The following is a 72,089-nucleotide window of genomic DNA, read 5'->3' on the forward strand; positions in this document are numbered from 1 at the left end:
CAACCTTTGCTTTAATTAACAGTAACAGTATGAACAAGTCATTTAGATGCATTCAGTTTAATTCTTTTATTTTAGTGATTTTAACAATTAAACTTACTGCGTCTACTACAACCAGTAATCTAAAAATTGATTTAAGACTAAATAATTTGAAAACGTGAAAAAAAGTCATTAACAGAGATAACTGTAGGGTAAAACTAATTCTGCTGTATGAATACTGTTATACACTTTCATTAAAGGTTAGAGGGATTAAGGAAATATTAGTTGCAAACATCACTTAAAAATTGTGCAGTGCTTTACATTTTCTTCTAGCAGGAATCGCAGAAGTTCAATGACTTGTTATTCAGTCAAAATCTGCATCCAGTTTTCTTTTTGTCTTCTGTTATTCAAGGTAAAAATCAAACACAATAAACACTCTGGTTTATGCTAAACATGATAAAATTAAACTTCCTGAAATATGGTTGTTATAATCATGTGACCAGTGATTAAAAAATAATAATAGAGACCAAGACACAGGTACAGTAATGTTCTTTTCTTTTCTTTTCTTTTATTTTATTTTCTTTTCTTTTCTTTTCTTTTCTTTTCTTTTCTTTTCTTTTCTTTTCTTTTCTTTTCTTTTCTTTTCTTTTCTTTTCTTTTCTTTTCTTTTCTTTTCTTTTCTTCAGAGCATGGCTTGTCATTCCAGCTCTTTGTAAACCCAACAGGCTGTATTTAAATATAGAATTAAGTTTAATCCTCTTTTTTAAATTTACAGAAGTTGTAAAGCTGTTATACAGAATCATTCAAGCTTTTTTTCAGTTTAAGAGACTGACTCCCAGGTGCTTAGCTAAATATTTTCATCTCACAAATCCCAGCTACAGCATAGTTACAGGGATAATCAGCCCAGGTCGAGATATTATAGTTGGCTTGTTTGTAGCTTGTTATAGACATCTTGTTTGTTGCTTGTTTTATCTAAAATCATTTGGTTCTCCATTCCACCAGAACCTGAAAACACAGAGAGAGTCAGAATGTCTGTTATTTCACATCTGAAGATTCAGACTGATAGAATAACTGCTTCATTGGTAAATTGCAGTTCACTGATATATATATATATATATATATATATATATATATATATATATATATATACATATATATGAAAAAAGTACAGTAGTATTAATTGAAAAGAGTTTCACATAAATGCTCATGCTCTTAAAGTTTACGTAAATACATGTTAATTAGTAAAAACCTACCAAGTTTCAGAAGCACGTTCTGCAGTCCTGATGTCTCATTCTGTAACTGGTCCCTTTGCAAGTGTAACTGGTCTCTGTGCCACAGTAGTTTGTCTTTTTGAAACTTTAACTGTTTTTTTTTTTTGTTTGTTTATTCTTCAATTTGTTCAACCTAGTCTGTAACTAGTCTCTATATTCAGGTTGTTGTTACTAGTCTGTAACTGGTCTTTTTCTCTATTCAGGTTGTTGTATTTGATCTACAGCACTGTGACAGCAGTCAACAAGAGAACATACAGCAACAGCAGCACTGCAGTCAATCTGTAAAATCTGCCCCCTGCAGGGCCTCCTGGGAGAGATGAATGATCACAGATTCACATTTATCTTTAGTCTTATATTCTGTAAGCAATCAAAACAGGGGTGTGTCTTAAGTTGATTTAACATTTAGTAGATACCTTAATCTAGAGTGACTTACAGATCAGACTTACAGGCTACAGTCTTTAATAATCTGAGTAAAAGAAACCTGAAGCTGGATTAAAACTCTTTAAACCCTAAAGACATCAACAGCACAGATAATCTCACCATATCAACAGTGAGTTTAATTAATTACTCGATTCATTATTAGATTATGTGGGCCATCCACCACACACCAAGTCCCTGTCTGTGAGCTGGTCTTAGCCTCCCTGACCAATCTCATGTAAGCTTACTGTAAATTAGCCAGCTAATAACCTGTTGAACAAATCCTGCTCCTGTTCCAATATACATTATTTCTTCAATCAGTGTTTTGAAAACCTAGTGTTTATGTTGCTTTTGTCCAGAGTGACTTAAAGCTCAGATTTAGAGTCTACCCTTTATACACTATATTGCCAAAAGTATTCGCTCACCTGCCTTGACTCGCATATGAACATAAGTGACATCCCATTCCTAATCCATAGGGTTCAATATGATGTCGGTCCACCCTTTGCAGCTATAACAGCTTCAACTCTTCTGGGAAGGCTGTCCACAAGGTTTAGGAGTGTGTTTATGGGAATTTTTGACCATTCTTCCAGAAGCACATTTGTGAGGTCACACACTGATGTTGGACACAAAGACCTGGCTCTCAGTCTCCGCTCTAATTCATCCCAAAGGAGTTCTATCGGGTTGAGGTCAGGACTCTGTGCAGGCCAGTCAAGTTCATCCACACCAGACTCTGTCATCCATGTCTTTATGGACCTTGCTTTGTGCACTGGTGCACAGTCATGTTGGAAGAGGAAGGGGCCAGCTCCAAACTGTTCCCACAAAGTTGTGAGCATGGAATTGTCCAAAATGTCTTGGTATGCTGAAGCATTCAGAGTTCCTTTCACTGGAACTAAGGGGCCAAGCCCAGCTCCTGAAAAACAACCCCGCACCATAATCCCCCCTCCACCAAACTTTACACTTGGCACAATGCAGTCAGACAAGTACCGTTCTCCTGGCAACCGCAAAACCCAGACTCGTCCATCAGATTGCCAGATGGAGAAGAGCGATTCGTCACTCCAGAGAACGCGTCTCCACTGCTCTAGAGTCCAGTGGCGGCTTGCTTTACACCACTGCATCCGACGCTTTGCATTGCACTTGGTGATGTATGGCTTGGATGCAGCTGCTCGGCCATGGAAACCCATTCCATGAAGCTCTCTGCGCACTGTTCTTGAGCTAATCTGAAGGCCACATGAAGTTTGGAGGTCTGTAGCGATTGACTCTGCAGAAAGTTGGCGACCTCTTCGCACTATGTGCCTCAGCATCCGCTGACCCCGCTCCGTCAGTTTACGTGGCCTACCACTTCGTGGCTGAGTTGCTGTCGTTCCCAAACACTTCCACATTCTTATAATACAGCTGACAGTTGACTGTGGAATATTTAGGAGCGAGGAAATTTCACGACTGGATTTGTTGCACAGGTGGCATCCTATCACAGTTCCACACTGGAATTCACTGAGCTCCTGAGAGCGACCCATTCTTTCACAAATGTTTGTAAAAACAGTCTGCATGCCTAGGTGCTTGATTTTATACACCTGTGGCCATGGAAGTGATTGGAACACCTGATTCTGATTATTTGGATGGGTGAGCGAATACTTTTGGCAATATAGTGTATCTGAAAGTTATATATATTTTGTAAAACTCCACTCCATGCCTCACATCAGGGCTCACTGAAATCTTTTTATTAGTAGAAATCAACAGATTTTATATAAACTGACTATAGTGTGTCTTTCACTAAAGTGAAAAAAAGCAATTCACAAAACAGTAAAAGCATTTCTCATAGTACATTTCTAATTTCTGATCACACAGAAAGTAGACATTTGAAAGTAAAAATTAAAAATTGTAACTTTTAATTTTAACTTTTAACTAGAATTACATGAGAATATGAGAACAATGCCTAATACAGTTACAACTGCTCAGTACATACAGCTTGAACTGGAAACATTTGATCATTTTCCTGTGCTTTAATCTAATTACTGAAAAGCACTTTCTCACAGATCCATGTTTCCTCAGTCTCGCAGTTCCTGTCATTCCAGCAGTTCCTATTGGGAAACCCAGTCTCAGCACAGTCCTCCTCCCCCGCATTATTCGGTTCCCCTCCACACCAGAACCTGAAAACCAGATCAGTAGCATTAACCAGATCAGTAGCATGTAACATTGTCTTAAAACATCCATTTGCTAAAACCATCACTTTTACACCTACGCAAGTTAAATAATGACTTTTTTTATTTAGTTAGGCTTCTTGTAAAATGGGATATTTGGGTATGAATACAGAATTAATTTCTGTTTCCTACTTAGTGGTCAGTGGTGTACCGTCCACCCATTTCCACACTCCCTCTCTGTCTCTGTCACTCACACCAATCCAAGCTCGACTGTTGCTCAGCTGATTAACGATGAAATCCTACAATTAAAAAGTACAATCTTAATATGAAGCACTTTGATGTGTCTCACATTCTCTTTCTCTATCATGCTCACCTGTTTCTCTCTGCTGTTTATGACGGCCAGGTCTGCTCCTCTATTTCTGCAGTCTTGTCTGCTCTCACTCCAGGTTTTCTTGCCAGCAGAGACATAGTAAATCTTGGAGTTGAGATATCGCCATCCCAGTTTGAAATGTGAAACTGATCAGACAGAAGGACACATCATGTTTAGTGCATTTCCATAAAACACAATTCCAAACAATCACAGGAGCTCCCCACGTTTTCAGCAATTTTCCAATACATAGTATTATTCTTAAGAAAAATAATAACATGCACTTTTATCCGTTTACGGTTACATTTAATGGAATGGAAAATTTGTGGAAAATGTACTGACAAAAAGTTGACACTGGAGACCTCTTCAATAAATGTTAAATAAAACAAGATAAAATAAGATGTGATAAGAAGGCTTTTCTCTCTTAACAACATTTTTCTTACTTAAATAACCTACTTTTATCTGTTTATTATTATTCCGGTGAAACAATAATGCAATAGAATTTTAGGACATTTTCTAACCAAGTGAGAATTTAGCAGGTTTGCTTACCTATAGCAGCCAAATTCATTTGAATGGTGTCCTTTTCCTTCTGTAACTGATCACTCTTGTTTGTCATGTTATTATATCTGGCTTGTAAAGTGATCATTTCCTTTGTCAGTTCCTTCAGTTTGGCTTCTTGTTGATCTTTCTCTCTACTCAGGTCATAATTAGTGGACTGTAACTGGTCTCTCTCTATAGTCAGGTTGTTGTAACTAGTCTGCAGTTGGTCTTTCTGCATAGTCAGGTTGTTGTAACTAGTCTGCAGTTGGTCTTTCTGCATAGTCAGGTTGTTGTAACTAGTCTGCAGTTGGTCTTTCTGCATAGTCAGGTTGTTGTAACTAGTCTGCAGCTGGTCTTTCTGCATAGTCAGGTTGTTGTAACTAGTCTGCAGTTGTTCTTTCTGCATAGTCAGGTTGTTGTAACTGGTCTGTAGCTGGTTGTTTTCTGTATTCAGGTCATTGTATTTGACCCACAGCACTGTGACAACAGTCAGCAGGATCACACACAGCAGCACCACACAGACTGCAGTCAGGTTGTAATATCTTCTCCATGCAATGTTAAGTCCTAGGACACAGACAATTATATCTACATTGTAGCTGCTCATTCATGACTGGTCTTTTGAGATGTGTCTTTAAAATGGAATAAAAAATACAGAGAAAAAATAAGGGTCTTGCCATTTATAGTATACTTAATTATGTTACATAACACATTTTTAAATATTCTGAGTCATGTTCATTTGCCCTGTAATTAATTTCCATAATGACAAAGTCATTACATATGAATGTCGTAATAAATGAATAAAATGTGTGTGTGTGTGTTACCCAGGTTTCTTCTGGTGCTATGAGTAGCCTGGTCATCTTCATCCACGCTCATACCTTCGTACAAATTACTGCTAAGAAATAAAGTGTTCTTACTGTTCTGTTTATCTAATTTATTTTCAGTCGTACAATTAGAATTGATGTATTTGTCCTGTGCAGTCTCCATTCTGCTGTGTGTTATTGTATCAGGGTTTATCCTATCTGTGATAGGATGTGTGAGGTAGCGTGTGTATATGCTCGCCTAAGATTCGTTTCTCTGAATGAGGAAGTTTTTGCTTCTACTGACACTGCAATTTTCTTCATTTCCAAATGAACAAAAAACTCCATGAAATGAAGAGTCAGTAGAAACAAAGTGACCTGAGGACATGAACTCTGTGTGAACATTCATGGAGTCTCCTTAACAGTTCATTGTTGCAGTGTTTAGAACAAATGACCTATTTTAACTTCACAACCATGTTGGTATTGCTGAGCCTTTCCCTTTCCAGAGGATATTAATTAGAGAGTCAAGGTATGGGGCAATTTCAGTATAATAATATATAGTATGTATCTAAAATGCAGTACATTAGAACAGTAATATTAAGTGTTAATACTGATATGTTGTAAAACTTTACATTAAGATTTGCATAACTAACAATATTATTACATCACCAACCTTTGCTTTAATTAACAGTAACAGTATGAACAAGTCATTCAGATGCATTCAGTTTAATTCTTTTATTTTAGTGATTTTAACAATTAAACTTACTGCGTCTACTACAACCAGTAATCTAAAAATTGATTTAAGACTAAATAATTTGAAAACGTGAAAAAAAGTCATTAACAGAGATAACTGTAGGGTAAAACTAATTCTGCTGTATGAATACTGTTATACACTTTCATTAAAGGTTAGAGGGATTAAGGAAATATTAGTTGCAAACATCACTTAAAAATTGTGCAGTGCTTTACATTTTCTTCTAGCAGGAATCGCAGAAGTTCAATGACTTGTTATTCAGTCAAAATCTGCATCCAGTTTTCTTTTTGTCTTCTGTTATTCAAGGTAAAAATCAAACACAATAAACACTCTGGTTTATGCTAAACATGATAAAATTAAACTTCCTGAAATATGGTTGTTATAATCATGTGACCAGTGATTAAAAAATAATAATAGAGACCAAGACACAGGTACAGTAATGTTCTTTTCTTTTCTTTTCTTTTCTTTTCTTTTCTTTTCTTTTCTTTTCTTTTCTTTTCTTTTCTTTTCTTTTCTTTTCTTTTCTTCAGAGCATGGCTTGTCATTCCAGCTCTTTGTAAACCCAACAACAGGCTGTATTTAAATATAGAATTAAGTTTAATCCTCTTTTTTAAATTTACAGAAGTTGTAAAGCTGTTATACAGAATCATTCAAGCTTTTTTTCAGTTTAAGAGACTGACTCCCAGGTGCTTAGCTAAATATTTTCATCTCACAAATCCCAGCTACAGCATAGTTACAGGGATAATCAGCCCAGGTCGAGATATTATAGTTGGCTTGTTTGTAGCTTGTTATAGACATCTTGTTTGTTGCTTGTTTTATCTAAAATCATTTGGTTCTCCATTCCACCAGAACCTGAAAACACAGAGAGAGTCAGAATGTCTGTTATTTCACATCTGAAGATTCAGACTGATAGAATAACTGCTTCATTGGAAAACTGCAGTTCACTGATGTCTTACGTTGATGCCCGATGACGCCTGAGATAGGCACAGGCTCCCCGTGACCTGATGATAGATCAGATAAGCGGTACAGACAATGAAATGAAATTCTTACGCAGTGGTCAGTGGTGAACCATCCACCCATTTAAATTCCCCCTCTGTGACTGTCCGTCAGACTAATCCAAGCTTCAGTACAGCCAAAACATTTATTGATGAACTCCTGTAATTGTCACAGCACATTATGAATATCAGTTTTTTTTTCCAATTTAGCTATGATTAGTTTATATATATATATATATATATATATATATATATATATATATATATATATATATATATATATAAATATATAGAGAGAGTCAGATATATATATATATATATATATATATATATATATATATATATAAATTGAAAAGAGTTTCACATAAATGCTCATGCTCTTAAAGTTTACGTAAATACACGTTAATTAGTAAAAACTAACCAAGTTTCAGAAGCATGTTCTGCAGTCCTGATGTCTCATTCTGTAACTGGTCCCTTTGCAAGTGTAACTGGTCTCTGCAGTAGTTGGTCTTTTTGAACCTTTAACTGTTTTTGTTGTTTGTTCTTCAATTTGTTCAACCTAGTCTGTAACTAGTCTCTTTCTATATTCAGGTTGTTGTTACTAGTCTGTAACTGGTCTTTTTCTCTATTCAGGTTGTTGTATTTGATCTACAGCACTGTGACAACATTCACCAAGAGAACATACAGCAACAGCAGCAGCACTGCAGTCAATCTGTAAGATCTGCCCCCTGCAGGGCCTCCTGGGAGAGATGAATGATCACAGATTCACATTCATGTTAGTCTTATATTCTGTAAGCAATCAAAACAGGGGTGTTTCTTAAGTTGATTTAACATTTAGTAGATACCTTAATCAGTCTTTAATAATCTGAGTAAAAGAAACCTGAAGCTGGATTTGGACACCAAGATTTCTGCAGACTTGTCACACTGCAGAAGTTGAATCCAAAAATCCTGGCTGTTTATGATGTTGCTGACTCGAAATATGTCACATCTTAATACTTGAAACTAGATTGTATGATAATGATCAGCTATAATGATCAACAATCAAGTGAGATTACAATATTGTCTTTTTCTTCCCCATTCCAATCCCCTTCTTCTTTTAAATGGCAGATTAAATCCTTCATTCAATGTGATACTTCCTCATAGGACTTCCTCTTTTCTTATTTCTTAAAACTTTGGTTAGTGGCCCCCTGGTGCTTTTTGTGATCTATTTTTAGGTCACCTACAGACCATCATAAAGATACATACTGCACTGTTTAATTGAAATGCTCTATCAATGCATTTTTTTAAAAAAATTCTATTGCATTTGCATTACTTATGCATTTCTATGCTTTATTTGAAAAGTAAGTTATAAAGTTATAAAAGTAATGCATTGGCATTGGAAAGTTTCTGTTACTGATTACGTTAAAACAGCTAAACATCATATTCTCTCGAAGTTGATAGGAAAGACATCAACAACACAGATAATCTCACCATATCAACAGTTAGTTCAATTAATTAATCGATTCATTATTAGATTATGTGGGCCATCCACCACACACCAAGTCCCTGTCTGTGAGCTGGTGTTAGACCCCCTGACCAATCTCATGTAAGTCATCTTCCTTGACTCATGTAAGCTTACTGTAAATTAGCCAGCTAATAACCCTCACACTCACACTGTTACAGTCAGTCTGTAACATTTATTTTAGTTATATATTCTCTAAACTATCCAAACAGAGGTGCAGTTGGTTTAAATTTACATTAAAATCATTTAGCAAATGCTTTATATCTGGAAGTTATATATATTTTGTAAAACTGCTTTGTCACAATACCTATTGTTTAAAACACTATAAAAAGTGGAATTTAATTGAATTAATGTTCAATCTATCCAGTGTATTTCCCCTCCACCAGAGGGTGCCATATGCTGACTTTTTAACCAATTCTTTGCTTCCACTACTCATTACCAGTTTGTTACCATAAAAATCATGAATTTACAGATATCACTGTAAGAAGCTTTATGATTTGCTTGTTAATTTTGTGGGTTCTTTCTTTTAGTGTTCAGTGTTTGTTCTTGGGGTAAATTGTTTCTACAACAGATCGATGATCATATCTTGCCCTAATGTGTCACAATTAGTCTCACAGCTTTTGAGTTTTCCCTTTTATTAGTTTTTCTATTTAAGCCCTGCACCATGACAAAGCAGATGTGGAGGCCTCCAAAGTCTGAGTCAGAGGCAGCGAACCGCACATATTCATTGTTTCTATATTTGCTGCATCTCATTTCGGATGCTGCGTCCTCCAGAGATTGCAGTTTGCTGCATACGTCATCAAGAATGTCCTTTTTGAGAAAAGTAGCCATAATAAAATTGACTATTCCTTGTGAGGTGTGAAACACTGTAGCCAAATTTCTTTTTTTACTTTGTTTTACCTTTGTGTGATTAGTATCTACTGCCGTGGCGTCCTGGGGCGATTCTAGATTTTTCATATAAAAAATAAATAAATAAATAAAATAAAATAAAGGTTTGACTAACAGGGTAGGGTGCTTAACTTATTGCAGCATTCTACTGTATTGCATAGATGTGTATAACGTTTGAGTACTGAACAAGCCAAATACAAGTCTTCCTGATCACACACACACACCGCCGCCGTTTTATATGAAATTTAAAGGGGACTGAGGCGATCATGAATTTGTGTACAGCTTATGGAGAATTGCAGAATTGGAGGGCTAAGTAGAAAATGCCCTAGCGACGCCCAGGAGGTTTTCTCTGGCTTCTTTGTTTTTTTTCCATGTGTGAATGACTATGTGCATGAGTGTATAAAGTGAAGTGAAAGTATGTGTATGAATGTTTCTGTGGTGTGAGACTGACTGAAGTCTCATGCACAGTGAATTCTCCATCCTTGTGTCATAAGAATAGGTTCTGGACCCATGCAGCTTGTTATGTTACAGAGAAACCAGAAATCATAAAGTCCTCTGTCCTAAAGATTTTCTTTCACAAAGACAGTACAATGCACTAAATCTAGAGTCTCCTTCCATAAATTACATCAACAGTCATTTTCTTTTAGATAAAACAACAAAATCTCAGCAATCATTCACTGAGCTTTGACCCAGTAATCAGTGCTGCACACTTCACACATTTCCAGCTCTCCTGTATACCAAATCATTCAGTAAAGACCTAAAGCAATACACACTTTCATTTGTATGAAACATTAAATAATCAGAAATGTGTTTGTTATGCTTAAAAATAATAGGCCAAGACACAATTACAGTAATGTAGAATTGGCAGTATTTTATTTATAAGTTCTATTTTTTTTTATAAGTTTATAACATAAAAGGACTTTTCTCACAGACTCGCTCTGCTTTATCGGATCGTGCCCTATTGTTCAAGCTCTTCATAAATACAAAAACAGGATGTATTTAAATACAGAATTAAGTTTAATCCTCTTTTTAAATGTACAGAAGTTGCAAGACTGTTACATAGAATCTTTCAAGCTACCTGATAGTTGCTATTGTGAGAATAAATAGAAAAGAAGCACAGACATTTCATTTAGTTTTTTTCAGTTTAACTGACTGACTCCCATGTGGTCAGTTAGATAATTTAATCTCACAAATCCCAACTACAGCAAAGTCACAGGGAAAATCTGCCCAGGTCGAGATGTTAGAGTTAGCCTTTGCAAAGCCTGTTATAGCACAGTCCTCTTTATTTTCATAATTATTTGGTTCTCCATTCCACCAGAACCTGAAAACACAGAGAGACAGAATGTCTGTTATTTCACATCTGAAGCTTCAGACAGAGAAAACCTGCATCATGGGTGAATTTCAGTTCACTGATGTCTTACTTAGTGGTCAGTGATGACCCATCTACCCATTTAAATTCCCCCTCTGTAACTTTGTCATTCAGACCAATCCAAGCTTGAGTACCGCCAAAACTTTTATCGATGAACTCCTGTAATTGTAACAGCACAACATGAATATAGATACTCATTTATTCTCTCTCTCTCTCTCTCTCTCTCTCTCACCTGTTCCTCTCTGCTGTTTATGATCACCAGTTCTGCTCCTTTCTTCATGCAGTCCTGTCTGCTATCATCCCAGCTCTTCCTTTCAGTAGAAATGCTGTAAACACTCATGCTGAAAAATCTCCATCCTAGCATAGAGTATTTACACAAATATTGATGTACGCATTCAATAACATAATGATTTTTCATAATGCTTCAGGGATTGTTAGATTTCTTTATTAATACTTGGTTTCCTTTTGATTTTTATAAACTTTCCACATGTTTAAAAACTCATTCTATTGTAAATGCAGGCTAGACAAGACAACATAGAAATAAATGTCAATAAGATTTTTTATGAATTGCATTAATACATTTTTTTTTTTTAAATGTGACTAACAGAAGTGTCAAATTCAATTAAATGTACACAAAAGAGCTCATATCATTAACCAGGGTTGTCAGGTTTAAATAAAATTGCAAACTATAACTTAAAAACCACACAAAAGTATTAAATTACATTATTATGATTCTTGTCCACTATAATTACTTGCTGTAGTTCTTATCTTGCAATAAATAAAACTACACCAGGTTACGTATGTAATCTGGTTCCCTGAACCAGACGCTTCGTCATGACTGACGCTATGGGAATGCTTTGTAGTAGTGCACACGCCAAATTATTGGCTTGGATAGGACACATGACAGAGTACATCGTGTCAGCATGTCCATATAAGAGCATCTACGTCACATCCCTCCAGCTTCCATTTGTCTGAAGGAAGCACGAACGGATGCCTGGGGTGTGGCCAACAATGCATCGTCTTGTTCCCTTTTCAGGGAACCGGGTTACATACGTTACCTTGTGTAGTTCCCTTTCAAGAGAACTCAACGCTGAGTTAAAACTGATGCTATGGGAACGTCAATACCCACGTTACCACACACTGGTCAATGTCTGTCCCCCAGGGCCACGAGAGAACACAAGTAGAGGACACCAATCAGCTCTGAATGACCTGGGACCCTGGAGAGGGGTCCAGGTCCAGGTTATAGACCCTGATGAAGGTGTGCAGAGCAGACCAGCCTGCTGCAGCACAAATTTCCTGGAGGGGAACACCCCTAGCCAAGGCACTAGATGAGGCGATACCCCTAGTGGAGTGAGCCCTGACCCCTAGAGGCGAAGCAATGTCATGTGCCTCGTAGGCCTGGGTAATGGCCTCTACCACCCAGTGTGCCAAGCGCTGCTTTTAGACCAGATTACCCTTCTTCTGGCTCCCAAAGCAGACAAACAAGGAGGAGGACACGAGCTTGAGTGGTGGACATAAGTTCTCAAGCTAGCAAGTGCAGCCTCTCCTGTTCTGCCAATTCATGGGGTGGAGGACAGAAGGCCTGCAGGATGTCCGGGTGACTGGCCATCCTGTGCACCTTTGGGACATATCCCACCCTGGGGAGCAAGATAGCCTTGGAGATGTCAGGGGCAAATCGGGGTGACCGATAGAGCCTGCAGATCTCCTACCCTTCTAACGGAGACTTAGAGCAGCTAAGAGCAGAGCGGTTTTAAGGGTCAGAAACTTTTTAAGGGTCAGAAACGTCTCCGAGGCTGACTCCATGGGCTCAAAGGGGGCTTCCAGCAGCCCCTCCAGGACCACCTGAAAGATCCCAGGTGGGGAGGTTTGGTCTGCAGGAAGGCCTCAGCTGCCTGGTACCATGCAGAAAACGAGAGACCAGATGGTGCCTACCCAAGGAGGCCCCGAGGACAAGGTTGTGGTTTGCAATACCTATATGATACCTTACTGTGTTCTGTCCAAATATCTATATGAAATTAGGCATCCTTGAGGTCTATCGTCACAAACCATTCCTTGTACCTAATCTGCAATGCGATAAGTTTGAGAGTAAGCATCGTGAACTTGAATGTCTTTAATGCACAGTTAGGAGATTACAGGTCCAAAATTGGACGCAGCCCCCGGTCTTTCTTGGGAATGACAAAATACTGGCTGTAAAAGCTCTCAGTCTGGAAGGGGAACCTGTTCTATGGCCCCTTTTGTCAGAAAAGAGAGAAGTTCCTCCTGGAAGAATGTAGTTTGGTGTGTGCCGACGACTGTGGGCAACACTACCTGAAATGCAGGATGACAGGTGGAGAACTGGATCCTGTACCCTTTCCCTATGGTATCTAGGACCCTGGAGACCTGAAAGAGGTGTCAACCTTGTGCTGACCTCCCCAGCACCCTGAAACAGTGAGGGGGGCAGGTGTGGCTGCTTGCTGCAGTGAGGGTAGGGATAAATTCCTTAAACGCTGCCGACTGGTGCTTCACCTCTTGGTGCTGATCGCTGAACAGGCCCTGAGGCAAAATTTGGGTGTCTAGGAGAAAGGACTTGTCTTTGTCCTTGATCCCTGATAAATTAAGCCACAAGTTCCTCTTTGTGGCAACTAGCGCAGCCATAGAATGGCCTATGGTGCAGGTTGCCTGCTTCGTGGCATGGAGCGCAAGATCTGTGGCTCGACGCCGCTCAGAGACTGCCTCAGGGCTAACTCCCTTGCCACAGTCAAGGAATTCCCCTCATCGCCCACGTCGAGCTCCTCAGAGCCTGATGCAGACAATAAAATATCCACTTCCGTGTCGGGAGAAATCGCAGCACGTGATCCCGAAGCCGAAATGTGGATATCAGAGTCAGGGGAGAGGAGAAGAGAAAGGGAAGGACCCGTCTCTTGTTCCACTTCTGCTAACTCCACCTGTGAACCTCATGATCTAAGCCGCCGCGCCGCCGGACCTGAGCCAGGAGGCGCAGGAGCTAAAAATAAAAAATAAAGCCAAAAAAATAAAGCCAAGCAGGATCGGAGCTTGTGAGGAGGGAATCTCACAATGCACGCAACAGGCTCCCTCGAGAGCTGACCGGGCATGCTCTTCTCCCAAACAAACCATGCAATGTGATACAACTGGGGCATGGATGCACACACCTCTTAAAATTCTTCGATGCCATACCTGTTCTGTGGTGTGTAACATAGATGCCCTTATATGGACATGCTTGCGCATATTCCTCTGTCAGATGTCCTATCCGACCCAATAAATTGAGCTTCAGACACAACTTCCTCAACAAAGCGTTCCCATAGCATCAGTCATGAGTAGCCTTGAGTTCCCTCGAAAGGGAACTATGGAAGTACATTTGGTAGTGAGGGAGCTTCTCCATAATTGCACATCAGAAGGAACTAGAACGGCAACTGAATCAAATATTAAATGTATTGAGCTGTGAATGTGAACTTTATGAAGATAGATATCATTTATTGAATGGCTGATATATGGTGAGTTATGGTGTTCTGCCTAATCTGGCCCTATGATGTCATCCACATTAACTTTTAAGCTGAAAATTGACATAAAATATCTATTCTTTCTAACATTTTAGGGCATTTTCTTGATCAACAATAATTTTCCAGGAACATATTTTACAAAAATGATTTCTCACAAGAGCAACCTTAAAAAATATAAATAAAAACAACAACAAAAAAATCACAAAAAACAACAAAACAAAGTAAAAAAAATATTGCAAAAACAACCAACTGGTAAGGATTAACTGTGAAATCTTTAATTTATTCGTAATTAGTTAATTGATTATTTGGTACTATTTGGTATTATTCCATAGTCACGTGTAGTGTCGAGTTAAAAATGAATGAAATATAATTCATATATGAAAAATAGTTTTCAACATTTCACGTAAACACAGTATTCACCTACCCAGGTTTAAAAGAACACTGTGCAGTATAGAGAGTTCTTGGTGGTACTGATCTCTCTCTAACTGTAACTGGTCTCTCTCTTCAGTTAGGTTGTTGTAACTTGTCTGTAACTGGTCTTTTTCTCTATTCAGGTTGCTGTATTTGATCCACAGCACTGTGACGGCAGTCAGCAGGAGAACACACAGCAACACAACACACACTGCAGTCAATCTGTAAGATCTGCCCACTGCAGGGCCTCCTTCTAAAGATGAATGAACACAGATTAACAATTATGTTACCTATATTCTTTAAACAATCAAAACAGTGGTATTCCTTTTGTCAGTTTACTTACAATTTATTTACATTTGATACCTTTATCCAGAGTGACTTACAGCTCAGACTTACAGGCTACATATTAATAATCTGATTGATTTGGACATCAAGATTTCTGCAAACTTGTCACACTGTACAAATTGAATCCAAAACACCTGGCTGTGTTTGAGATTGTATGATCACTATCAACTACGAGATTAAAATATTGTCTTTTTCTTCCCCATTCCAATCTCCCGCTTCTGTTTAAATGGCAGATTAAATCCTTCATGCAATTTAATACTTCTTTATAGTATTTCTTCTTTTTCTTATTTATTAAAACTTTTGTTAGTGACCTCCTGGTGTGTTTTGAGTAACATCTTTTTTGTGATCTGTTTTATGTTACCTAAGAACCATCATAAAGATAAACTAGAATGTTGCATTTCCAGAAGAAAATGTGAGTGTGATTGCGAATATGTTGCTTAAACTATTGCAAGACATGCTAAAATAATATTTAAAAGCAAAAGTCACAGTTTAAAAAGTTTAAGGTAGTTTATGTGGCTGTAGAGTAAGAATTCAAGCTGTAGGAACAGTTTAAAGATGATGTGTCCTTAAAAAAATCTCTTCCCTCACTCTAGCTGACATCACACACACAGTAGCGGTCTGAAGTCCTTGAAAAATACATTTAAAAATCCATATAAACTAAACTATAATACTTATCAGCATGAAAAGTAATAGCACACTTAAGCATAACATGGGCAACATTTTAACATTGGAACCATGTTTCTAGGACTAGTAATATTTTACATGCTTGTTTACGGCATCTCCCGAAAACATCCGTTAAAAACCGAGAAAAACTGGCATGCCAGTCCCAGGCATGGTATCCCATACTACTCCAAGTCCTGTCTCACAGCCTGCCACATTTGTCCATCCCTGAAAATCCAGCCCCTAACTCTCTGCCTGCTTCCAGACCAGAAACCTTTAATGAGAGACTCTATGTCATACAACCATTTGGTTGTGGAGGACACTTTCCAATTTCAGTTCACTGATGTCTTACTTAGTAGTCAATGATGAACCATCCACCCATTTAAATTCCTTCTCTGTGTTACTGTCAATCACTCCAATCCAAGCTTCATTACTGCCAAAATTTTTAGTTATGAATGAAATGAATATGTAACAGCACATGAATATAGATACAGTCATACCCCACCCTATGTCATTAATTGGTTCCAAGTCGATTTTCACTGTAAGTCAGAAATGCCCCTATAAACTGCTGTATATGTTGTGTACCCTATAATGACACTATGACTGAATATATGTATTTTCTTATTTTATAAAAAGAATTTGGTTCAGTTTGGTTTTATTAGCCATTTTTCATTGTTACTATGTGATGGAGGGACCGACGTAAGGTTGTGTAAAGCGCCGTAAATTGGATTTAATTTTTCAATTTAATATTTAAGGATGAGCGATGTATAGTCAGAATCGACATAAGTCAAAACGACGTAAAACTGGTAACTACTGTACTCATTTATTCTCTCTTCCTGAAATGTGGTTGTTATGGTCATGTGGCCACTGGTTAAAAATAATAATAGAGACCAAGACACAGGTAGAGTAATGTAGAAGTAGGCAGTGTTTCATTTGTAAGACGTTTATTCAAGTTTCTAAAATGAAAGTACTTTTCTTTTCACAGACTTGCTCTTCTTCTTCAAAGCATGGCTTGTCAATCCAGCTCTTCGTAAATCCGAAACCAGGATGTATTTAAATATAGAATTAAGTTTAAGCCACTTTTTTTAAATTTACAGAAGTTGTAAAAGCTGTTATACAGAATCATTCAAGCTACATTCAAGACTGAATCCCAGGTGCTCAGTTAAATATTTTCATCTCACAAATCCCAGCTACTACATAGCTACAGGGATAATCAGCCCAGGTTGAGATATTATAGTTGGCATGTTTGTAGTTTGTTATAGCACAGTCTTCATTATTAAAATCATTTGGATCTCCATTTCACCAGAACCTGAAAACACAGAGAGAGTCAGAATGTCAGAATGTTAATTCACATCTGAAGATTCAGACTGATAGAATAACTGCTTCATGGGTAAATTTCAGTTCACTGATGTCTTACGCAGTGGTCAGTGGTGAATCATCCACTCATTTAAATTCCTCCTCTGTGACTGTCAGTCAGACCAATCCAAGCTTCAGTATCGCCAAAACCTTTATTGACAAACTCCTGTAATTGTCACAGTGTAAGGACTCGCTGGACACAGGAGAGGTAGATTCCATATGCGGATCTTTATTGAAATCAGCAGGCTGAATCAGTAACGGTGAGGCAGGCAAAGGATCAAAACCGGAAAAGCAATAACTAAGCGACCAAAACAAAAACGGAAAACAGGAACCGCAGAATCAGGAAAACAGGCAAGGATCATACACATGCATCAATCAGAAAGGCTAGTAACAGCAAGGCTTGGCACGTGACACAGGGAAACAATGCTTCACGTTGGATCAGAGGGAGCATGCTGCTTAAAAGTCCTAGAAACAGGAAACAGGAAACGACATGTGCACAGTCAGTATTCAGGCGAGGGCTCCCTCTGGTGGTCTGGACCTGTGAGTACTGTGACAGAACCCCCGAGCCGCCCAGTGTATTTGGCCCAGGGTAGGAACTCACTCCACCTTTGCTGTTCACGGCTGAAGTAGGTCCAAAGAAACCTCCCCAGTTCTTGGTTGAGATGTTCCACTTGACCATTAGACTGTGGATGGTAACCAGAACTCAGGCTGACGCTGATGCCTAGCTGGCAGTAGAACTCGAGCCAAACACGAGGCGTGAACTGGGTTCCCCGGTCAGACACGATGTCCTCTGGCAGACTGTAAGTGCGGAACACATATTGACACACAGCCTGTGTGGTTTCCATGGAAGTGGGGAGCCTTTTCATTGGGACTAATCTGCAGCATTTAGAGAAGCGATCAATGATAACCATGATGGTGGTGAACCTGTGAGATACTGAGAGGTCTGTGAGGAAGTCAATGGATATGTGGGACCAGGGACGCTGAGGAATCGGTAACGGTGAGGCAGGCAAAGGATCAAAAACCGGAAAGGCAATAACTAAGTGACCAAAACAAAAACGGAAACCGGGAACCATAGAATCAGGAAAACAGGCAAAGATCATACATATATATCAATCAGAAAGACTAGTAACAGCAAGGCTTGGCATGTGACACAGGGAAACAATGCTTCACATTGGATCAGAGGGAGCATGCTGCTTAAAAGTCCTAGAAACAGGAAACAGGAAACCATATGTGCACAGTCAGTATTAAGGCAAGGGCTCCCTCTGGTGGTCTGGACCTGTGAGTACCGTGACACACAGCATAACATGAATATAGTTACTTATTCTCTCTCTCTCTCTCTCTCTCTCTCTCTCTCTCTCTCTCACCTGTTCCTATCTGCTGTTTATGACCACAAGATCTGCTCCCTTCTTTATGCAGTCCTGTCTGCTCTCATCCCAGCTCTTTCTTTTAGTAGAAATGTTGTAAATGCTCTTGCTGAAAAATCTCCATCCTTGAATAGAGTATTTACACAAATATTGATGTACTCATTCAATAACATAATGAAATGCTTCAGAGACTGTTTGACACTTTGTTTCATGACAGCACTTGTGTTGCTTTCATTCACTTTCCACATGTTTAAAAACTCTTTCTATTGCAAATCGAGGCTACACAACACAACACAGAAATTAATTATTTGGTTTTTTTTTTAATGCCAATAATATGTTAAGATTTTTTTTAACTGCATTAATCATTTTTCTTAAAAGTTGCTAATAAAAGTATTAAATTGATTAATCACACTTAATTTTTAATGTGAAAAAACAACAACAACAAAACTGTTGTCAACGAGCGGTAAATATAAATTTTATGTCGATTACTGTTTATTGAATGACTGATATATAGTGGTGTTCTGCGTAAACTGGCCCTGTGATGTCAGCCATGTTGGCTTTTAAGCTGAAAATTGATATAAAATATTTTTTCGATATTTTTCTATTATTTTTTCTAAAATTGTAGGGCATTTTCTTGATTAAACAATACTTTTCCATAAAAATATTTTGTAAAAAGTATTTCTCACAAAAGCAACTTTAAAATGTAAACAAATAAGTAATAAAAAAAATAATAAAAAAGGCACAAAAAACAACTAAAGAAAACAAAACAAAAATATTGCTTAAACATAAACTGTATGAGCAAGCAACTGGTAAGGATTAACTTTGGAATCTTTAATTTATTTGTAAATAGCTAATAAATTATTTGGTACTATTTGCTACTATTCCCTATTCATGTGTAGTGTCTTGAGTTAAAAATGAATGAAATATAATTTGTAGATAAAAAATAGTTTTCAGCATTTCACTTAAACGCAGTATTCACCTACCCAGGTTTAAAAGAACACTGTGCAGAGTTCTTGGCGATATTGATCTCTCTCTAACTGTAACTGGTCTCTCTCTTTAATCAGGTTGTTGTAACTTGTCTGTAATTGGTCTTTTTCTCTATTCATGTTGTTGTATTTAATCTATAGCACTGTGACGGCAGTCAGCAGGAGAACACACAGCAACACAACACACAGTGCAGTCAGTCTGTAATTTCTGCTCCATGCAGTTTCTCTTAGCGATGAATGAAAACAGATGCACACTTATTTTATTTTATTTGAGTAATGAAAATAGAGTCATGGGTCAGTTTTGATTTTTCCATGTCCAGCATTTGGTAGATGCACTTCCAGAGCTATGTTCTAGCCTTCAACAGAAACATTATGATTAAAAATCTCATTGACGCTGCCTTTAAAATCAACCATATCTAATCATATTTTATGCAGAAAATGAACCCAATTAAATTCCTCTAACAGACATGTGATAACTACATAAATCCTGTAACAATACACCTACATTAAAAGAAAATGAATGTTAACAGCACAACATGGACTCATAATAGATCCCCAGTGAGATATTCTTTCTGCAGCTACTGTTTTTTTAATCTGTTTTTCTCCTTATCCGTATTCGTGACCCAAAACTGCCCTGTGTGAACAGTTCGGGCTGCTGCTGGTGGTGTAATAGTGTGGATAAAGTTTTCTTAGCACTCACTGGGGCACAGTTGAGCAATATCTGAATGAAACAAACTTATCATTATTAGAATATGTCTACATTTTGCTAATCTTATAATGAGACGCATGATAAAGTACCATGTTACAAAGCACACATCGTCTCAAACCAGGTTCATCGAACATCAGTGCACTTCTCTGGTTTCCTCAGCCACCAGAACCCAAGAAAGCACCTTTGGCATGTTAAAGTCAGAACATCAAGACTAAAAAAAAGTTTTATCCCATCAGGCTAGTGAACGACATCCATCATCTGCAGACACAGATTACCCTCTGATACTGAGATTTAACTACCCCTATCCTTCATACCGTACACATACACACACAATGCAAAAAAACACCAGAGACTTTATAACATGCACATTATTTTGTTTCTTACATTTTTCACTGTTTGTGATTTTGTGATTTTGTAAATTACATCTTGTGTCTTTTATATTTCCTCACATTCTTATAATTTATGTCAGAGGCTCATTAGTCATTAGGCAATATTAGTCATTCTCATCTCTGGTGAGGGCATGATCTTGAGCAAAGAAGGAGATTAAAGTAACACGCGTTTATTTATCTTCCTCATTTTAATGCCAGATATCTGTCTTAAGCAATTCAGGACTTTATCGTACTTCTGCTTTTTCTTGTGAGGTGGTTATTTTGTAACATCACACAGTAGACACTGTGATGAAGGTGAATTGTTTTATATTTTCATATTTACCTAGCTTACTTACTCGTATTGTAACTTTTATTTGCTTGTATCAACACTTAAGGTGAAAAACAGTGACCCTGAGATTGTCGCAACTTAAAGTTGCAGTTTTATGTATGATTGTGACACTGGAGAATCCTTCCAAAAAGATGATCTAGAAATGACTCCTCATGGAAAACCTCACCATATCGCCAAACAATTAGACATTTTGTTAACATTTGCTTAATACCGACATGTTTTTAATCACTGTGTTCACTCTAAGATTATATGGACCATCTACCTTACAAATCCTTGTGACTGAATCATCATTCCACCTTCGAACCAATTACAAGCACCCTGCTATAATATTCATTCACAGACTCAGGCTGAACAGAAAACGTTTCCAACCCTAGTGTTTCATTTCTTACTTATTCTCTCTCTTACTTATTGTCTTACTTATTCTCTTATTGCTATGAGATACATGATTTGAAACCTACCTGTGGGTTCATTCTTTATGCTCTTTACATCCACTGCTTCTGTCTCTGCATTAGGTTTATGATCTTTAACAGCGTCCACGCTGTCGTAGATGTCCACCACCATTTCTACGCACTCTCCTCCTTTCTCACTGTAGTTCATGTAATCAGAAATCTCAGACATCTCTGATCTCAAGTACATTGCCACTGTTTGCATCCATCAAACTCTGCTTTATGTGTGTAGGCTGTAAAGACACGGGTGACTTATTGTGGTCGATGAATTAGGAAATGATGCTTGTGTAATGCTGTTAAATGAGGAAATCTTCAAGCAGAATTGCACACATTAGTTTTGGTTAAACCCTCATGTGGCATAATGACAAAGATTTTCTTTAAATGTTTGGTATTTTGGTGTTATAATAAAATATACACATTTTATATATTTTATGTAGTCCTTTCCTTTAACATTTTTTTTTTTTTTTTAAATACTTAACACTTAAAAAACAAAACAAAACAAAAAAACAACAACACTTTACTGACTTTCTCTGATGCTTAAGTTCATTCTGGAGATGACTCCTGAACTGCTGCCATGCAATAGTCACTTCCCTTATTTATTTTTATCTATAGCCCCAATAACTAACAAAATCATAATTACATAATAAAAATGCTGGGTTACACATGTCTTTGATGATATGATGATATGAACTGATGATATAATCATGTTTAAGAAAGCACGTAGAGAAGTTGGTTCTCAAGTCTTCGAGAGTGTAAATGTCAAACCGGAGACAGAAGACAGAAACATGACCTACAAACTCATTTTTTTTTACATCTGAAAATGTAAGAAAGTAAGATAAAGTGTGTGATGAGGTAAAATATATAATGTATATAACATATAGTATCTATCATAAATCATAGATTAATCAGAAGTTATTTGATGTAACTGTGAAATAATACAGTATTTTATTTATAGCTTTTTATCTATGTAGATTCAATTATCTTCATAACGCAGATTACAGATTTTTACATAACTAATTATTCTGCCTCTTTAACTATTTGTACTATAAATGTCTTTTTGAATGCTTATTTATTTATTTATTTTTAATTTTTAAATCGTTTCAGAGACATAGTTTGAGGTTTGGTAATGAATCAGCTAATGAGTTTAGTTTAGCAGCCGCCAAGCAGACTGACTCCTTTGCTATATTTTTCTTATGACAATCCTTTCTTTCTTTCTTTCTTTCTTTCTTTCTTTCTTTCTTTCTTTCTTTCTTTCTTTCTTTCTTTCTTTCTTTCTTTCTTCTAGATTAAATGTGTTAAAATATGTGCTAATCCTGAAGTAAAAACCTTAATTTTGAGTGAACTGTTATTATTTGAGTTGAAATGTTATGATTGTTTTTATTGATTGGATCTAGAGTAAAAAATATGATTGGTACATATTACTAGAACAACTTGTGACTGTAAGTCAGTTTTACCAAGTAATAATCACAGAGCAATGGTTTTCTTTAATCACTTATCCAACTGATAACAAGAGCAAGATCATTGATCTTCCAAAACACTAAATGTTACTCTATGATTAAACTATAATTTTCTAAAACAAAATCTGACCTCTGCAGTGCTCAGTCCTAGAAGAGGATTAAACACACTTTTAGTTAATTTATATATTTAAAACCTAGAATCACTCTTTAAAACCTAGAATCAACCATACAACAACAGACAACACCGGAACACTGTGTTCAACCTCAGGAGCGGTCCAGCAAATCGGCCCCCACTTCCCATGAGAAGGTGCTGCCTGAGGTGTAGAAGTTGTCCATCACTGGGGTTAAAATAATTCAATAGTTCAATTTACTACTTCGATACTACTACTATTTTCTTGCTGGGGAAGAGTTCTTATGGTTACTGATACAATATATAAAACCTGGCATTAACAAATATTAACTAATATATAGATAGTATTTTTTACTCCCATTATTAAAACCATTTTGTCAATAAGATTAAAACTGAAACAAAGGCCCTGTGGTTTAAGATTTCTGTCAAGCATCTGTCACAGAAAATAAACATTGGAAAGAGGACCTGGGCAGTTCAATAGAAAGGCAGGTTTTCAGTAGTTCAGAATTCAACAGCTTTTTATTCTCAACAGTGTTTCATTCTCAGTGCCTGACTTATACTAATAATATGGTCAGTTTACTGACTCATCACTTATCTGCTATATAATCCAAGCACTTCAGGGCACACACACATGGTAGGATATGTTTATTGTAGCTTTCACTCAAAATGATTTATCAGTAAAGTTATGAAGCTCCCTTTTGAGGGAACATAATACTGCATCATGACTGATGCTATGGCAACGCTTCATTGAGAAAGTTGTGTCTGAAGCTCTGTGTGCATACACCAAATTAAAGGCTCGGATAGGACTCGTGACAAAGGGATTGCGCACCAATAAGTCCATATAAGGGCATCTATGTCACATTACTCCAGCTTCTTTGTCTTCAGGAAGTGCTCTGTGTATGTTGTGTCTATTGTTTGTCCTGTCTGTCTAGACTAAGGGGAAAAAAGAAATATTATGATGAGAAAGTATTTTAAGAGATGTGCGCCCCCGTTTTATCACAGAGCATGACACACATGCTCTTTGTATTGTTTGTTTGGGAGAAGAGCATGCCCGGTCGGCTCTCAAGGGAGCCCGCTTGGCTGCTTGATCATGGGGTTTGCAGGTTGAGTTGGCGGAAGCGAAACAAGTGACAGGTCCTTCCCTTTCTCTTGTCCTCTCCCCGACTCCAATATCCCCACTTCGGTTTCGGGAGCTGCCATTTTCCCAACCCCCATGTTGAGGTATCAAAGCCCTGGGGGAATCTTTGGCATGCCTTTTTTCCACAGCTTCCTCTAATTATTCGGCCATTGTTGGGCTTGAAAATCATGGGTATGCAGCCATGCTCAGGGCTGAGGAGATGCTTGCGAGCTATCGCACCTCTACATGGCTGGCATGGAGGAAGCCTGTGCTCCCTTCTAAGCCATGTAGAGTCACTTTAGCCCTTGTGGGGAAGGCCTACATGGCAGCAGGCCAAGCTGTTGCGGCCCTGCACACCATGACGGTGTGCGTGTGTGTACTGGAGGTCTTATTTCTCTCATGGCTTCTGGTCACTTGAGCCCCGGAACGTCATTTGCATAGATGCCTTCACTGAGCCAGCTGATCTGTTGTCTGCTGAAATTCCTGAGTTTGCATAAACACTTCTAGTCATCTCTGTTGCTGTCTTCCCTGAAGGGCCTTCAGTCTGTGGAGGTTCTGCCCAGGTGCACTGCAGCTCTCATTGACTGTCCTGTATGTGGTGTTGCTGAATATATATGTCTTTGCTCTATTCTCAACACAGGTCAAAAACCCCAAAAATTATTTGATCACTTTCAGCACATCTCTGTACCGTCTCTGTCTTTTCACTGCAGTGTTGAATGAGATTTCATTAGTCTTTACAGGTTCTGGTTCTGTATGTGAGGTTGTGGATGATCTGTTAATGTGGAATGTTAATTTGTCTGTATGTTATCAGACGGTGTCACCTTGGTATCTCCTCTCTTTATGCTAGACTTCTTTAAATCATGTTCATTCTGCGGTTTATTTGCTATATTTAATTTTTTTTTTCTGATGCTGATTGTTCAACTTTGGGCTTATTTGTAGTTAACAACCAATGAAACAGACCCTTAAACTCAGTGTCACATGACGGTGGCCTCCACAAGGCAAGATCAGACCCAAAGAGTTTCCTTTTTGAGAGGCCACTCACCGAACACCTAGGTACACACGCATGCATACACCCCTGCATGCACACACACTCCAGTGATACCTTGTAAACTATGACCAGCAGAGGGCTCAGAGCAAATAGCTTACATTATTATAGAAATAAAATATGATGATGTGTCCTGTTATAGGAAAATAATCAAAGAAAACATCCTGAAAACCAACACTCTGTCCTCTCATGTCCATTGTATGACAGACTCTTTCAGTCAACACAGCAAAAACTGTTCTAAAGCATGTCACTCCTACTGTGTATCACTTCCTGCCTTTGTTTCCTACTTTTGGATGACATGAAATCCATCTGTGGTATGGATTCGAGTATTTGAGGTAATTGTAAAAAAAAACAAAAAACAAAATACAGTAATTCATTTATCGTTTTAAATATATGTATAAATAGATTTAGTTGTCCTCATAACATACATTACAGATTTTTAACAGCTAATTTTTCTGCATCTTTAACTATTTGTACTGTAAACGTATTTACATACGTAAATAAATGATTTTCCTGATGATCACTGTTGTGTAGATAAAATTTAGGGATAAAGGGACAAATCAATGAATTTTAGGATCTACATAATATGTGCAGGTCTTTAATAAAATAAAAATAGCCCAGATAGCCCATTTATACCACTTAAGTGTTAAAAAATATGTGCTAATACCGAAGTAAATGATTAAATTTGAGTGAATTGTTGGAAATGAGATTATGTATTACTGTATTACAAGAACAACTTGTGACTGTAAGTGACTTTTACCAGATAATAATCAGAGAATAAATGGTTTTCTGTTATCACTTATCCATCTGATAACAGGAGCATGTTTTTTTTAAAAAATTGTTACTTGAATAAAATATATATATAAAGAAAATTGTTCTTTAAATACTCCAAATAATTCTTTATTCACAGATTTCATTTGAAAAAGAATTTATTGCCAGTGAAGGTTTGAACAATCAGGAATGACAATCAAACAAAATAGTAATGCAATAAACATGAATGTAAACAAACAAACAAACAAACATCACACTTCAAGCATGTATGCTTAGCTGGAGGAGTTTATATAATGTGAAACTGCGAGCAGGACAATGTAGAGGGTCATAACTCATCTCAGGTAGTGAGTTCTTTTAAATATGTTAAAAAATGTTGCTCTGGATTACTCTGGCAAGGGGGAAGTGAGGGTTACACCATCACAGCTTACTAATCGAATGGTACAGCTGATTATATACGCTATATTGCAAAAAGCTTTGGAACATCTGCATCTACATACACATGAACTTTAATGACATCCCATTTTTAATCTGAATGGTTTAATATGGATTTGGCCCGCCCTTTGCAGCTACATCAGCTTCAACTCTTCTGGGAAGGCTTTCTACAAGGTTTAGGAGTGTGTTTATAGGACTTTTTGACCACGTCTCTAGAAAGTCATTTTTGAGGTGGGGCAATGATGTTGGATGAGAAGGTCTGGCTAGCACTCTACGCTAATTTATCCCAAAGGTATAGGTGCAGGTATCGGTTAAGTACAGTTCACCTGGCAATCGCCAAAACCAGACTCCTCCGTCAGATTGCCAGACAGAGAAGCGTGATTCCTCACTCCAGAGAGAACGTCTTCACTACTCTAGCGTCCAGTGGCGGCATGCATTACACTACTGCATCTGGCACTTTGCACTGCACTTGGTAATGGAAGGCTTGGATGCAGCTGCTCGGCCATGAAAACCCATTCCATGAAGCTTTCTATACATTATTTGTTATTTATAAAGTACATTTTTCGTATTTAAAAATACGTCACAAAAAAATGGGTGTGGTTTTTGGGGGGCTGAAACGGATTAATAGCATTTCAATTCATTTTAATGGAGAAATTTAATTTGATATACGAGCAAACTGAGTTACAAGCTCAGTCACAGAACGAATTAAACTCATAAGTCAAGGTATTACTGTACTAAATAAAAATAATGCCAGTCTGTAAATAGTGAAATGTATCAAAATTGAGTTGAACATTCCTGAGTAACGTTTGCTCTAATATGAACATTTTATATGCAGCTTTCAATATTTGCTCACCAAAAGCATCTGGCATTTTCAGAGTTTTGTTTCTCTCCTGCCTTATCTGCTTGTTTAGGTTCTGAAGTTCATCTCTCTCCTGCTCTAACTGCTTACTTAGGTTGCGCTCTGTAACCAGTTTGACCCACAGCACTGTGATGGCAGACAGCAGGAGAACAAACAGCACCGCACAAACTGCAGTCAATCTGTAACATCTGACCTCTCTAGTGCTGAGTCCTAGAAGAGGAATAAACACACTTTTAGTTCATTTAAATATTTAAAACCTAGAATTACTCTTTCAATCTGTAACACATGTCCACATATTTTTTTGCAACCATTGATGATGTGAAATACATTTCATGGAACCCCTCATGGAAGTTTTATTATTCTGACTGTAACTCAGATTTTTAGGTTCTATTTTTTTTTATATCTTGAGACCCCACAATGTGCAGCTTTTCTAGTAGGATCTCCAGCTTTCCTAGTAGGATCTACATTAGTTTGCAGAAAACCATCTAATCTAACAGTAATGCTTTAATAGATACCACACACACACACACACACACACACACACACACACAGAGTGCGGGAGTGAGACTCGAACCAAGGACACTGGAGGTGAACGTGCTAACCACTAAGCCACCGTAGTTGTTTGCTTTTCCTCCCACGAAGTTTGCCACTGCTATTTTCCAAACAACAATTTCAGAATGTTCCGCGTTTAAATATTTTCCTCCACTAAAGTAGCCTCCACTGCTGGTTATTCAATCCCCATGTTCTCTTCCAAAATATCAAAACTTTTAGAATGTCACTTCTGTAAGTAATGTCCCGTTACCTCTTTCCTGCATACCATGTAGTTATTCCCATCGCCCGTGCTTTCCATTGAAAACTCCTCCCCCCGAGCGCTGCCATTATTGTTCAAAGCTGAGTTTAGGACAGCAGCAGAGCTCCTGATAATCCGGTTTTTGACCTCTATCAGGTGATAGGTGGGTTTGCTGTGATAGGAATGATGTCACCTGACAGAAAGTATATTAAATAATGTTCCGATTTTTAGATTGCGTTTATTTTGATGCATCCATGTCCTCCGCAAACTGTGTTTCATACATATTTAAATGATTTTGGTTAATGCAGGTAGAAAGCAGTGCATAGATTTCGAGATTCATAAGCAGATTAGACATTATACACTAATAAAACTACATTTATTCAACATTTTGTTGTGAAAACATCTACATATAATAATACAAGATGCCTGTCAAATACGAAACAAATCTATGTAAAATTATAGAACCATTATTTTTTATTGTTAATTGTCACTAATTGTATCTTATTAAAAAAAAAAAATGTATTCCAGGTATACAACTAGAATTTAACATTTTTTCTGTTAAATAAAAAATAAATATTTGCGAAATTGATACATTCAAAATGTATTTTAACAGTCCTTTTGTGTCAAAAGAACAAAAATGTCTTTAAAAAATGGAAATTTCATTGTTATTCACAGTTACAAACTTTGTAGCTGATATTTTACCTTAGACATGTAAATTCACAATATATTTTTGTAAAATTAATAACATTCTGTGTATTTCAAAAATACAGGAAAAATCTGTAAAAATTAACAGTAAAAATTCTGTAAAAGTGCATTTCTTTTTACAGTTCAGCCCCAGTTATAAGTACACATGTATTTCTTTTTTTTACAAAAATAAATAAATAAATAAATAAATAAATAAATAAATAAATAAATAAATAAAATAGGCAGGAAGACTACTGTTTTCTAAAACTATAAATAATACACATACTAAAGTCACATTAAGTCAATTCAGACATTTATTTTGATTAAATACAAAACTGCATCTTAATTCTAACCCTTATGGCTTTCCATAGCTCCCACCTCCCAGCTCCACTGTCTCAGTACATGCCACGAGGAGGACTTGAAAGTGAGTGAACAATAGGCAGGCAGTGGTATCCCTGACTGCATCCCTGGGAGGCTTCTAGAAACCTAGTCATGATGACCACTGTATTCAAACTGTCCCTGATACAGTCTGAGTTAAACAATTACCATCCAGTGGCCCTGACCTCTGCGGTGACTCAACCAAGGCCTCATCTGCTCCTGTCTAGACGCTCTCCTATTCATTTACTGATCAAACTGATCCATAGATGATGCCAGCTTGCAGGACATGCAAGAATCTGACACAACTCTGCAACAGCCCTGTTGTTTAACAGTCCTGTCAAGGATCTGTCCCAGACAACACTGGAAAGGGGAAGTGGGCATTTCAATAGATAGACAGGTTTTCAGTAGTTCAGAAGTCAACAGCTTTTCATTCTCAAAAGTAGTTCATTCTCAGTGCCTTTTTTATGAAAATAATATGGTCAATTTATTGACTCACCAATATTCTGCTATATATAATCCATGTGTCAGTGTAAACATTCAAAAACCATCATCCGTGATTAAATTTGTATTTAAAAAAAGTAAAGTACTAAAATGTGTTCATTGTGCCCTGTGACACCCATTCATGGTGTATTCCCACCTAGTGGCAACGGCGTGTGACTTTTCATATCAGTGTGTGCACTTACTTTAATACATTACTCTGTTTTTATTTTATAAAGACCAATTCCATTGAAGGTGAATGAATTGTCATTGTAGTGATAAAAAAAAAAAAAAAAAAGATTACTTCCACCCTTGATTATAAGTGACAGTCTTGTCACATAATTATAAAGAGTGACATGAATGTGACCATGGTGGAGTATTTACAGTATCATCCTTTTTCTTAAAATGCCTTTCTAGGAGAATCAGCTAAGAAAACAACGTCTAATCAGCTAAATCATAGTTTTAGTGTTTATTGAATTGATCAAATCAGTTATAACTTTCCTTTGTATCGTGTTAGGTATTAAGAGAAAACCATGACATGAAGCCAGTATTAAATTACAGACTAAAAACTCTAAAAGCATTATTTTACTGACTCAGTAGTTAAGTGGTGAAGTGTGAACATAGTTTTTATGCTCACATTTTCGAAAGGAATGATATGCCATGCATCCAAAAAAAAAAAAAAAAAGCCTGGTCTGAGATGGCTGAGTTACACCCAAAAGAAAAATTCTGCATATTAAATATATATAAATGTTGCTTGTGAGCCTCCTGGTGGCCCAGCAACCGAATCTGGTGATCTCATTGCTGTGGCCCAGGTTTGATTCCCGGGCAGGGAGCTAACTCAGCCACTGAAGAGTTAACTCTCAGTGCTGGTCCCAAGCCCAGATTAATTGGGGGAGGTGAGTCAGGAAGGGCGTTCAGTGTCAAAAACCTGTGCCAAACTGATACATGCAGACCACTGATACATGATCCACTGTGGTGACCCTGAACAGGGAGCAGCCAAAAGAAGAACAACAACAATATAAATGTTGCTTGTCTGGGTGTGACTTTCAAGTAACATTATTTGTGTAGTAATTAATGAAATTATTAAATTAAACAAAACAAAAAGAAAGAATTTTTTTCACAACCCCATTTGTAAGTCAATTCAGACATTTGTGTTAATTAAATACAAAACTGCATTTACTTCTAACCCTTTTGGCTTTCCATATGTTCTTTCCAAGAACCATATACACCAATAAGGCGTAACATTATGACCACTGACAAGTGACGTGAATAACACTGATTATCTCCTCATCATGGCACCTGTTAGTGGGTGGGATATATTAGTCAGCAAGTGAACATTATGTCTTCAAAGTTGATGTGTAAGAAGCAGGAAAAATGGGCAAGCGTAAGGATTTGAATGAGTTTAACAAAAACTGCAGCTCTTGTCGGGTGTTCCCTGTCTGCTGTCGTCAGTACCTATTAAAAGTGTCCTTTAAGTCCTGGAAGTATCCTTTAAGTGCTGTAAGTTAAAGGATTTCCATCTTGGTGCCAGATACCACAGCACACCTTCTTGGATCTAGTGGCGTCTATGCATCGATAGATAAAGGCAGTTTTGGCAGCAAAGGGGGACCAATAGCCTGACAATATTAGGCAGGAGGTCATAATGTTATCCCTGATCGGGGTATATTGTGTTGGAAAGAATCTATGGAAAGCCAAAAGGGTTAGAAGAAAATGCAGTTTTGTATTTAAGTAAGACAAATCTCTGATTTAATTCACAACACCGGCAAACTATTCCGTTATCATGCATTTATTACTCATCTACAAAGATTTCTTTAGTTCACCCTTGACGTCACCCTTGTCCTCCAGTGCTGGTCATGTTGAGCCAGCTGATCTGTTGTCTGCTGAAATTCCTGAGTTTGCATAAACATTTCCAGTCATCTCTTTTGCTGTGTTACCTGATGGGCCTTCAGTCTGTGGAAGTTCTGCCCAGGTGCACTGCTGCTCTCATTGACTATCGTGTATGTGGTGTTGCTGAATATATATGTCTGTGCTCTGTTCTCGAGACAGGAAGTCGAGAACCATAAAAACCATTCATCACTTTCAAAAGTCTATCTCTGTACCGTCTTTGTTCGCTGCAGTGTTGAATGAGATTTCATTAGTCGTAATAGGTTCTGATGCTGTATGTGAGGTTGTGGATGTTCTGTTAATGTTGTATTTTAGAGTATCTGTATGTTATCCAGCCTTTATTGGTGTCACCTTGTTATTTCCTCTCCTTCTTCTAGACTTTTTTTTAAATCATGTTTATGCTACAGTTTATTTGCTATATTTTATTTTTTTTCTGAAGCTAATTGTTCACCTTTGGCATTATTGGGCTAAAAACTAATGTCCTAAGTGTCCTAATCAAAGAGGTGTCGGTGAAGGTCACAGTTCAGAGACATCACCAAAATGAGAAACAATAAAAATCTTGAAGAACCTTATGCTTGTTTTCTTTGTTTACAAATGTGCATTCTGATTGGACATCAATAATTCAGTGTATGTACACTGTCTAAATCTACAGGGGCTTAAAAGTGAGTGGGCTCAGTGACAAGCTTCTGAAAACTGTGTGGTTTGTTTGACTCTCATCACCACTTCCTGTACTGAGAAGTGATCATATATTCAACACTGACAGATGAAAACTGCAGTTTAGTAAAGAGACCTGGACTTAAAACGGACTGTTTACAGCCCCATTGTTTGATTGTTTGTAAAGAAGAAAAGAGAAATGGAGATGAGTAAAGAAGAATGTGCAAAGTCAGGAACTTCAGAAGACAACAAATCAGCTGACTTAAAGGACAGTGAGGATTCATATGAAGATATGACCGGATATCAAAAGAGAACTTCAGGTACACACACACACACAGACACACACATAGCAGGGTACGTTTATTGTAGCTTTCACTAAAAATGAATCATCAGTGAAGCAATATAAATTATCTTATGTCTGTGTTACTCGCTACCTTCTGAAACAGACACTACAAGGACCAAATGTCACAGACTGACTGCAGTGTGTTTGCTGCTACTGTGTGTTCTCCTGCTATCTGTCATCACAGTCCTGTGGATCAAATACAACATCCTGAATACAGAAAGCAACCAGCTACAGACCAGTTACAACAAGCTGACTAAAGAGAGAGACCAGTTACAGACCAGTTACAACAAGCTGACTAAAGAGAGAGACCAGTTACAGACCAGTTACAATGCCCTGACTAATGAAAGAGACAAGTTACAGCAGGAGAGATCTGCACTGCACAGTGTGCTGTTAAAATTTGGTAAGAGAATATTGTACATATGCAGATTGTTAAAGACTCGCATTTACACTTATCTGAAGCATTATGTATAAATTATTATGGTATCAGAATCAGTTCATTCGGGTGAATTGTTTATTAATTAAATGATCTATACAAGGATGGAGAGTTTTCAGATTGAAAAATTATTGCTCTTTTGGGATGAGAGCAGACAGGACTGTAGAATGAGGAGGAGATTTGGTGGCCATAAAAGGCAGAGAGGAACAGGTTTGTGTGTGTGTGTGTGTGTGAGAGAGAGAGAGAGAGAGAGGATAGAGAGAATATATATATATATTTATAATATGGAAAGCAAACAAACTCTGAAGCATTATTAAAAATCATTGCTATTGAATGAGTACATCAATATCTGTGTAAATACTCTATACAAGGATGGAGATTTTTCAACACAAGCATTTACAACATTTCTGCTGAAAAGAAGAGCTGGACTGAGAGCAGACAGGACTGCAGGAACAAAGGAGCAGATCTGGTGATCATAAACAGCAGAGAGGAACAGGTGAGAGACAGAGAAAATAATTGAGTATCTATATTCCAGTGGCGGACCGTGCGTTTCACACCTAGGCCTTCACTGGTGTCCTTCCTGAATTAATCTACCTCTATACCATCATGACGCCAGTCATGCCACGGAAATAGAGACTAATCAACCGTTAAATAGCAAAGTAAAAAAAGAAATTAGGCTACAGTATTTCACACAACACAAGGAACAGTCCATTTTATTACGGTTACTTTTCTCAAAAAAGACATTCTTGATGACGCATGCAGCAAACTGGAGGCAGCATCTGAAATGAGATGCAGAGAATATAGAAACACTGTATATGGGCGGGTCGCTGCCTCTGTCTACTCCGATTATCCAATCAAAGGACGGGAAATTGCTGACATAATCGTATGCCTGCTAGATGGCCCAAGTGACGCCAACTAGAAATCTGATTGGTTAATGTACAGTAACAATTTCATTGCCACTTATTTTAAGCTATGTGCACCTGCACTATTGATTCTGAAGGCCTTTCACCCTGGCCACACATGATGTCAGCCACTGGCTGAAATATGATTGGATAAATACTCTTATCATAAATATACACTACTGGAAGCAGAGTAACCAAAAGAAAAGCTATGAAATGTAGATAATAGACTATTGAGATTAATTTAATACACATTCATGGAAAAATATATTAAATATATTAAAAGGCAAGTTAGTGATTCAGATCACTGCTGTTTAGGCCAGCAGAGAAGGCCTTGTTGGCCCTGACAGTTCGCCACTGGATTTATTCATATTGTGCTGTTACAATTACAGGAGTTCATCAGCAAATATTTTGGCAGTAGTGAAGCTTGGATTGGTCTGACTGACTGCTCTGAGGGGAAATTTAAATGGGTGGACGGTTCACCACTGAACACTAAGTAAGCCATCACTGAACTGAAATTTACTTATGATGCAGTTTTTCTCTCAGTGTGAAGGTTTAAGTGTGAAATAACAGATATTCTGATTCTTTCTGTGGGTTTTCAGGTTCTGGTGGGATGGAGATCCAAATGATTTTGAACAGAAAGAGGACTGTGTTATAACAGGCTATGCAAAGGCTGAGTCTAACATGTCGACCTGGGCTGATTATCCCTGTGACTTCCCTGTAGTTGGGATTTGTGAGATGAAAGCTAACCTCACTAAGGTCAATGGCTGAAATTGAAACATTATTTCTTAAAATGATAATAATACTTTGTTTGTTTGTAATACATTGTTTACTGTGGTATTAACAGTGCTAACAATGGGGCACTAAATATTGTACACTCTTGTCCCTCTGACTTTTTTTTATTATTATTTGAGGCCATTCTGTTCATTTTAGCTAGTGGCTCATACAAAACAATAATTTTACATTTCAGAGTAAACTCTAGCCTCTGCATACTGAGACCACCCTACCTCACACAGACACACACAGACACACACACAGACACACACACAGACACACACACAGACACACACACACATGCACACGCAAAGTCACTCAGACCCTTATGTTTTTTACACATCATTTTCAATAACTCACTGTTCACTTCCTGCCTAATATATAATACCCCTTAACAGGTGCCACTGTAATGAGCCCATCAATGTTACTGTAGCCCTTAACCTGTCAGTGGTTGTAATGTTAGTGTCTAGATGCTTTAAAAAAGTATTCAAACCCTCTTTTTTTACATTTTGTTATTATGTTGCAGCCTTATGCTTTCCTTTTTCCACATCAAACTACATTCAATACACCATAATGAAAATGAAAAAAAAAAAAGACTTGTGATATCTTTGCAAATGTATTAAAAAGAAAAAAAAATCTGACTCCTAACTCTGCATCCTCGGCAATAATTAGCGATTACAGCCTTATGTTTTTTTTTGGGTCTTTCTGAACACTCAGGAATAGGATTTTAACAAAGAATATCTCTGTATTTTGCTTCATTCAGCTTTTCTTCTAATCAGACCAGTGGGCCAGTCTCTGCCACTGAAAAACTCCCCCATAGTATGATGTTACAACCTCCCTGCTTGGGATGCTATACGTCATATTCTAGCCTGTGATCTGTCATGGTCTGCTTCAGTAACCCGGTGTCTTTCTGGGATGAGAAACAGCATGAAAAAAATGGGTAGTAAAGCCTGCTGATGAGGCGTATCAGATGGCAGCGTGACTTTCAGTAAACACTCAACTTGAGACGAGTGGTAATGGTGGCAAGACTTCGTTCAGTAAAGCTTAGAGTGAAAATGTCCGCTTTGAGAAACTCGGCTGTGAAAAAAATTAGACATGATAAATTAGTTAATCAAGTTGTGACAGGCCCTTTAACCACTCTGATCTTTTTCTTTCTTTTCCTCAAAGGTCCTGGAGCGAGAGACAGAGAGAGAAAGAGAGACAGAGTGAGAGAGATCCATAAATTGTCAGTTGTGGTTTTTGTGGTTTAGCATTGTTTCCATATATAAGGTAATTAACTGGGACGTACACACAGATGCACGCAAATACCAAACTCATATGTGTCAGTTGCTTCTTTAGAAAAGATTTTCATTGAAATGTTTGTACATTGTACATCGTTGTTACTGTATTTCAGATAAATGAACAAAAACAATATCATCTACTTTTTTTTTTTTACCTGGAGTGAAGTCATGTTCTTGCATTTCCACCATTTTGTAGTATTCTGATATTCGCTTCTCTCTGTTTTATTCATGTCAAGCTAAACCTGGTCTGTTCAATCCAAACCTCCTCACCTTGTTTATGTGTGTGTGTGTGTTTATTATTTAAATTTATATTTTTCCATATGCACACCATACGTGGAACCCAGCCCAGAAGAATCAGGGCACATGGTGGGGGACAACCTGTATGGGGTGCCAACCCTTTACATGGCACAATCACACACACACACATGTGGTGGTTTCAAAGGTTGATAAATAAGTGGGAAAAAGTGGGAAAAGTGGTGAATAAATTATATTCAAGTAGCAGTGAATTTGAGGCAAGAGAATGTGGTTTTTGAGTGCATTTTGTAGTGTGATCTGTGGCGATTGGTTTTCCCTGCTCAGCCAGAGTGATGCATTGGTTGGTTGTTTTTCCTTGGGGGGTTTTCACCTGTTTGGGAAGGGGGGAGTCAGAGACTCTGATTGTAAAGCAGCAGCTCCGTGTTTTGTGTTTTATCCACTATTCACATCTCCCCTCATCAGGTATGAAATGCATGAAAATGTAATAAGAATATATTCTTAGTGCCTGGAAGTTTTGAGGAATGCAAATCCTTTAAAGGGTAAATATGTTGTTGTTTTTGGATGTATACAAGTTTACACACCGCGTGTGCTAATCACCCACTCTATGCTAACGATGGAGACAACGTGTTCAGTGATTACGATGTAATGGATTTAAGCCAAATACAAATATAACATTTTTGTGAAAAACGCAACAACAATGGTTTATCAATTACAAATGTGTGTTCTGAAAGTTGTTGATTAAAGAGTTTCATAGACATTCCTGTTAAAATGTATACATAAAACGACTGTAACACTCCATTAAGTTGAGCGTACATTATGTTGGTATGTATTGAAAATGCATTTAAGAAGTAATTACTGATACAGATTATCGTATGCAGTTAATATGTTTGAAATAACAGTCGAAGGAAAGTACTAAGTACATGTTGCCTTAAAAATGTATTTCATGCAAGTTCTCCTGTCACTCATGTTTCAGTTATGGTGAAATGGAAAAACTTGATAAATCGTGTTGGAATGCTTTTAATGCTTCTCAGAAAATACAGAGACTCTGATTGTAAAGCAGCAACTCCGTGTTTTGTGTTTTATCCACTATTCACATCTCCCCTCATCAGGCGATGAGGATGCTACACACACAAACACACACACATCAGATAATTTAGAGATACCAATCAGCCTTTGGAGTGGTGGAGTAAACCAGAGGACCCAGAAGAAAATATTTTGTTAAGTTATGCTTTTTCCACATTAATTTTCACTCTATACCATAATAACAAAGCAAAAAAAAAAAAACAGACTTGTGATATCTTTGCAAAAAAAAACTTTGCTATGATATTTCAAATTTAGCTCAGGTGCATCCTACTTCTCTGGGTCATCTTTTAGACTCTGACTGGAGTCCAGCTCCATTTTAGATGAAGGTTCCCAAGAGCACAGTGGCCTCCATAAGTCTGTAAAAACCAGGAATGTTCCTAGAGCTGGCTGCACAGCTGAAATAGTTAAACAGGCAGAGAAGATCTTTGTTAAGAGCAGTGATCAAGAACAATGCAAGAGGGGCTTGAGGACAACTTTGTGAATGTGCTTGAGTTGCCCAGGCAGACTCCAGTCTTGATCCCAGTCAAATATTTCTGTAAAAATTGTTATTTCACACAACCCACTATCTGAATGTAAATGAATGGCTTCTAAATGAGTAAAGAGAATACTCTTCTGGAAAAGAGTATTCAGCTTTTTACATTTGTCCATTTCCATTATTAAAAGAGAAGTTCACTTTCAGAACAAAAATTTACAAATAATTTACTCACCCCCTTGTCATCCAAGATGTTATATATCTTATGTCATATCTTTCTTTCTTCACTCGTACAGAAATTATGCTTTTTGAGGAAAACATTTCAGGATTTTTCTCCATATAGTGGACTTCTATGGTGGCCGCAGACATCTACATCATGCGTGACCTTTCGATATGATTATGTAATACATAGCATCGCGGATGCGCACTTTTTAACTACAAAAGCTCGTCTAGCACTAGCTCTGGGATGCACCTCCATGACACTACGTACTACGTAATCACGCGTGCCATAGGCGGAACTCAGTGTCGGGTCATGCATTTCACACCTAGGCCTTCACTGGTGTCCTTCCTTCCCATCATTAAAACGCCACCATGGGCGTCACTAGGCCATTTTCTGTACTTTATCATTACTGTGGCTTCAATTTCCTTTATTATCTATATCTATATCTATACCTATATTTTCCAAATGTACATATAATGCCAATTAAATGCCTTTTAATTGTTCAATAGATCAAGGGTGATGAGTGTATACTTTTGATTTCAAATATCCCCACAGAAAAAAATCGCATGGGTTCAAATCAGGTGATCGGGCGAACCAACCGATATCACCGCGCAATGAGATCAAATGACCGGGGAACATCTCCCTCAAAATCCATTGAAAATCTATTGAACAATTAAAAGATGCCATCCGTCAAGAAATTGCTGCCATTCCACATGAAACGACCCGTCAAGTTATGGACAACTTTCGTGAACGCCTTCGACAGTGTGTGGACAATAACGGCACCCATTTGACTGATGTAATTTTTAAAACGAAATGAAACAAAATGGCATTATATGTACATTTGGAAAATAAAAACTCATTTTTCATTCTTTACTCTATTTCACTTTTATTAAACCTACAAATGTGTCAGATCATTTTGCCGCACCCTGTATGTGTGTATGTATGTATATATAGATATATATATAGATATAGATATATATAGATAATTTTTTTTCATTTTATTTATTTATTTATTTTTATTATCTTATTTATTTTATTATTATGCCCTTCATGCTGCTTAAGTGCCTTTAATTGCCCCTCGGGGACAAATAAAGTTTTTTGAATTGAATTTTCTACTCAGCCCCCCTAAAATTCTGTGATTCTCTATAAACTGTACACAAATTCGTGATTGCCTCAGTCCCCTTTAAATTTCATATGAAAATGGCGGCAGACTTCAGCTCTTGACCGCAGCGTCACAGAGCGAGGATCAGAGGACAAGTGTGTGTGTGTGTGTGAGAGATCAGGAATTGACTCGTATTTGGCTTGTTCAGTACTCAAATGACATCTATGCAAAACAGTGGAATGCTGCAATAAGTTTACCATCCTACCCTGTTAGTCAAACCTTTATTTTATTTATTTATTTATTTTTTACTATTATACCCTCATTGGGTGCTGAGCCCCACTTAAATAAAAATTCTACAATCACCCCTGGACGCCACGGCAATAGAGACTAATCAACCATTAAATAACAAGTAAAAAAGAAATTAGTCTACAGTATTTCACACAACACAAGGAATAGTCCATTTTATTACAGTTACTTTTCTCAAAAAAGACATTCTTGATGCCGTATGCAGCAAACTGCAATCTCCGGAGGACGCAGCATCCGAAATGAGACGCAGCGAATATAGAAACAATGTATATGGGCGGGTCGCTGCCTCTGACTACTCCAATTATCCAATCAAAGGGCAGGAAATTGCTGACATAATTGTATGCCTGCTAGATGGCCCCAGTGATGCCAACTCAAAATCTGATTGGTTAATGGAACAGTTTCATTGCCACTTATTTTAAGCTATGTGCACCTGCACTATTGATTCTGAAGGCCTTAAGGCAGATTTCTTTCACCCTGGCAACACATGATGTCAGCCACTGGATGAAATATGATTGGATAAATACTCTTATCATAAATATACTCTACTGGAAGCAGACTAACCAAAAGAAAAGCTATGAAATGTAGATAATAGACTATTGGGAATAATTTTTTATTTAACTTACAACATTTAAAGGATACTACCAGGACTTAAAGGACACTTTTGATAGATACTGACCACAGCAGACAGGGAACACCCCACAAGAGCTGCAGTTTTGGACAATTTGGCCCTTGTCAAACTCTTAAAAGCTTCAAATCTTTACACTTGCACATTTTTCTTGCTTCAAAAACATCAGCATCAAAAAATAATACAAATAAATCAATAAAGTCCTGCACATATTATGTAGGACTTATGTAAAAAAACACAGTAGTGATCATTCATTCATTGTCTATACCCTATGTCTTCGGACTGTGGGAGGAAACCGGAATACCCGGAGTAAACCCACGCAGGCACAGAGAGAACATGCAAAATCCACACAGAAAAGCCCCAGCCTGTTCGACCCCGGGATTCAAACCTAGGACCTTCTTGCTGTGAAGCAACAGTGCTAACCACTAAGCCACTGTGCTGCCCTAGCAGTGATCATCCACAAGGTTTACAGTACAAATACGTAAACATGCAGAAAAATTAGCCGTTAAAAATCTGTAATGTACATTATGAGGACAACTAAATCTATTTTGACATATATTTAAAACTATAAATGAATTACTGTATTTTTTTCACAATTACCTCAAATACTTTCTCATTAACCTTTCAAAACCTAAAAATACTTTCAAGGGTTGTGTGTGCTAGTACAAATCCACACCACAGATGGATTTCATGTCATCCACAAGCAGGAAACAAAGGCAGGAAGTGATGCACAGTAGGAGTCGCGCATGCTGACAGAGAAAGTACAGAGACAGGCTTCTGAAAGTGATGAATGTTTTTTGTGGATCTTGACTTGAGAACAGAGCACAGATACAGTATATATCCCTTAAAGAAAAATATTTTCAGTACCTAATACATATCCTACTTTAAAAGCTGGAAATCCTAAAAGAAAGGTTACACAATGTAGGGTCTCAAGATATAAAAAAAAATGAACCAAAAAATCTTTCAATATGAAAAGAAAAACCCTTTAAAAATGGATTACATTCAGAAAAATGAATCAATGGTTGTAAAAAATAAGTGGACACCTGTTCTAGTCGTAAAACATAAGAATGATTTTATGTTTTAAATTTATAAATGAAATAAAATTGTGTTTATTCCTCTTCTAGGACTCAGCACTGCAGGGGTCAGGTGACACACTGCAGTCAGTCTGTGACATTTGCTCTTGTAGTGTCTGTTTTGGAAGGTATAGAGTAACACAGTATTGAGATCATCTTCATAAATTTACTGATGATTCAAATTAAGTGACATCTACAAACTTATCCTACCATGTGTGTGTATATATACCTAAAGCCACAGTTCTTTTATGGTATCTGGTCATATCTTTATATAAATCCTTATTGTCGTTCAAGTCAGCTGATTTGATGTCTGTTGAAATTCCTGACTTTGTACTACACTATATTGCCAAAAGTATTCGCTCACCTGCCTTGACTCGCATATGAACTTAAGTGACATCCCATTCCTAAATCAAAGGTTTCATTATAACGTCAGTCCACCCTTTGCAGCTATAACAGCTTCAACTCTTCTGGGAAGGCTGTCCACACTGATGTTGGACGAGAAGGCCTGGCTCTCAGCCTGACTCTAATTCATCCCAAAGGTGTTCTATTGGGTTGAGGTCAGGACTCTGTGCAGGCCAGTCAAGTTCATCCACACCAGACTCTGTCATCCATGTCTTTATGGACCTTGCTTTGTACACTGGTGCACAGTCATGTTGGAAGAGGAAGGGGCCAGCTCCAAACTGTTCCCACAAAGTTGGGAGCATGGAATTGTCCAAAATGTCTTGGTATGCTGAAGCATTCAGAGTTCCTTTCACTGGAACTAAGGGGCCAAGCCCAGCTCCTGAAAAACAACCCCGCACCATAATCCCCCCTCCACCAAACTTTACACTTGGCACAATGCAGTCAGACAAGTACCGTTCTCCTGGCAACCGCCAAACCCAGACTCGTCCATCAGATTGCCAGATGGAGAAGCGCGATTCGTCACTCCAGAGAACGCGTCTCCACTGCTCTAGAGTTCAGTGGCGGCGTGCTTTACACCACTGCATCCGACACTTTGCATTGCACTTGGTGATGTATGGCTTGGATGCAGCTGCTCGGCCATGGAAACCCATTCCATGAAGCTCTCTGCGCACTGTTCTTGAACTAATCTGAAGGCCACATGAAGTTTGGAGGTCTGTAGAGATTGACTCTGCAGAAAGTTGGCGACCTCTTCGCACTATGTGCCTCAGCATCCGCTGACCCCGCTCCGTCAGTTTACGTGGCCTACCACTTCGTGGCTGAGTTGCTGTCGTTCCCAAACACTTCCACGTTCTTATAATACAGCTGACAGTCGACTGTGGAATATTTAGGAGCGAAGAAATTTTCACGACTGGATTTGTTGCACAGGTGGCATCCTATCACAGTTCCACGCTGGAATTCACTGAGCTCCTGAGAGCGACCCATTCTTTCACAAATGTTTGTAAAAACAGTCTGCATGCCTAGGTGCTTGATTTTATACACCTGTGGCCATGGAAGTGATTGGAACACCTGATTCTGATTATTTGGATGGGTGAGCGAATACTTTTGGCAATATAGTGTATCTTCTTCACTCATCTCTGTTTCTGTTTTCTTATGTACATACACAGGGACCATCTGTTTTAAGTCCAGGTCTCTTTTCTCAACTGCAGTTTCCTTCTCTCAGTGTTAAATATATGATCTGTTCTAAGTACTGGAAGTGGTGGTGAGAATCAAACAAACCACACAAAGTTTTTAAAAGCTTGTCACTGAGCCCACTCTTTTTTAAGCTTCTGTACATTTAGACAATGTTTGGACACTGAATTATTGATGTCCAATCAAAATACACATTTAAACACAAAGAAATCAAGCATAATGTCTCAAAAGTGCTGATGTTTCTCATTTTGGTGATGTCTCTGAATTGTTACCTTAAACAGAAACTTCTTTGATTAGGACACTTCAGCTGGTTTCAGGGAAGTGTGGGAAAACCTGAAATACTTCCAGCAACTCCTACAAGGGTTGTGTGTGCTTGTACAAATCCAAACCACAGGTAGTTTTCACATCACCTTCAAGCAGAAAACAAAGGTAGGAAGTGATGCACAGTAGGTCTCAAATTTGAGTGTGTGTGTGTGTGTTTGTGAGTGTTTCCATGCATGAGTGTGTCTGTCTGTGTGCGTATGTGTTGGGTGAGTGGCCACTTTAAAAGGAAACCACACTGAGTTTCAGTTTCTGTCTGCTCATTAACTACAAATAAGCCCAAAGGTGAACAACTAGAATAAAACAATTTAAATATAGCAACTGTAGCATAAACATGACTTTAAGATGTCTAGCAGCAGGAGAGGAGATGACAAGGTAACACAGATAAAGGTAAAGATAAAGGTAAACACACAGACACACTACTCAACCTGTAAAGACTAATTAAATCTCATTTGACACTGCAGGAAACAGACAGAAATGGTACAGAGATGGGCTTCTGAAAGTGCAGAATGGTTTTTGTGGATCTTAATTTAACTTCCTGTCTTGAGAACACAGCACAGAAATATATAACTTCAAGAAGATATTTTCAGTAACCTAATGCAGATCCTACTATAAAAGCTGGAGATCAGTAACCACAACAATTCTTTCCATAGCAAGAAAATTGTTTTAGTTTGAGAATCTGAACTAATTATTTTAACCCAAAGATGTAGCGCTTCAGGCAGCACCTTCTCATGGGAAGTGTGAGCTGATTTGCTGGACCACCATTTATAGCCTGGTATTATTTTTAATAATTTAGGACATGGTGTATCAGAATCCATTAAACCCCAGTGCTATGTGAAAAAAATAAAGAGTATGGAAATTTGCTGAATGTTATTGCACATGTCCTACTGTCAGATATGCAGGACAAGCTGAGATGGAAACACCTTGACTCCAGTTTTTACTACTTCTCTGATATGAAGAACTGGACTGAGAGCAGACAGGACTGCATAGAGAGAGGAGCAGACCTGGTGATCATAAACAGCAAAGAGAAACAGGTGTGTGTGTGTGAGAAAGAGAGAGAGAGAGAGAGACAGAGAGAGAGAGAGCGAGCTCACATTACTTTCTTATATCATGCTACCAAATGTACAGGAATTCATTGTGAAACAGCTGCAAGGCAGTCTGAAATGGATTGGTCTGAGTGATGGAGAAACAGAGGGAATGGAAATGGGTGGATGGCACAGTACTGACCTACAAGTAAGAGAATACATGTATATCAACAATCCTAATTTATTTCTTGTAAGGGTCCGAGCACTGAAGGAGCAAGGCCAGAGGCCTTGCACCGTAGGTGTGGAAGCCCTATTGTTTTCGTTAGAATTTTTTTTTTTCAACCTTTCAGGGCATTTTGGAGCCCTTAACATGCTCAAAAACTCTTGAAAATCAGCAGACAGGTTGGAATCTGCGGCCATTAGGACGTCACCATGGCTCGGCCCTGGGCGTGACACACACCTGTTACAACGCTCCCTGGAACATCCAGTGTGGCTGGTCCCTGGGCGTGGCACAGGGCTGTCACAGCGCCCCCTGGAACTTTGTTAGAAATATAGCTGCACAGCTCATCTTCCCTTGCACATACACTATATTGCCAAAAGTATTCGCTCACCCATCCAAATAATCAGAATCAGGTGTTCCAATCACTTCCATGGCCACAGGTGTATAAAATCAAGCACCTAGGCATGCAGACTGTTTTTACAAACATTTGTGAAAGAATGGGTCGCTCTCAGGAGCTCAGTGAATTCCAGCGTGGAACTGTGATAGGATGCCACCTGTGCAACAAATCCAGTCGTGAAATTTCCTTGCTCCTAAATATTCCACAGTCAACTGTCAGCTGAATTATAAGAACGTGGAAGTGTTTGGGAACGACAGCAACTCAGCCACGAAGTGGTAGGCCACGTAAACTGACGGAGCGGGGTCAGCGGATGCTGAGGCGCATAGTGCGAAGAGGTCGCCAACTTTCTGCAGAGTCAATCGCTACAGACCTCCAAACTTCATGTGGCCTTCAGATTAGCTCAAGAACAGTGCGCAGAGAGCTTCATGGAATGGGTTTCCATGGCCGAGCAGCTGCATCCAAGCCATACATCACCAAGTGCAATGCAAAGCGTCGGATGCAGTGGTGTAAAGCACGCCGCCACTGGACTCTAGAGCAGTGGAGACGCGTTCTCTGGAGTGACGAATCGCGCTTCTCCATCTCCATCAAATGGTACTTGTCTGACTGTATTGTGCCAAGTGTAAAGTTTGGTGGAGGGGGGATTATGGTGTGGGGTTGTTTTTCAGGAGCTGGGCTTGGCCCCTTAGTTCCAGTGAAAGGAACTCTGAATGCTTCAGCATACCAAGACATTTTGGACAATTCCATGCTCCCAACTTTGTGGGAACAGTTTGGAGCTGGCCCCTTCCTCTTCCAACATGACTGTGCACCAGTGCACAAAGCAAGGTCCATAAAGACATGGATGACAGAGTCTGGTGTGGATGAACTTGACTGGCCTGCACAGAGTCCTGACCTCAACCCGATAGAACACCTTTGGGATGAATTAGAGCGGAGACTGAGAGCCAGGCCTTCTCGTCCAACATCAGTGTGTGACCTCACAAATGCGCTTCTGGAAGAATGGTCAAAAATTCCCATAAACACACTCCTAAACCTTGTGGACAGCCTTCCCAGAAGAGTTGAAGCTGTTATAGCTGCAAAGGGTGGACCGACGTCATATTGAACCCTATGGATTAGGAATGGGATGTCACTTAAGTTCATATGCGAGTCAAGGCAGGTGAGCGAATACTTTTGGCAATATAGTGTATATGCATGAGACCCGGTATACATTTAGATCTCCTTGAGCTAAATGATGTTCATCCACATGTCATGGGATCTGCTCAACAGGAAGTCAGTTATTTTGGGTTGTTTGAAAAACGCACCCAATGGAATTTGATATACTCCTCCTGGGGGTTTGTATGATTTTGACCAAACAGGGTCCAATATGATCTGAAGACATTGAGGATCTAAAGTTGATAAGGGATTTTTGATATCTCAAACGGTTCAGTCGTGAGAAGCCCTTAAACTTATGGCGAATAAAAGGAAACAGGAAGTGGCTAATAACTTCGGTGTATATTGTGTCATGTACATCAAACCTCAATTTTATGTTAAGAGAAGAAAGCTGATCACACGGACATGACTACTGTTAGTGTCAGTCATAGCGCCACCAACTGGCAGCAGGAAGTGTGTCACTTTTAGAAATCTCTAATGTTTTCCCTTACTTTCACCTGATTTGGTTGAAAATCAGTCAGAATAATGTCAGGACATGGCTGATGTGAAACTGTGAAGGAATTTGTGATATTTTGAATGATGTTGCTATTGTGAGGACATAATAGAAAAATATTAATGTCCTTATATCTTAACAGTGGAAAGCCCTAATGTTTCAAATTTTTTTACATAGAAAGAACAACTGGTTGTGAGTGATTCTGCTTAGTTTCATGATTTTGTGATGCTCTAACTGCTCACAACAAATTTTTACATTCATCAGTGCATTGACTGGACATGGTTTTGGCCTGACTCCTGCAGTACTAGACTATGTCCACTAGAGGCTCTTTCCACTTTATTTTTATTTTTTTAAATATGGCTTCATGTTCACAAGTTATATATACAGAGTCAGCCAAAAAATGTATATACACTTCAAGAAAAGAAAAAGTAGACATTTTTTCCTGGGTGACTCTCTCTCTCTATATATAAACTGATATAGAAATATAGTTTAGAGGGAGAGTCATTGTCCCTTTGGACATCACTGGACATTGCTATGATCTGTTTCATTACACCCAAGCTGTCACTTTTGCCCTTATATAGTTTAGACGGAGAGTTAGTTTTCTTGTTGCCATCAGTGAACATTGCTGTGATCACTTTCATTAGACCCAAATTGTCACTCTTGTCCTTTTGGTATTTTCCCTTTTAATGCACTGTGCTCACTGTGTCTGGTGCACCTGGGCGGCGATGGCACCGTGTAGTGATGGCCCATAGTGCGAGGGCCCGTCATTGCTGCTTGCAGCTATATTATTCGTTTATTATTTCTTTATTTTAGAAACTGCATGAATCAGATGAATGAACCTAGAAAGTGTTATTTCCTGTTATATTCTTATTTGTCAAAAATCATTCTGTTACGGTTTGTTACGATACGCAGTCAACACCGCCTGAGAGTATTGAGCTAAAGGTGTGAAACTGAATGCAACTGAACATTGAATCAGATATATCTTGGTTTCAGGAACTGGGGAGATGGCCAGCCAGATAATTACAATAATGGGGACTGTGCTGAGATTGGCTATCCAGGAATTTGGACCTGGAACGATAGACCATGCTCTGAAAGGCAAGGCTGGATCTGTGAGAAGAGAGGTGGTGTGTGAGAAATAATAACATGTTGACAAATAAATCAATTTTGCTTTTATTTTACTTGAACAAATCAGACAGAAGGGCAGTGACGTTTTCTTCCTCTTTATCATATCTGTTACTCTGCTTCTACACCACACTGCCCCCTAGTGGCTAAGCTTCTTCAACTCCATTTTTTTTTGGTTTTTAGTCACATATATAATCATCTGTAGTGCTTAATTAGTAAGCTGTTCTGGTGTAACCCTCCTTTTCCCTTGCCAGAGCAATCTAGAGCAACATTGTTTAAAAGAACTTACCACCTGAGATGAGTTATGACCTTGTGACCTTCTACATTGACCTGCTCACAATTTCACATTATATAAACTCCTCTGATTATACGCTTGAACTGTGATGTTTGCTTGTTTAAATTCATGTTTATTACATTACTATTTTGTTCGATTGTCCTTCCTGATTGTTCAAAACTTCACTGACAATAAATCCTTCATTAAAATGAAATCTTTGAATAAAGAATTATTTGGAGTACTTAAAGAACAATTTGAATAATTAACCATTTTTTTTAAATGTTTTGAGTAAAAACAATTTTATTGTTTTAGGGTTACATTTAGTGTTTTGGAAGATCAGTGAAAAACGTGCTCTTGTTATCATATACTGTAGATGAGTGATCACAGAAAACCACTCATCTTGCTCTGTGATTATTATCTGGTAAAACTCACTTACATCCACAAGTTGTTCTAGTAATACCTCCCAATAATATTCTTTAGTCTAGATCCAGTCAATAAAAACAATAATAACATTTCCAACAATTCACTCAAAATTAAGTTTTTTACTTCAGTATTAGCACAGAGTTTAACACATTTATTAATATAGTGATATAAATGGGCTATCTGGGCTGAAGCGCCCCCTGTCTGTCAAAGATAATCACAAGCATATTTGATGTTGAATAAATAAATAAATAAATAAATAAATAAATAAATAAAATTGGATTTTCATCAGAAAAAATATAGTGAAGGAGTAAACAAAATTCAGGATCTCAGCTCACTCATTTCCAAACCTCACACTATGTCTCTGAAACGTTTTTTTTTTTTTTTAATTAAAAAAAAAAAGACCAGCAGAGCTCAATTTGTCCTTTCTTGAATATTAATACAGCAGTGATCATTAAGAAAATAGTTCAGTAGACATTAGTAGTACAAATAGGTAAAGAGGCAGAATAATGAGCTGTCAAAAATCTGTAATGTGTGTTATGAAGACAACTGAATCCATACATATATAGGATAAAAGGAATAAATAAAGTATTATTTCACAGTTACCACAAATGATGTCTGATTAATCTATGATTTATGATAGATATTATATGTTATATAAATTTCATTTTACCTCATCACACACTTTATCTCACTTTCTTACATTTTCAGATATAAAAAAAAAATGTGTATCTTTTGTTTGTAGGTGGTGTTCCTGTCTTCTGTCTCCAGTTTGATGTCCCAAATTCAAATTTTATTTGTCACATACATATACATACACAGTACGACATGCAGCATCGACCACAATAAGTCACCTGTGTCTTTACAGCCTACACACCTAAAGCAGAGTTTGATGGATGCAAACAGTGGCAATGTACTTGAGATCAGAGATGTCTGAGATTTCTGATTACATGAACTACAGTGAGAAAGGAGGAGAGCGTGTAGAAATGGTGGTGGACATCTACGACAGCGTGGACGCTGTTAAAGATCATAAACCTAATGCAGAGACAGAAGCCGTGGATGTAAAGAGCATACAGAATGAACCCACAGGTAGGTTTCAAAGCCTGTATCCCATAGCAATAAGTAAGAAATGAAACACTAGGGTTGGAAAACGATTTCTGTTCAGCACGAGTCATAGTATATCTTATTATAGTAAGGTGCTTCTGATTAGTTGAAGGTGGAATGATGATTCAATCACAAGGATTTGTATAGTAGATGGTCCATATAATCTTAGACTGAACACATTGATTAAAACATGTTGGTTTTAAGCAAATGTCAACAATATGTCAAATTGTTTAGTGATATGGTGAGGATTTCTGTAAGGAGTCATTTATAGATCATCTTTGTGGAAGGGTTCTCCAGTGTCACATTCATATGTAAAACTGCAACTTTAAATTTTTTCAAAAATAAATATCTAAGGATAGAATACATGTGGCTTTAGCTGCAATTTTCTTTGCATTGATATGGCCTTGAGACATAACAAAACAATTCACATTCATCACAGTGTCTACTGTGTGATGTTACAAAATAACCACCTCACAAGAAAAAGCAGAAGTGCGATAAAGTCCTGGATTGCTTAAGACAGATATCTGGCATTAAAATGAGGAAGAAAAATAAACACGTGTTACTTTAATCTACTTTTTTGCTCAAGATCATACTCTATAATTTCAAACCTAAACAATGAGCCGTGTTCAGAGTTGCCGACATCATGCCCTCACCAGACATGAGAATGATTTACACTGTACAGGGTAAAGAGCCGTACGTTCTCTTATAAAAGTGATTCTTTATTCCTCTGAGATTCTGGTCAATGTTGATACATTACATATCATATAATTGCTGCGGAACACTTATTGTCCGTTACACGAAAAAATTAAAGTCATACTCTGTGAATCCTCAAAATGCAAAATGTGTACAGTGTAAACATGGAAGACATGCATGTGCAGTGTACTGCAGAGGTAAACTGTAGTCTCTGGTGTGTGTGTTTTTGCATTGTGTGTGTGTGTGTGTACAGTATGAAGGATAGGGGTAGTTAAATCTCAGTATCAGAGGGTAATCTGTGTCTGCAGATGATGGATGTCGTTCACAAGCCTGATGGGATAAAACATTTTTTTAGTCTGAAGTTCTGGCTTTAACATGTCAAAGGTGCTTTGTTGGGTTCTGATGGCTGAGGAAACCAGAGAAGTGCACTGATGTTCATGGAACCCAGAGACGATGTGTGCTTTGTAACATGGTGCTTTATCTTGCTTCTCATTATAAGATTAGTAAAATGTAGACATATTCTAATAATGATAAACGTGTTTCATAATAATATAATATTGTATATAATAATATAATATTGATAATGTGCAACTGGCCCCCGATGAGTGCAATGTGTACTTTATCCACACTATTACACCACCAGCAGCAGCCAGAACTGTTCAACAATAATAAAAAAAAGAAAGAAAGGAAATGTCAATGTTCAGTTTAAAAGCCAACATGGCTGACATCACAAGGCCAGTTTACGCAGAAAACCACTATATATCAGCCATGCAATAAAAGGTAATCAACATAAAGTTCATATTCACAGTGAAAGAAATTTTTCCAGTTTGATTTAGTTGCCTTCCTAGTCCCTCAAGTTGTGTCCCTCAAATTACGGAGCAGCTCCCTCACTACCCAATGTTCCATAGTTTTATTTATTGCAGTGGTCAAGAAGAGAACTACAGCAAGTAATAATAGTTTACAGGAATCATGTCGCATGAAGACCAGGGAAGATAGGATGGTTTTTGGTCATAGTTTGTAAGTTTGTTGAAACCTGGCAACCCTGGTTAATGAAATTAGCTATTTTGTGTGCGTTTTTTTTTTTTTTTTTTTTTTTTTATTAAAAATGAAGTGTGATTAAAGGTGCATTCACACACATTGATGTTGGTTTATAAGTTTTAGATTTTTAATTTGATACTTTTATTAGTAACATTTAAAAAAAATATTAATGCAGTTCATAATAAAATCTTAAAATATTATTGACATAAAAAAGAAAACATTAATTTCTATGTTGTCTTGTCGATTTACAATAGAATGAGTTTTTAAACATGTGCAAAGTGAATTAAAGCAACACAAGTGCTGTCATGAAACTAAGGGTCAAACAATCTCTGAAGCATTTCATGATGTTATTGAATGAGTATCAATCAATCAATATTTGTGTAAATACTCTATTCAAGGATGGAGATTCTTCAACAAGAGCGTTTACAACATTTCTACTGAAAAGAAGAGCTGGGCTGTGAGCAGACAGGACTGCATAAAGAAAGGAGCAGATCTGGTGATCATAAACAGCAAAGAGGAACAGGTGAACACCTTATCCTTTCATGAACACCTTAAAAACCACAACAAATTCCTTGTGTCCATGCAGACTTGGAGAATAAAGCTGATTCTGGTTCTGATGTTGTGCTATAACAATTACAGGAGTTCATCGATAAAAGTTTTGGCGGTACTCAAGCTTGGATTGGTCTGAATGACAAAGTTACAGAGGGGGAATTTAAATGGGTAGATGGTTCACCACTGACCACTAAGTAAGACATCAGTGAACTGAAATTCACCCATGATGCAGGTTTTCTCTGTCCGAAGCTTCAGATGTGAAATAACAGACATTCTGTCTCTCTGTGTTTTCAGGTTCTGGTGGGACGGAGAACCAAATAATTATGAAAATAAAAAGGACTGTGCTATAACAGGCTTTGCAAAGGCTAACTCTAACATCTCGTCCTGGGCAGATTTTGCCTGTGACCTTGCTGTAGTTGGGATTTGAGATAAAAATACTGAGCACGTGGGAGTCAGTCAATTAAACTGAAAAAACTATATGAAGCTTGTGTCTGTGCTTATTTTCAATTTATTCTCACAGTAGCAACTATCAGGTAGCTTGAAAGATGCTATGCAACGTCTGTACATTTAAAAAGAGGATTAAACTTAATTCTGTATTTAAATACATCCTGTTTTTGTATTTATGAAGAGCTTGAACAACAGGACACAATAAAGCAGAGCAAGACTGTGGGAAAAGTACTTTTATATTATAAACATGACTAAACTACTGTACTTTAAATAAATAAATAACATACTGCCAATTTTACATTACTGTAACTGTGTCTTGGCCTCTGTTATTATTTTTAACCATAACAAACACATTTCTAATATATATTTTTTTTTACAGTTAAACTGTTTATTGGGTTTTGTCTGTACCTTGAATGATTTGGTATACAGGAGAGCTGGAAATGTGTGAACAGTGCAGCACTGATTACTGGGTCAAAGATCACTTTTTTTGTTGTTTTATCTAAAAGAAAATGATACAATTGTTGATTTAATTTATGGAAGGAGACTCCAGTTTTAGTGCATTGTAACTGTTTTTGTGAAGGAATATCTTTAGGAGAGAGGACTGTATGATTTCTGGTTTCTCTGTAACATGACAAGCTGCAGGGGTCCAGAGCCTATCCTTATGACACAAGGATGGAGAATTCACTGTGCATGAGACTGCAGTCAGTCTCACACCACGGAAACATTTATACACATACTTTCACTTCACACACTCTTGCACCTAGTCATTCACACATGGATGAAACCAAAAGAAGCCAGAGAAAACCTACATAGTGAACATGAATTAGAGGCATAAAGAAATGCTGCTTTATTTTAGTGTTTTATGTATATATGCAATGAATCCATTATTCATGTAAATGCTACATTTTATATATGTTCACTGTCTGCACAAAAAGCTCCTAGAAGGTAGAAAACATACTGAGTCGGTTTGCATGCAACCAACTATTCATTCCTTAATTTTCAGATAATCAAAGTTTAAGTTAAGTTTTTTAAAGTTTAAGCTGCCACACTGGCTTCAGCCATGTTAGCCTCAGCATGCAGCTTGGCTTGGAAGGCTGACATGTTGGCCTTGCCTGGAACAGGGCTCAATAGGCCTCCATGTCTGTCTCGGTGTGAAACTGGCCCTGGAACAGGGTTGGGAGGCTGTCACATCTGCCTCATTGTAGAACACATCTTGGAACAGGGCTTGGGAAGCATCCTCCACAACCACATGGTCGTATGAAAGGCAGAGTCACTCATAAAAGGCTTGTGGTCTAGAAGCAGGCAGAAAGATGGAGGCTGGCTTGCCAGGGTTGGGCAACTGGGGCAGAGTGTGGGACAGAGCCTGGAGCAGGATTTGAGACAGGGCTTGGATTAGTTTGGGATACCAGGCCTGGGACTGGCAATGGGGCCTAGGACTGGTGTAGGGCCTGAGATTTGGAACAGTGTTCCAAGTTAAAACAATATTACACCACCAATCATAGACTGAGATGTCTCTTAATCATCTTTTCTTTTAAAAAAATAAAATAAATTGAGGTGAAGCAATGATTGCAGCAGAGATACCCGTCTGGTCTCATGATAAATTTAAACAAATATAAATATAAAATGAATCCTAACTGGATGATAGCAGTACTGATAACTGATATATAATGTTGATGAGAGCACTTTTAACAATAGACATTGTCACAAAGCAGCTTCCCAAGAAACTGGGAATAGATTTATTATTGTCCCTTTGTTATATTACACACACACACACACACACAATTCACAACTGGTGTTTGATCCATGAATCGACCAATAAATTTTCTGGTTCAATTAGAATTGGTATTTAAACAGTCCTCTTCATCATGCTGTTCACATTTTGACATCATGAGACCAAGACCACACCTAACAATTGATCAACAGTACCTCACCATTGTGAGGCTTCAAACAGGATGTTCTCAGAGGGAAGTGGTCACTGAGCTTAGAGTGTCATCAGCAGGTTGCGACAGAGATACAGAGAGACTGAAGGGTCACAGAAAGGCATAGAAGTGGACATCCTTTGGCCATATCCCATGTTGATGACCGCTTCATTGTGAACAGTGCCCTGCGGAACCAGATGATGAATGCCACTCAACTCCAGGCACATTTAAGGGAGGTGAGAGGCACCCAAGTGTCACGTCAGACCATTCGAAACCATTTACATCAGCGTGGTATGTGTGCTAGACGACCTGCAAGGGTACCTGACCACACCACCGGGCACAGGTGTCGGGCCAGGGAGCATTTACGCTGGACGAGGGACCGGTGGGCCTCAGTGCTGTTCTCTGATGAAAGTCGATTCATGTTGAGTAGAAATGATGGCCGCCAACGATGTTGGAGACGTCAAGGAGAGCGCTATGCATCAGCCACTGTTGTGGTGGTGTTACAGTCTGGGCAGATGTGTCTACTCAATACAGAACTGCCCTACATCTTGTGAATGGTACAGTGACAAGCCAATACTACCTGAATAACATCATTAATCCAGTCATTGTGCCCCTGCATGAACAACACAGGCCTAATTTCATCTTCATGGACAACAATGCTCCAGCTTCTCGTGGTTGCATCATTATGGAACGGCTGCTGGAGGCTGGGGTACCTCAAATGGAGTGGCCTGCACTTTCTCCAGACCTGAATCCCATAGAAAACCTATGGGATCAGCTGAGTTGCCGTGTAGAGGCTCGTAACCCTGCACCCAGGAACCTCAATGACCTGACAAGAAGAGTGGAATGCCATGCCTCAGCAGACAATAAGTCGACTCGTGAACAGCATGAGACGTCGTTGTCAAGCTGCAGTTGATGGTCAAGGGCACATGACAAATGATTGAGACACTGACATTTTTTGTTGTAGTATACCCACCACTGTTGTTGGCTTTTGTTTCAATAAATTGTGTGAGATGAGGAAATCACCATTGCAGCTTCTACTTAAATGCCCTACTTTCATGATATATCACTGTAGCGTGAACTTTTTACATTTACTTTTTACATTTACATGTATTTTTACATTTTCCATAAATTTCACCCAAAAGCCAAATATCCTTAACTTTTTGTGAGTTAGGGTTAGGGTTAGGGTTAGGGTTCAATTAGAATGCATATATATATATACAGTGCCTTGCAAAAGTATTCAACCCCCTTGGCATTTTTCATGTTTTGTTACATTATATTATCTGTAATTTAAATGTTTTTTTTAATCTGAATTTTATGTGTTGGATCTGTACAAAATAGTCTTAGTTGGTGAAGTGAAATGAGAAAAATATATATAAAAAAGAATTTTTAAAAATTAAAAAACTGAAAATTGGCATGTGCATATGTATTCACCCCCTTTGCTATGAAGCCCCTCAAAAGTTCTAGTGCAACCAATTACCTTCAGAAGTCACATAATTAGTGAAATGATATCCACCTGTGTGCAATCTAAGTGTCACATGATCTGTCAGTATAAACACACCTTTTCTGAAAGGCCCCAGAGGCTGCAACACCACTAAGCAAGAGGCATCACACCAAGGAGCTCTCCAAACAAGTCAGGGACAAAGTTGTTGAGTCAGCGTTTGATGTTTGATGATCCCTTGGAGCACCATCAAATCCATCATCTTCAAATGGAAAGAACATGGTACCACAACAAACCTGCCAAGAGAGGGCCACCCACCAAAACTCACAGACTGGGCAAGGAGGGCATTAATCAGAGAGGCAGCACAGAGACCAAAGGTAACCCTGAAGGAGCTGCAGAGTTCCACAGCAGAGACTGGTGTATCTGTGCATGGGATCACAATAAGTCATACACTCCATAGAGCTGGGCTTTATGGAAGAGTGGCCAGAAAAAAAAGTGGCCGTTTTGAGTTTGCCAAAAGACATGTGGGCAACTCCCCAAATGTATGGAGGAAGGTGCTCTGGTTAGATGAGACTAAAATTGAACTTTACGGCCTCTAAGGAAAACGCTATGTCTGGCGCAAACCCAACACCCATCACCTCAAGAACACCATCCCCACAGTGAAACATGGTGGTGGCAGCATCATGCTGTGGGGATGTTTTTCAGTAGCAGGGACTGGGAAACTGATCCGAGTTGAGGGAAAGATGGATGTTGCTAAATACAGGGATATTCTTGAGCAAAACCTGTTTCAGTCTGCCTGTGATTTGAGACTGGGACGGAGGTTCACCTTCCGGCAGGACAATGACCTGAAGCATACTGCTAAAGCAACACTCAAGTGGTTTAAGGGGAAACATTTAAATGTGTTGGAATGACCTAGTCAAAGCCCAGACCTCAATCCAATTGAGAATCTGTGGTCAGACTGAAGATTGTTGTTCACAAGCGGAGACCATCCAACATACATACATAAAGTCTTAGACCTTTGACTTCAGCTTATGAAAAATGGGGGCAAAAACAAGTGTTGCATTTAGAATTTTGTTCTGTGTGTATATATATATATATAAAATAACAGCTCTGGAAAAAAATAAGAGACCACTGCCAAATAATCAGTTTCTTATGTTTTTTTTTTTCTTACAGGTGCATGTATTAGTGAGATGAACAGTTTTGTTTCATTTTTTGTGAACTGCTGACAATATTTCAAAATAAATTTAAAATATAACTATATTGTTTTCCTCCGGGTGCTCCGGTTTCCTCCCACAGCCCCAAGACATGCTACTAGGCTGACTGGAGTCTCTAAATTACCCGTAGTGTGTGATTGCGTGAGTGTGTGTATGTGTGTGTGTGTGCCCTGCGATGGGTTGGCACTCCATCCAGGGTGTATCCTGCCTTGATGCCTGAGATAGGCACAGGCTCCCAGTGACCCTAGGATAGATCGGATAAGCGGTACAGACAATGAAATGAAAAAAACAAAAAAATATTATTTAGAGTGTATATTTAAAGGAAATGACAACACATCAAAATAACCCAAGATCATGCAGTATTTGCAGAGCTTTAATAACTCAAATAAAACAAAATGCAAATAATTTGTAAACAAGTATAGGGTTCAAATCTGGAGATTGAGCAGTGGTCTCTTATTTTTTTCCAGAGCTATATGTAATACTACTCTAATAGTAGTGCAGTTGTAAATCGCAGTACATTTCAGTTCTACTGGTGTGTGGTGACTTCCTCATTTCATCACACATTAGTAGGTTCCTTATTTACCAGCCATTATAAGTAACCTGTGTCATTATAGTGTGCACACAGAAAGTGGAGGTTGCTGGATGCAGAAAGAAGTACCGGACTTCAGTGTTTTATCGATCAGAGATGTCTGAGCTAGCTTCTGATTATGTGAACTACACTGAGAGGAGAGGGCAGCACATGGAGAAGAAGGTGGAAATTACTACCAACATAAAGAAAAGCACACAAACTGGACACACAGGTACGCGTGTTTTAAAGTGATTAATTAATCGATTAATTAATTGAACTAACTGTTGATATAGTGAGGTGTTGTGTGCTGTGAGGCTGTTTATGTCTTTCCTATCAACTTTGAGAGAATATGATAGAATGAATATAGCTGATTTAACTGGAGCAACAACAAAAACTTGCTCTCAGGGCCAATGCATTAGCACAGCATTATTTGTATGGGAGCAAATAAAGCATAGAAATGCATACAATTGTAAGAGATTTTTTTTTAAATCGATTTTTAAAACTAAATCTATAACTAAATTTAAAATTGCATGTATATAGCATTTCAATTGAATAGTGCATTTTTTATCTTTGAGATCACAAAAATACACCAGGAGTTTTAAGAAAAGAGGAAGTCTTATGAAGAAGTATCAAATTGCATGAAGGATTTAATCTGCAATTTAAAAGAAGGGGGTTGGAATGGTGAAGGAAAAGACAATATTTTAATCTCATTTGATCGTTACTGTGGGTCATTATCATACAATCTATTAAGATGTGACATATTTCGAATCAGCAACATCATAAACAGCCAGGATTTTAGGATTCAACTTGTATAGTGTGACAAGTCTGCAGAAATCTTGATGTCCAAATTCAGCTTCAGTTTTCTTTTACTCAGATTATTAAATGTAAATGTCTGTAGCCTGTATTAAAGTCTGATCTGTAAGTCACTCTGGATAAAGGGATCTACTAAATGTTTAATCAACTTAAACACACCTGTTTTGATTGTTTATAGAATATAAGACATAAATGTGAATCTGTGTTCATTCATCTCTAGCAGGAGGCCCGGCAGGGGGCAGATCTTTCAGACTGACTGCAGTGTGTGTGCTGCTGTTGCTGTATGTTCTCCTGCTGATTGCCGTCACAGTGCTGTGGGTTAAATACAATAACCTTAATAGAGAAAAAGACCAGTTACAGATCAGTAACAACAACCTGAATATAGAGAAAGACCAGTTACAGTCCAATTTAAACCACATGAAAAACGAGAAAAAACAGTTACAATTTCAGAAAGACCAACTACTCTGGCACAGAGATGAGTTACAGCAGGAAAGATCAATACTGCAGATAGCGCTATTAAAACTAGGTAGGTAAATATAACTTACTAATGGTATTTATGTGAAATGCTACTCCATGTGTGTGTGCAAGCATCGCCCTGCGATGATTTCACATTCTGTCCAGGGTGTCCCCTGCCTTGGTCCCCTGGATAGACTCCATGCTCTCCTGCATAAGACAATGATACTGAAAATTGATGGATGGATGGATGGATGGATGGGCTTTGAGAGTGTAGTCATGAAACCATAAAATCAAATTATCACTGAACTATTGTCATCAAACATTTGTCAGTGCATCAATTTTTACACTATTTACAAATACTCTATATAAGGATGGAGATTTTTCAGCCCGAGAATATACACCATTTCTACTGAAAAGAAGAGCTGGGAGGAGAGCAGACAGGATTGCATAAAAAAAGAAGCTGATCTGGTGATCATAAACAGCAGAGAGGAACAGGTGAGAGAGAGAGAGAGAGAGAGAGAGAGAGTGAAAATAGAGTATATATTTTCAAATTGTGTTTTGACAATTACAGGAGTTCATCAGTAAATATTTCAATGGTACTGAAGCTTGGATTGGTCTAACTGACAGCGTCACAGAGGGGCAATTTAAATGGGTGGACGGTTCACAACTGACCACTAAGTAAGACATCACTGAAATTTACCCATGATGGTTTTTTTTATTATTTATTTGAATCTAGTCTGAATCATCAGATGTCAAATAACAGACATTCTGATTCTATCTCTGTTTTCAGGTTCTGGTGGGAAGGGGAGCCAAATGATTTTGGACAGAAAGAGGACTGTGTTATAACAGGCTTTAAAAATGCTAAATCTAACATCTCGTCCTGGGCAGATTTTTCCTGTGACCGTGCTGTAGCTGGGATTTGTGAAATGAAACTATTTAACTGAGCAGCTGGGATTCAGTCACTGAAACAAAAAAAAAACTATATAAAGCTTGTGTCTGTGCTTTCTTTCCATTTATTCTCACAGTAGCAGCTATCAGGTAGTTTACATGATTCTCTCTAACATTCGTGCATTTAAAATAGGATAAAACTTAATTCTGTACTTAAAATACATCCTGCTTTGGATTTAAGAAGAGTTTGAACAGGCCATGCACTGATGAAAAAGAGTGAGTCTGTGAGAAAAGTGCTTTTTAGTTATTTACTTGATTTATATATAAAATACTGCCAACTTCTCCATTACTGTAACCGTGTCTCGTTTTTTTTTTGCTTGTTTTTTTTTAACCAGTGGTACAAAATGTGTAGAAGATCACATGACCATACTGACCACATTTCAGGAAGACTTTATGATGTTTTACAAAGGAAAGTTTGTCTACAATGAATGATTTGGTATAAAGGAGAGCTGGATATCAGTGAACAGTGCAGCACTCATTACTGGGTCAAATCTCACTAATTCATTGCTGAGTTTCACTGAATAAAGACATCAATAAAGTGTATTCACTTCGGTGGTAGTTGTCATTGAACTCTGCAAGACTGTCTGGCAGTCTTAAACAATTCAGGATGTGTTGTCACATCCACCACCATATAACTGATTAGTTAATCTTGCTTTATTTTTGCTTTTGAGTTTCACAGCAAGCAGCTAAGGCCCTGTCCACACGAACACGGGTATTTTTGAAACCGCAGCTTTTTTTTATGCGGTTTGGCTGTTCGTCCACATGCAACATCAGATCATCACATCACTGAAACCGAATATTTTTGAAAACTCCTGCCAGGGTGAAGTTTTTTAAAAACTCCGGTTGCAGTGTTATCGTGTAGACAGCGAAACCGGAGATTTTTGGCTTTTGATCAGAGTTGCCAGATTGGACTGAAGACGACTACAGCTTAAAACCCACCCATTTAAAAAAAAAAAAAATACGATCCCAAAATGCATACCATTATAACTAATACAATAACAAACAGATATCGGCTTAACGAGTAGAACGATTACAACAACCCGCTAATCAAGACTGAAGCCTGACTGGACAGGACTCTCCTGAACCTATTGGCTAAACTGAACCATATAATTAAAACACCAACATTACATATTATACTTTATTTATTCGTTTGAATAGAAAATTAATAAAATATCATGTTTATAGTTAAAAACAAAAACCCGCCGGTTGCATCAAAATCCAACCCAGATTTTATCAACCCGCCCAATGCACTTTTTCCCGGTGAGACGTGACCAAAAGAAGCCCGATTGGGCGGAAACCCGCCCAATCTGGCAACACTGCTTGTGAAGTCGGCGTCTCAGGCTTCTGATTGGCCAACATGGCTTTATGGTTGAAATTATATCGCCACCTGTTGGTTATGCATGCTCTTGACAGCGCTTCCGAGTTTTTGCGTTTTCATGTGGACGAGATAAAAACGAATTAGGAAAAACTCCTTTTTAAAAATACCCTATAGACTAGGCCTCAATGTGTGAAGTCAGCTGTTGTAGCCTACTGATGTACATGTTGACAGGAAGTCCTGTGAGTACTGTGTAATGCTGAAGGGGATCTCTAGAGGCCCCTCCATGATTCACTGTCTAATATATGATGTCATTATAGACATGCTTGGGTAATATGTGATCACCTACATATACTACATCCTGGCCTATGTCTGGTCATCATTCAAGGCCCATGGTCACCATGTCTGCCAGGTCCATCTGCACTTCCTGCACCTGTATTTGAAGACAAAAATTGCAAATTCCACCAACAAACCACTTTCTTCCTGGGCTAGGTAATTTGCCCAGTCCATGGACCAGTCCAAGGTGGCTACTGCATTTTTTTTGTTTTGTTGTGGGTTTTATGACATCATAGGACCAGGTTTGCTTTTGAGGTATGGAAATGCTCTTTGGCTTAAGGGGCCGCCATGTCTGTCTCTGTGTGAAAGTGGGCCTGGGACAGGGTTGGAAGGCTAACACATCTGCATCAGCATGGAACAGAGCTTGGAACAAGGCTTGGGAAGCGTCCTCCACAACCATATGGTCATATGTCTCTGATAAAAGGTTTCTCGTCTGGATGCAGGAAGAGAAAAAAATATAAAAAACCCACTCTAAAAAATTAGCTGTATAATATAATGGTTTGATAGTGTAAGGTATGATGTTTACTAATATTGTCATGAAAAAGAGAAGTTCGCTGTTGCAAGTTGAAGAGAACAAAAGAGGCATCTCAGAACTGAGGTTAAGCAATGATTGTAGCAAAGATACCCATCTGGTCTCCTGCTATATGTTAGCAAAAAGGAATATGAAATGAATCCTAACTGGATGATAGCATTCCTGATAACTTATGATGTATAATGTTGATGAGAGCACTAATAACAATAGATATTGTCACAAAGCAGCTTTATTTATGTGAAATGTTACTCCAGTTTCTTCCCCCAATAGCAAGACATGAGTGGTAGGCTGATTGGAATCTCTAAATTGTTTAAAATGTGTGAATGTGTGTGCAAGCATCGCCCTGCGATGATTTAGCATTCTGTCCAGGGTGTCCCCCGCCTTGGTCCCCAAGTGCCCTGGATAGACTCCACGCTCTCCTGCATAAGACAATGATACTGAAAATTGTTGGATGGATGGATGGATGAATGAGCTTAATAAGAGTGCAGTCATGAAAACATAAAATCAAATTATCACTGAACTATTATGTTATCAAACAACATTTATGTCATTGCATCAATTTTTATACTATTTACAAATACTCTATACAAGGATGGAGAGAGAGAGAGAGAGAGAGAGAGAGAGAGAGAGAATAGAGTATCTTCAGATTCATGTTGTGAAAATTACAGGAGTTTATCAGGAAATATTTCAATGGTACTGAAGCATGGATTGGTCTTACTGACATTCACAGAGGGGCAGTCTTAATGGGTGGATGGTTCACCACTGACCACTAAGTAAGCCATCACTGAACTAAAATTTACCCATGATGCAGTTTTTCCATCAGTCTGAATCTTAAGATGTGAAATAACAGACATTCCGACTCTCTCTGGGTTTTGGTGGGACGGAGAACCAAACGATGTTGGACAGAAAGAGGACTGTTCTATAACTTGACTTGGGCTGATTATTCCTGTGACTACCCTGTAGTAGGGATTTGTGAGAACGCAGATGGCAGAAGGCAGAACATGGAGCACCCAGGTATGCATAACACTCAGTATTTGCGCCCCCTTTAATAAAACAAATTAATAAAAGGTTAGTTTTGCTAAAGTGTAATAACATTTTAGAGATACCGACAAAGTGTACATACATACCGTTGTGCACTTCCGGGATTCACACTAAACAACAGACAGCAGGCTTCTCTAGATTGAGATAAAATGCAATCCTTCGTCTGAACATGCAAGCCCCCTAAAATAAACTAAAACAAGGATGCAGTAAGCATCTGATGGCTATAATTTAAAAAGGAGAAACCACAGCACAGCTCAGAGGCTGCAAGTGCCTCAGACTTTGGAGGCCTTCTTGTCTGCCTTGTCATGGTGCAGAGCTTAAATAGAAAAAAATATACAACATATATTATATAAACAATTAATATATTAATATATTATATAAATATAAACAATTTACCCAAAGAACAAACACTAAACACTAAAAGAAAGACAGAACCCACACAATTAACAAGCAAATCGTAAAGCTTCTTGCAATGATATCTGTAAATTCCACATGATTTTTATGCTAACAAACTGGTAATGAGTAGTGGAAGCAAAGAATTGATTAAAAAGTCAGCACATGGCACCATCTGGTGGAGGGGAAATACACTGGATAGATGGAACATTAATTAAATTAAATTCCACTTTATAGTTACATTTATGGTGTTTTAAACAATAAGTATTGTGACAAAGCAGTTTTACAAAATATATATAACTTCCAGATATAAATTTTAATTTGATAAATTTACCCCCACATTACAATCTTCTGACTGGACATTTACAGGAAACCAGTTAAATAGATCATAATGAACTGTATCTAAATTTAAAATTCAGAAATGTTACACATCATGAAGACAATTTCATTACAAGTAACATGTGACATCGGGATTTCTAAAGATTAAAAACTACATATAAGTTATTGAACAGTTACATGCAAAACAACAAATATCATACCTCACTGCTTTTCTAACCAAAAGCAGTAGAAAACAAGCAGGAACAAATGGCACCTGCTTCCTTAATGCTTCCAAAAAAAAAACAAAAAACAAAAAAATCAATTCAAGTTAAAACTCCAATTTTGTTATGCAAAGAAAGGCAACAACTGACTATAGCAACAGTAGACCTTCCACATCCCCCACACTGAGTGGGCTCTTATTTTTTGGAGAACAATGGGGGCAACCTCTGCTCTGCATCAATTATCTGTGTCTCCAGCAATACCATTATCCTTCACCCATAGCACCACTGTGTTCCATGTTGCCCTGGAACCACTTTGGTCAACCCAGTTCTTTACCAAGCTACATCTCCACAGTGTTAACAATCAGGTGCACATTTGTCAGGGGGATGAATGAAAGACAGCCTTCAGCACCACCACTGGCCACTGTGAGTACTGTGTAATGTATGAAATCTCTAGTGGCCCCTCAGTGATTCAGTGTCTTATTTATGATGTCATTATAGACATGTTGGGGAAATATGTGATCACCTACACTACCAGTCAAAAGTTTGGACACACCTTCTAATTCCATGGTTTTTCCTGATGTTTATTTCTTTCTACATTGTAAAACAATGCTGAAGGAGGCCGAAATACACAATAATCTCGTATGAACAGTTGATATTGAGATATGTCTGCTACTGATGCTCTGTAAAGCCTTCATAACGGCTCTAATCTGAGGTGCTGTTAATTGGTGATTTCTGAGGCTGGTAACTCTAAATGAACTTCTCCTCTGCAGAAGAGGTCAGTTTTGGTCTTGCTTTACTGGGATGGTCTTCATGTGAGCCAGTTTCATCATGGTGCTTGATGGGTTTTGCAAATGCACTTGACAATACTGTTCTTACAAGAACTATTCCAGAACACCTGACCTTCGTGTCTTAAAATAACAACGGACTGTTTTTTGTTGTCATTACATATGGATTACTTAAGTCCATGTGTGTTATTTCATAGTTTTGAAATCTCCAGTATTGTTCTAGAATGTAGAAAATAAATCCCTAAACAAAAAACACTGAATTAAAAGGTGTGTCCAAACTTTTGACTGGTAGTGTACATTTACTACATCCTGGTCTATGTCTGATCATCATCCAAGGCCCAAAGTCACCCTGTCTGCCAGGTCCTTCTGCACTTTCTGTACCACCAACTGTATTTGAAGGGGGAGAAGTGCAAATTCCACCAACAATCCACTTCATTCCTGGGCTAGATTATTTGCCCTGTCCTTGGAACAGTCCAAGGTGGCTGCTGCAGTTGTCTGGCCCATACCCTGGATAATCAAATGCAGCAGTTCCTCTGTTTTGACAACATTTGCAACCATCTGAGAGCCAGCCTCCTCTCCACCTTTGTTATGCCAGAACTCCTCTTTAATCATGTGTTTCATTTCTTTGGAATCCTGTAATACATTATATGGGGCCAAGGCCTACAGTTCACCTCTTGTGTGTGTTCCAACTTCATGCATGAAGTGGGGGTGTCTATAAGCCTAACAGAGTATCACCCACAAGCAAATGGCTACACTGAGCGAATTAACCAGGAGATCAGTTGGTTCCATTGCACATTGTTGGAACTGAGAGGACACACTGCTGGGTGGTTCTGAAGTCTTCTCCAATTACCTATTACTACCAAATACTTACAAAAAACTTCACTAAATCTGTAAAAAATAAAATAAAGAAACTTCGTCAGGCTTGGATGAGAAGAAGCAAGTGGCTTTATTGCAGAAAACAATAACCCCAAAATTGGCAATCAAGATACACAGCTTCAGGCCTGATGCGGTCAAGTGCACCCCCCTGTACAAAAGTCCCCTTTATTTATACTGGCATCTTTACCCCTCCTGTCGCTACCCCCCTTCCTTCAGCACCTGTCTATCTTTTTATATAACTGATGACCCAGTGGATACTAACTGCTGACCTTTAAGTTAGGCCTAGTGCTGTTTAATCACAGCTCTGCCTTATTATTACAAGTGGTAGTATCTATAAGTGTTGCTAAAAAAATATTGGTAGTAACTAAAAAATGTACTAAAAACTAATAGTATATTAGGAACTTATTTACTATTATTATACCCCATACACTGGTGTACTTGTATTTTGAGGATCATTGTGGTTACCTGACATTTAATTAGTATTTTAATTTCCCCCAACTCTCAAGTGAGGATGCTATCCTTGTTTTACTTACTTAGTTAGTTTTACTTAATGCTTAGTTGTTTAAACTTAATTGCTCTGCTTATAGTTTAGTTTAGCTTAATCCCGTACCTTATGCACTATCACATGTCTTAGTATTGGGCCCTAGTTTCACTGTATCTGTGCCTGACTGTCACTCATTATGGTGTTTTGGAGTTTTTTTTTTCACTTGTTTTAGTTATTACCAGCCACTAGAATGGTTCTTTTTCCATTTTGATTTGACCTCGACTTGGCCACTGACCCGTCTCGCCTATAAACATAGCCACCTTAGGAGTCTCCGCATCATCCCTCCTCATCTCTCACACTCAATTTCCATCTCTGAACCAGACCTGTCTTTGCCACAACATTCTTACAGCTCACCTCCTGACCTTTTACCTAGGTAAGTTACCTTTCCAACTCAGGGCCTTATTCTCTCTGCTCTGTGCACTCTCAGTGATATACAAGTATAGTATATACAGTGGTACCTCTGTGTTTGACCTTAATTCGTTCCAAAAGTCTGGTCAAATACCGATTTGGTCGAAAACTGGTTTATTTTTCCCCATAGGAAATAATATAAAACTGTAAATCTGTTTCAACTCGATGGTTGATCTCACACCTTTCCTCTTGGCAACTGATGCCTGATTTACTCTTTTTTGGAGACATGGCTACTGAAATTATACCATAATAGATAGCATGGGGTTATAACACAAGAACTCACAGATGATGATTTCAGAACAGATGACCCGCATAAACTGCTTCATCTCTATTGTCTACGCCAGGGTACACATGGAAAGCATGTGCGGTAACATTTCTACTCAGTCCCCTTAAAAATTCTGCGATTCTCCATAAACTGTACACAAATTCGTGATTGCCTCAGTCCCCTTTAAATTTCATATGAAAACAGCAGCAGACTTCGGCTCTTCCCCGTCTTTCAGCGTGTTCTTCAACCCACAGACCACGGTGTCGCAGAGCGAGGATCAGAGGACAAGTGTGTGTGTGTGTGTGCTTGTGTGATCAGTAATTGACTCGTATTTGGCTTGTTCAGTACTCAAATGTTATACACATCTATGCAATACAGTGGAATGCTGCAATACATTTACCATCCTACCCTGTTAGTCAAAGTGGTTTCCGCACAGGCATTTAAGGAGAGTGCACACAGTTCGGTTTTTCTCGGAGGTTTTTGGTAGATGCCGTAAACAAGCATGTAAAACATTACTAGTCCTAAACGGTAATAGCTAGAAACATGTTTCCAATGCTAAAATGTTGAGCATTTTGTGCTTATGTGTGCTATTACTTTTCATGCTGATAAGTATTGTAGTTTGTTTTATATTAATTTAATTAAAAAAGACTTCACTTCCTGGTTTCGGTCTTTCTCGGAGGTTTTCGGTTTAGCTGCCGTAAACATGGCTCTGTAGATGCCGTAAACAAGCATGTAAAACATTACTCCACTGATCTCAGTAGTGTTATAAGCTGCAGTTTAGCTTATTTGGTAGAGCGCCCGATAATACTATAATAGCTAGAATCATGGTTCCAATGCTAAAATGCTGCGTAGGTGTGCTATTACTTTTCATCCTGATAAGTATTATAGTTTTTTATATGGATTTTTAAAAGTATTTTTCACGGACTTCTGACCGCTGCTGTGTGTGTGACGTCAGTTAGAGTGAGGGAAGAGGTTTGTTTTTTTAAAGTCGTATCGTCTTTAAACTGACATTTAAGCATAGTGCACATGCCAGTTCGTTATATTATATTTTAACTGTAACTTTAGTTTGTGTTTAGTTTAAGCATGTATAGTTTTTATATATGTAATGGAGGCTTGTGCCGAGTTGTATAAAGCATGTTTCAACTTGCTTCTAAATCACACTGCTGTGTCGTACATTGGTAGAGTGCCCGCCTCCCATGCGGAAGACCCGGGGTTTGAGACCTCAAACCCAAATGCTGGGTTGTATTTATATATTATTTCAGAATTTCTTGCAATAGTTTAAGCAACATATGGCTTAAACGGTAATAGCTAGAAACATGCTTACAACACTAAAATGCTGTTTAGGGGTGCTATTAGTTTTCATGCTCATAAGTATTGTAGTTTATTTTATATTCATTTGTAAATGCATTTTTCACGGACTTCACTTCCTGGTTTCCGTACAGCTCAGTCTATCTCAGAGGTTTTCGGTAGCTGCCATAAACATGCATATGTGGATGCCGTAAACTAGCATGTAAAACATTACTCCACTGATCTCAGTAGTATTACAAGCTGCAGTTTATCTTATTTGTTAGCGCTCCCGTGCTTAAGTGTGCTATTACTTTTCATGCTTATAAATATTGTAGTTTATTTTATATTAATTTTTGAATGCATTTTTTTACGGACTTAACTTCCTGCACACGCTAGTTCGTTTAGATTTCATATTTTAACTGTGACTTTAGTTTGTATTTATTATTTGAAAATGTCTTGCAATAGTTTAAGCAACATATCGCTTAAACGATAATAGCTAGAAAGATGGTTCCAACGCTAAAATGTTGCTCATGTGGTGCTTAAGGGTGCTATTACGTTTCATGCTGATAAGTATTATATTTTATTTAATATGAATTTTTAAATGCAATACGGACTTCAGACCACTACTGTGTGTGTGTGTGTGTGTGACGTCAGCTAGAGTGAGGGAAGAGGTTGGATGCATCGTCTTTAAACTGTTCCCAACGCACACTAGTTCGTTTAGACTTCAAATTTTAACTGTGATTTTAGTTTGTATATATTATTTGAGAATGTCTTGCAATAGTTTAAGCATATTTAGCGTATATATTGTATATTGTGTATTTGACAGTGGTTAGTGCATGTAAAATATTAGTACCACTGATCTCAATGACGTTACAAGTTGCATTTTAACTTATTTGGTAGAGCGTCTGCCTCCCATGCTGGAAACCCGGGTTCCAGACCCGCTCGGAGTTGTGTTTATACATTATTTCAGAAGTTCTCACAATAGTTTAAGCAACATATCTCTATATATATATATATAAGCGAAATAGGTCAGTTGTGAGGTTTGTAATGGTTAATTGAGTTTTTGAGAAGGATGCAACGGACCCCATGAGCAAGTGAGCCGATCTGGAGACGCTACATATATATATATATATATCTTCCTGAGACCCAGCCTATTCATTTATGTCATCTGTGATGGACATTAGTTTTTGATCTATATCTTTTGACTCATTTGAGCTACCCTACTAAGGCCTGATGTGCTCAACAGAGGACATCCTGGCCTTTCCAATGCTATCTCATATGTTTGGGTGGGATGAGGGGAAGTTTGTTTTCATGCTGAGACAAAATGGAGACTGCAGAAAAACGTGCCTGTCAGGAAAAATTAAAAGGTAAATCATATATTGTTAAGATATAATTTTTCACCTATTATAATCATATATTTTCTTGTTTATGAACATGTCAGGAATTATAATATGGGGTCAGAGTTCAGTTAAACTTTTTGTCAGGAAAAATATTAGCCCATTTATAGATGTCAACTGTAATGGACATAAGAACAATTTAATGGGGTTAGCTAATAGCTAGCTAGCTTGCTAGTTTTCTGTTTACATTCAGTTTTCTGCCCCAAAACATGCATTTTCTATGTACAGTAATTCATGTAATAAATAAATAGTTGTTTATAACTATGTTTCATTCAACCTCTTAAATTTTACACTATTATAGAAGGCAGAACCAAAGCAGAGAGAATTTTGTATCGAATGGTTGAGGGAGATTCAGATCTGGAACTGTCAGATGAGGAAAATGCTGAGGATGAGGTTGCTCCTGCTGAAGAAGAGAGAGAAAGCTCAGAAGATGAGGCAGGAGGCTCATCAGATGAGCTGACAGACACAGATGAACAGGAAAACTGTCGTCCTCTGTGGGCCAAGACCAGCATGTATGATAGATAGATAGATAGATAGATAGATAGATAGATAGATAGATAGATAGATAGATAGATAGATAGATAGATAGAATAAGATAAGATAAGAAGATAAGAAAAGAAGATAAGAAAAGACACTGTGTTCATTACCTCAATGATTGTTTGTGGGTTTTTTCCTCCCCATCATAGATTTAAACCTGTGCTGCCCAGGCCTCCTGACTGTCAAGAGGACCCCACCATTCGTAGAAACTGGAGTCCTATTCAGTACTTTTCACAGTACATTGACAACAAAGTCTTTGAAGACTTGACAGCATTTACAAATCAGAGAGAGCTACAGACAAAGGGTATCTCTTTCAACACCACCGCTGAAGAAATGAGGATCTTCTTTGGCATTTCAATCCACATGGCCTGCCTTGGCTTTCCCAGAATCAAAATGTTTTGGGCCAGCAAAACCAAAGTGCCAATAATAAGCCAGAAAATGACAAGGAATAGGTTCTTCAAGTTAAGAAACTCACTGAAAATTGTCAATGACCTGGATGTAACAGAGGAAATAAAGAAGAAAGACATTCTTTGGAGAGTCAGGCCACTTCTGGACAGAGTAAGGCGAGGCTGCCTTGGCCTCCCGAAACCAGGAAGAGTCTGCATCGATGAGCAGATGATCCCTTTTACGGGCCGCTGTCCCATCAGGCAGTTTGTTCCAGGCAAGCCATACCCTATTGGTTTAAAGGTCTTTGTACTTGCTTCTCCAGATGGTCTGATGCTGGACTTTGAAGTATATCAAGGGAAGGATACATTTGCTGATCGAAAGATGGGAATTGGGGCAGCAGCAGTCCTATGCATGGTTGAAACTGTTCCCAAAGGAAGTCACCTGTACTTCGACCGCTACTTCACATCAGTTAACCTCATGGATAAATTGCTGGCCAAGGGCCTTCCAGCAACTGGAACCATAACAAAAAACCATCTCCCAAAGACGTGCCAGTTGCCTGATGACAAACAACTGAAAAGAGAAGGGAGGGGAGCGTCAGTGATGGTAGTCAGGAGAAGTCCTGAGTTGGCCATCACAAAATGGTATGACAACAAGCCTGTGCTGATGGCTTCTACTGCACATGGAAAAGATCCTGAAGATGTCTGCACCAGATGATCGAATAAAGACAAAGTCCAGGTCCAAGTGAGAAGACCCTCAGTCATTAGAGAGTACAATGTCAACATGGATGGTGTGGACCTCTGTGACCGCATGCTGAGCTTCTATCACATGGCAAGCAGAACCAAGAAATGGACTATGCGTGTGATTGCTCATTTCTTTGATGTTGCCATCACAAATTCCTGGATCCAGTACAAGTCTGACAGCATAGCGCTTAAACGATCAGCAAAAAACACTGAACAGTTCTTGGACTTCAAACTGCATTTGGCAAATGAGCTGATGAACTACCTAGAACCTGAGGACACTGACAAAAGAGTAGACGACAGTGAGGAGAGCGAAGAAGAGTACGAGCCACCCTTTAAAAAGAGGATTCCACAACCAGAAGCATCGTTAAGAAAATGTGGGGCCAGACACATGCCAGAGATGGTAGACTGCAACCATGCAGAGAGGTGCCGAAACCAAGGTTGCATGGGCAAAACATATATGAGATGCATCAGTTGCAAGATGTTCCTCTGCATAACAAAGAAGAGAAACTGTTTCCTGGAGTACCATCGCTAAGAATTAAAGAAGAACAAGGATGAGTAGGAGGAAAACAATGAAGTGGAGGAGGAGCTAACAGCTTCAAACTTGAGCTACCCAGGCCCTCCTGACTGTTGAGAGTTTAATTTATGTTCAGTTTAATTTAAAAAGTTTTATTACAAAATGGATTGGCTTTCTTCTTTTCTTTCAGCCCATTTTGATTCTGAAGTGTCGCTGTTATTGTCGCTGTTATTTTATACAGTAAAATCGTTCTGTTGTATACTACAGTGGACATGCTGTAAAATCAGAAATAAAAATATTTTTAAAAAATTCTAAATTGTGTGTTGTTCTTTTAGCTCCAAAGAGGCAGGAAATCACAAAAAAAGTTGAACTGAAAGCTACTTTTTTTCCTTGGTTCTCAGGAGGATATATACACTATATTGCCAAAAGTATTCGCTCACCTGCCTTGACTCGCATATGAACTTAAGTGACATCCCATTCCTAATCCATAGGGTTCAATATGACGTCGGTCCACCCTTTGCAGCTATAACAGCTTCAACTCTTCTGGGAAGGCTGTCCACAAGGTTTAGGAGTGTGTTTATGGGAATTTTTGACCATTCTTCCAGAAGCGCATTTGTGAGGTCACACACTGATGTTGGACGAGAAGGCCTGGCTCTCAGTCTCCGCTCTAATTCATCCCAAAGGTGTTCTATCGGGTTGAGGTCAGGACTCTGTGCAGGCCAGTCAAGTTCCTCCACACCAGACTCTGTCATCCATGTCTTTATGGACCTTGCTTTGGTCACTGGTGCACAGTCATGTTGGAAGAGGAAGGGGCCAGCTCCAAACTGTTCCCACAAAGTTGGGAGCATGGAATTGTCCAAAATGTCTTGGTATGCTGAAGCATTCAGAGTTCCTTTCACTGGAACTAAGGGGCCAAGCCCAGCTCCTGAAAAACAACCCCACACCATAATCCCCCCT

At 38.3% G+C, this 72,089-nt stretch overlaps 4 protein-coding genes across 8 annotated transcripts; 2 read left to right on the forward strand and 2 right to left on the reverse strand.

Moving 5' to 3' along the window:
* Nucleotides 1-2,948: 2,948 nt before the first annotated feature.
* On the reverse strand, nucleotides 2,949-5,767 carry LOC131349225 (C-type lectin domain family 4 member M-like). Its single transcript, XM_058384744.1, has 5 exons — nucleotides 5,528-5,767; nucleotides 4,716-5,270; nucleotides 4,173-4,315; nucleotides 3,992-4,098; nucleotides 2,949-3,808 (listed from the first exon to the last, which is right to left on the reverse strand). The coding sequence occupies exons 1-5, from the start codon at nucleotides 5,688-5,690 to the stop codon at nucleotides 3,667-3,669; spliced, it is 1,110 nt and encodes a 369-aa protein (XP_058240727.1). The 5' UTR covers nucleotides 5,691-5,767; the 3' UTR covers nucleotides 2,949-3,666.
* A 4,742-nt stretch (nucleotides 5,768-10,509) lies between these two features.
* On the reverse strand, nucleotides 10,510-21,756 carry LOC131349239 (CD209 antigen-like protein C). 4 transcript variants are annotated; one of them, XM_058384765.1, is made up of 5 exons: nucleotides 21,511-21,756; nucleotides 14,929-15,165; nucleotides 11,240-11,364; nucleotides 11,060-11,166; nucleotides 10,510-10,959 (listed from the first exon to the last, which is right to left on the reverse strand). In XM_058384765.1, exons 1-5 carry the CDS (start codon nucleotides 21,701-21,703, stop codon nucleotides 10,806-10,808), a joined length of 816 nt encoding a protein of 271 aa, XP_058240748.1. In that variant the 5' UTR covers nucleotides 21,704-21,756; the 3' UTR covers nucleotides 10,510-10,805. The 4 variants fall into 4 exon arrangements, 3 of the variants coding, with proteins under 3 accessions (XP_058240748.1, XP_058240747.1, XP_058240749.1); XM_058384764.1 differs by having other exon boundaries at nucleotides 10,511-10,959; nucleotides 14,929-15,168; XM_058384766.1 differs by lacking the exon at nucleotides 11,060-11,166 and having other exon boundaries at nucleotides 10,833-10,959; nucleotides 14,929-15,168.
* Nucleotides 21,757-32,276: 10,520 nt separating this feature from the next.
* LOC131349236 (CD209 antigen-like protein E) lies at nucleotides 32,277-37,114 on the forward strand. Of its 2 annotated transcripts, none has more exons than XM_058384760.1 (6): nucleotides 32,277-32,496; nucleotides 32,623-32,919; nucleotides 33,324-33,448; nucleotides 34,244-34,347; nucleotides 34,454-34,610; nucleotides 35,793-37,114. In XM_058384760.1, the coding sequence occupies exons 1-6, from the start codon at nucleotides 32,376-32,378 to the stop codon at nucleotides 35,832-35,834; spliced, it is 846 nt and encodes a 281-aa protein (XP_058240743.1). In that variant the 5' UTR covers nucleotides 32,277-32,375; the 3' UTR covers nucleotides 35,835-37,114. The 2 variants fall into 2 exon arrangements, with proteins under 2 accessions (XP_058240743.1, XP_058240744.1); XM_058384761.1 differs by having other exon boundaries at nucleotides 32,704-32,919.
* An 11,843-nt stretch (nucleotides 37,115-48,957) lies between these two features.
* LOC131348874 (uncharacterized) lies at nucleotides 48,958-59,768 on the forward strand. The gene is made up of 9 exons (XM_058384064.1): nucleotides 48,958-49,135; nucleotides 51,280-51,404; nucleotides 51,521-51,627; nucleotides 51,728-51,834; nucleotides 57,048-57,251; nucleotides 58,053-58,358; nucleotides 58,659-58,783; nucleotides 58,860-58,966; nucleotides 59,079-59,768. The coding sequence occupies exons 1-9, from the start codon at nucleotides 48,958-48,960 to the stop codon at nucleotides 59,230-59,232; spliced, it is 1,413 nt and encodes a 470-aa protein (XP_058240047.1). The 3' UTR covers nucleotides 59,233-59,768.
* The last annotated feature ends 12,321 nt before the right edge of the window (nucleotides 59,769-72,089 follow it).

Source organism: Hemibagrus wyckioides, linkage group LG29 (genome assembly GCF_019097595.1).
Source record: "Hemibagrus wyckioides isolate EC202008001 linkage group LG29, SWU_Hwy_1.0, whole genome shotgun sequence".
Taxonomy (NCBI): Eukaryota; Metazoa; Chordata; class Actinopteri; order Siluriformes; family Bagridae; genus Hemibagrus; species Hemibagrus wyckioides.

Excerpts from the sequence above, each read along its gene's own strand:
- LOC131349225 (XM_058384744.1), bottom strand. The coding sequence starts at position 5,690 with ATGGAGACTGCACAGGACAAATACATCAATTCTAATTGTACGACTGAA. Across the intron at positions 5,271-5,527 it reads TAGCACCAGAAGAAACCTGG|GACTTAACATTGCATGGAGA; the intron begins GTAACACACACA and ends TCTGTGTCCTAG. Across the intron at positions 4,316-4,715 it reads AATGAATTTGGCTGCTATAG|TTTCACATTTCAAACTGGGA; the intron begins GTAAGCAAACCT and ends CTGTCTGATCAG.
- LOC131349239 (XM_058384764.1), bottom strand. The coding sequence starts at position 21,703 with ATGCAAACAGTGGCAATGTACTTGAGATCAGAGATGTCTGAGATTTCT. Across the intron at positions 15,169-21,510 it reads CATAAAGAATGAACCCACAG|AAGGAGGCCCTGCAGTGGGC; the intron begins GTAGGTTTCAAA and ends ATTCATCTTTAG. Across the intron at positions 10,960-11,059 it reads GGGTCATCACTGACCACTAA|GTTCTGGTGGAATGGAGAAC; the intron begins GTAAGACATCAG and ends CTGTGTTTTCAG.
- LOC131349236 (XM_058384760.1), top strand. The coding sequence starts at position 32,376 with ATGGAGATGAGTAAAGAAGAATGTGCAAAGTCAGGAACTTCAGAAGAC. Across the intron at positions 32,497-32,622 it reads ATATCAAAAGAGAACTTCAG|ACACTACAAGGACCAAATGT; the intron begins GTACACACACAC and ends CTTCTGAAACAG. Across the intron at positions 33,449-34,243 it reads TAAACAGCAGAGAGGAACAG|GAGTTCATCAGCAAATATTT; the intron begins GTGAGAGACAGA and ends TTACAATTACAG.
- LOC131348874 (XM_058384064.1), top strand. The coding sequence starts at position 48,958 with ATGTACTTGAGATCAGAGATGTCTGAGATTTCTGATTACATGAACTAC. Across the intron at positions 57,252-58,052 it reads CACACAAACTGGACACACAG|CAGGAGGCCCGGCAGGGGGC; the intron begins GTACGCGTGTTT and ends ATTCATCTCTAG. Across the intron at positions 58,359-58,658 it reads GATAGCGCTATTAAAACTAG|GATGGAGATTTTTCAGCCCG; the intron begins GTAGGTAAATAT and ends ACTCTATATAAG.